The sequence below is a fragment of the Vicia villosa genome, linkage group LG7 (assembly GCF_029867415.1).
Source record: "Vicia villosa cultivar HV-30 ecotype Madison, WI linkage group LG7, Vvil1.0, whole genome shotgun sequence".
In the NCBI taxonomy this organism is placed as follows: domain Eukaryota; kingdom Viridiplantae; phylum Streptophyta; class Magnoliopsida; order Fabales; family Fabaceae; genus Vicia; species Vicia villosa.
Window position 1 is genome coordinate 91,345,364 of NC_081186.1, and position 72,089 is coordinate 91,417,452.

A 72,089-nucleotide genomic window follows, 5' to 3' on the forward strand; every position below is an offset into this window, starting at 1 on the left:
TTGTTGTTAGAAACAACTAAGACTTTATCTTTCTGATATTATTTTCTAACTTCCTCTTCAATTCGTAGGCGAGTGATTAGACTCTCGATTGAAAACTCTTTGTTTTATGCCGAAGCATATTTTTGAAATCTTTCCAACCAGATGGCAGTTGGTCAATGATAACAACAATTTAAAATTGTTCATCAAGGGGGTATACCTTCTGTAATGATTTCATGAGCGATCTTCTGAATTTCGTGGCTTTGAGCTTCCATAGATTTTTCATCCACCACCTTATAGTTCAAGTAGCGGCTGACAACATATATCTTTGCACCTGCTTCTTCAGTATCGTATTTCTTATGCGGAGCCTCCCATACTTGTTTAGCAGTCTTGTAATTATGGTAGTAACCGTACAAATCATACTGTTCAAAATGTGATTTTTGCAAAGATAGTCATTCTCTTGCCATAAAGCGATTTCTTTCCCGAACTGTAATTTATCTGCCACATCTTTAGTTTTTGCAGCAGAGTCTAAATCAGACGTTTTTGGAGTCTCCGTCTGATTCCACCGGTGTCTTACCATTAGTTAGTTCAATTGATCCAGAAGGAGCAACATGGACAACCTTCTTTAAAGTTAAGAAGAACTTCTTCTTAGACTTCCAACGTTTGAAGTAAGAACCCTAAAAAACTTAAATGATTTGTCAGACATAGTAGCGACCGCAGTAGTTCCGATAATTTCCTCAGTAGACATGGCAGTTAATACAAACGTCTTAAAATTGTTGTTTTTCGGATTTTGAAAAGATTTCCACGGAGGAAGTTATCGGTTGAGTTGAGTAACATTACACTTTCTTTAAGACGTTTCGCAGTAATGCCAAAATTATGTAAAATAACTCTTAATAACCACGACGCCTCTAGGATAAAACAATCCGTTCACAAAAGGGTTACGATTATCACTTGCACTGTGATGAATCGTTCAAAAAATTAAAAATCTAACGTATGTTTTTCCATTAAAAAAAATCACCCTTTCAATTCATTTAAAGTTTAGAGACTAAAAAATTAATTTTTAAAATGAAAATGAAAATTAAAAAAATTGAAAATAAGGCACCAAAAGTGGCCGGTTAAAATAAATCATTTCTGCAAAAGCTCCAAACGACACCGTATCACAGCAGTTATAAGTTCGAATGCAAATTTTCCACCGCTCTTAAGTTTTCACCCCAATATATAAACCAGAGATTCACCAATTTTGAAATTTCCCCGCTCAAACCACCGTTACTTTCTCGGATTCATTTTTTCAGTTCACATTTCACTTGTTAGCTCAGAAACAAGATCGCCGGAAATGGAGGAGGACATGGGTGAGATCGACGACGTTCCTCAGGTCCATCCCTAACGCAACTCTTTCTTCAAAATTTTCTCTCTTACCAATCACACAACGAAACAACACGCACCGTGTTTTAGATCAACGATGTTAAATTAAAACTGAATTTGGCGCCATTGCATTTTTATACAGAAACTGGAAAAATGAACGGTTCATTTGTAGATAACACTCTTTGTTCGTTTGAATTGATGAACTGAAATTGAAACTAGTATCGACAGTGTTAGATAATTTTATTACTGGTTATGCTTATTTTTTAGGGTTAATATCTCCAAATAATCAACACTTCGATATTAGATAACATGTTTTATTCAAGCTGATTAGTATTCTTACGGTCTTTGTGTTGAATAAAGTTATGTACTAAAATGTGAATGGAGTTTTAATCAGTAGTTTTTTTTTTTTTTTATATGTTTCAGTTTTGATGTTACCATATGAAATGCACGTCTGATCAACAAACTTTATATAACAATCTCTATAGCACCGATACCTCTGAAAAATTGTATTTGTGTCTGACACGACACTGACACTTATGATAACGTTCAATTTATTTATTTTTTAAAATAATTATCGGTGTCATTGTGTCAGTATCGTGTCTGGTGTTTGTGTCTGTGTCCGTGTTTCTTAGATAACAATGTCCTAGAAGGTATATAACATAACTATAATCAATTACAGGCTAAACTAATGAGTAAGCAATTAAGTTAGATTAGTTCTGAATATTTCATTAACCTAGTGAGAAAGGGCTTTAATTTTTGTCTGTTGAATATTTATTTGGCTGATACTTTAACCAGATATTCTCAATTATAATTTCTTAGAGGTTATGCATAAATAACTCATCAGCTTCAATACTTTAGTTCATGTAGTCTTTTTACTTAAAGTGATAGATTTGCTTGACTGCAATCTCAGTTCTTAATTGATTAATTTATTTATGCAGGTTTACATGGCCTGCATACAAAATGGTCATAGGTAAGCTTCTTTTATTTACTCAAATATCTGTTGCTAGAAATTGTCAAACAATCTAGAATAAATTTGTTTGATGCAAAAACCAAATGATAATTTTTGTGCATTGGAAGTGAAATGGTGTGAAGAGTGATATTGCAGGAAGGTAGTTGAAATGAGTGGCCGATTGTTTCAGAAACATTGATAATTAAAAGTAATATATAAGTTATAATATACGGAGTGATGGGTAAAAAGTGGTTACATAACTATTAAAGGTATATGCAGTGTGTGCTTTGTTTGATGAGTTGTCAAATCCTCTTTACAGAATAGGAGTTTCTTATTATGATTCCAGTCTTCGACAACTTAATGTGCTTGAAGCTTGGGATGACGGGGACAAAGGTTTTTCAGTTATTGATCTCGGTATGTACCCCCCCTCCTCTTCCCTATTATTGTCGGATTTGATTTCAGTTTTACTTTCAATCTTCCTTCTTGGTTCTATATTCCATCATATTGAAACTTAAGCCCAAGAGCATTTACGTGTCATTTCACATTAATTTAATTATTGTGTTTCATATGCCCCTAGCGACTTCCAGTTAAATCTTTTATTAGTTATGGGTTGTAATTTATGAATGTCTTTTGGCTTCAATGACTAGTGCAGTGAAATATCAAGCAAACCCTCTGGTGATATACACAAGCACTAAATGTGATGAATCTTTCTTGGCTACTCTGCAACAAAGTGGTATGGCGCACATCATGTGGTTGTGTTTCAAAAGTCTACCTCTTGGATCATTTTACCAATTTAAGTTATGCAGATGAAGTAGCTGAGGCTCCTACAGTAAAGCTTGTCAAAAGTTCAATATTCAGCTATGAGCAAGCATGGCACAGGTATTGAAGCAGCTAAGATCTTGAAGATAATTTTTTATTCAAGTGTTTGCAGTGTACTTGTTCATGATATGTTGAATTCTTGAATCTTGATAAACATGATTTTATATAGATCTCAGTTCTTCGCTTCACTTTTGTATTGTTATGTGGCACGGTGATTTGTCTAATTTATATAAAATTTAAAATATGAATATTGAAAGTTATCATGCGGAAAGACTCACCCATATGCAAAAGCAACTTTGATTAACTTACCTTCTATCTGAAATTATGGTTTTTGGCTTGTCTTTTCAGTTCACATTTGGCAAGATTGTCTCCATCTCTTTCTTTTTTAATCTAGAAAAGCCGTGTTTTTCTATTTTCAGCTTTAGCGAGGGTAAAGGAAAAGTCTTTACAATGTGTTTTCTTTTGTACTTCTAATTAACATGCATAATTTTTCATTGTGATTTGGAATTACGCTATTCATGACATTTTTTTGGTGAATTGTCAATCTTATCATTCCAATGAAAGGAAAAACACGAAAATGGTGCGCTGAAATTTCAGCATTTATTTGCTTCTTCTTCTTTCTCCTCCTTCCCTTCGTGCTTTTACAGATTAATTTACCTTCGGGTGGCGGGAATGGATGATGGATTAGACGTCAAAGAAAGGATTTACTTTGTGAGTCCAAAACTACTACTGCTGCAATTTATCATCTGTCTCTATATATCACATTAGGGGATCTTCCAAGCATCTTAAGATTGTTACTTTTAAATGCACATGCTTAGATTAATAATGACAATATTTGTTCTTCCAACATTTCTTTACTTGTATTAAGTCTGGCCTTTGAATCATTGTTCTGGTCCTTCCATATATCAGTGCAATACTCTAACAGATTTAGATCTATTTCCAACCTTTATTCCCTGTTACAATTGCAGTTGAGCTCCATGATGGACATGGGAAGCGAAGTACAAGTTCGTGCTAGTGGTGGCCTTCTTGCAATATTAGAGAATGAAAGGATTGTGGATACTCTTGAGCAAAAAGAATCTGGAAACACATCAATCACAATAGATTCTTTAGCAGAAATTTCACTGTATCCTTACAATTATTTCACTTGGCCCTTAAATGCATTCCATATTTTATTCCTCAACATTATGCTATTTGAATGGAGATAATGTTGACTCAACCCGTGCCTTTCTTTAAAGTGGAGATACAGAAATAACTTTATCAAACTTGATGCAGCAGCTCATGAAGCATTACAAATATTCCAGATTGACAAGCACCCAAGCCACATGGGAATTGGTAGAGCAAAAGAAGGGTAGTTGCTGACTCAATCTTATATATTATATAATTAGAAATCAGTAACTATCTGAGTTAATATATCTTAATTGCAGGTTTTCTGTATTTGGAATGATGAATAAGGTTTGTTGAAGTTGTTTATCTTAGGATTTTACATTGAGCTTAACTCATTTTTACAAAACTACCTTCTAAGATGGGGAGTTCCCTCCACTTATAAACAATTATTTAGGCCTTATCTCATTCAATGTGGGACTTTTCATAACACCTCCCCTCACAGCCTTATCTCATTCAATACAATGTGGGACTCTCTTACCCATTTAATTCAATTTAGTGAGTGTCAATTTCCTGCAAAACGTGAATACTTTTTTGTTCTGAATGCAGTGTGTCACTTCAATGGGTAGACGTCTTTTGAGGTGATAAATAACAACTATTAAACTTGTGAGACTGAATACGTGTACATCTTAAACATCAACACTTATAGTAATGTTTTTGTCTTACTCCCATTGCAGACAGTGGTTCTTGAGGCCCATTCTTGATATTGAAGTTCTAAACTACCGATTAAATTCTGTATCCTTTTATAGTATATCACATATGGCCTATTTCTCTTTACAAAATCTGCAGAATCAAAAGTTTCAGGTTGGAAGAAGCATTTACTTTTTTATACATTTGTAGGCGAACTGGCTATTTAGTAAAAAATAACTGATTTTCTTTAATGGGAAAGAGATATCTTTCTTTCGATGGTCAGAAGAACTCGTTACTTCTTTACGTGAAACCCTGAAATCTGTGAAGGACATTCCGCACTTGCTGAAGGTATGAAAAATTCTTTCCCGTTCCCCCCAAGTTTGTCAAATATGTTGTCTTTCTAGTAAGCTCTCTTTATATATCCTGTTATTTAAGAGCATACATCATACCTCATGTTTTAAACTTCTTGCATTAATCAGCGTGTTTTATCCTATGAGCAGAGTTTTGTTTTATGAAGATAGGCTGGTCCAATTTAGTATAATTAAGAATATGATGTTTCTCTGTTTAGCATAAGTTTATTTCTCTGTAAACTTATACGTCCAAATATTTAACTTTCAATCGATCAAGAAATTTGACTCTCCAAGCTCCATATGCACTAGCACTGATTGGGCAGCACTTCTGAAGGTAATTTTGTCTTTAGGGCCTTTATTTGATTTCCAATTATTGTTTTGTTTCCTTGTGCTGTTTGAATTCATGCTTGCTTCTACATGTAAAAGGTTCCTTGAGTTAATACTTACGTGACCCCAATTCCCTTAACAAAAAGCCATAAACTTGTAGGCACCTTTGTTTGTATTCTTTTTAATGGTTGCCTGGAACAAAAGTTTGTAGTTATTCCCATTCTCATATTGTTCCTAGTTTCATATCTGTTTTAGCTTGTAAGTAATGATTGACAAATAACAAAGTCTCGCTGTTGGAAAAAGGACATGACACCAAAGTCTTGCAAACATGAGGTAAGTTTGAGCTTAGGAATAACCAGTGAGAAGTGGGGAAGAAGTTGAACCAATTAAATGATAAGAACAGTGGTTTACCTGGTTAATGATCGGTCAATTATAAAATGAATAGTGTATTAAACTATCTGGCTTCTATTTCCACTTCATTAGGTTTGTTCCATTCTATATGGGTTGATTGTGATTTATAAACAATCATATAAATATGTGAATTATTTAAATCAAATGTCATTTTTTATAAAATAAAGCATATGGATGGAATATTTTTTTATAGTTTTCCTGGATTATCCATTATTTTTGTCATGATGTGAGAATATTGGGATTGGTGTTCTTGTAGGTAGCAAAAATTCATTTAAACAAAACCAAAGATATCATGTTACCTTTCTATATTGGGCTATGCTTATGCTTATTGGAAAGATCCCAAGTTCCACATTAATTAGACATAGAGCTTCTAAAGAATTATATATGTGCACCCCTCACTGTACAAACGAGTTTTGTAAGAATGAGTTAGACCAAACTCTAATATTGAATTAGAGTCTATCCATCGGACAATGGACCACCCACAGTTAATATCCACACACCAAGCCCGAAAAAGAGTGCTGGGCGTGAGAGAGAGCAAATTGGAAAGATCCAAAGTCCACCGTTGATTAGACATAGAGTCTCTAAAGGATTTATAGAGTGACATCCTTCACTTTACAAGTCAAATTTGTAAGGATGAATTAGACCAAACTCTAATACTGCTTAATTAACAAACCCAACACACAACACACAAGTTTTGTATGTATGAAAGGATTCCTTACTCTTAGGATAATCATTATATATTCTCCTGTGCAGTTCAAACTGTTAAAGAATCCAAGGAATTTGCCAGTGAATATCACATTTTGGTGCCACAGCATTATTTTTATATTCTTTTCTTTAATCTTTGAAGAGTATCAGTGCACTATTGCATGTAAACAAGATATTTGAAGTTGGAATTTCCGAAGGTCTTCAAGAAGAATTGAAGTACTTGAATTTGGATATTGTTGAGAAGGTACACATCCATTCTTTTCAAGTGCAAGTATAGGTTCTAGCTTAAATGATTATTTTAACGTGCAATACAACTGCAGGCAAGTTCATGCATAACAACGGAGCTTGCTTATGTGTATGAGCTGGTATGTTTTATTTGCTCATCAGGATGAGATGCAAAAACTAAATTGTGTGTAATGTTGATTTGATGATTAAAGGCATATGTTTTTTTTAAAGCATCCTAAATGTCAACACAATCTAGAGAGTAAAAACTTATTTGGTATATTTTTTGGTATGAATGATATTTGTTGGTTATCCTTCGATTGGATTCCTTGTTATAACTGATTATCTTATACAGATAATTGGGGTTATTGATGTAAATAGAACTAAAGAGAAGGGATATACGACAGTGGTGAAAGAAGGCTTCTGTGATGAGGTTAAATCCCGGTTCCTCATTCTTTTCTTTACCTTAGTACGCCATTATAATGAATTTAGGTAAGAAGTAAATGCTTATGCATTTCAAGTTGAAAAATCATGTATTATTCAAATTGCTCTGCCAAGCATTTATATAGTTGTTCAACAGATGAATTAGTCTATAATCTACTACATAAAATTTTCACAAGGTAAACCTTGTTTTTACTGTGGCTAATATATTATTTTTGAACTTTTGATAAATTGGTTATTCTTAGTTGGACGAGCTAAGGCAAATATATGAGGAACTGCCAGAATTCCTAGAAGAGGTGGCCTTTGATGAAAATTCTAAATTCTAATTCAGTAAAACAAATATGCCGCGTGTGTATTCATCATGATACATTTTTTTTCCAGGTTTCATCATTGGAGCTTGCACAGCTCCCCGATCTATGCAAAGACAAGTTTGTTCCCTGTATTGCTTATATAGCGCAAATAGGTAGTTCTGACTCTGAATAATATTTGTATCCAAAAAAATTGTAATGAGTGGTTTCACTGCCCTTGCTGAATTATATTTGCTAATAAGCATATGTTATTCTTATTTTTGAATGCACTAATTCTTATGTGACTTCTATATTAACATGTTTTCCTTGCACTATTATTTTTTGGATTATTCTGCCAACTGTCCAAGCATGTTCAAACTGAAGCTAAATAAGAGTTGGAGTCTAAAGCCCTTGGCCTGAATCGTCATCAGTGTCATTGAGTTTTAACTTTCGAATTTAGTGTTCAAACCCCACCACAACCCGCCATGGTTAATAATAGAAACCAGGGAAGATAAAGAAAATAGGGAGAGAGAATGATTTCATATTGAATTTCTGTTTTAGAGTTTGTTTACAAGTGAATTGTTAGTTAAAATTTGAACTAGGGACATATATTTATATCACTACCTAACTGTGCTGACTCAGCATTTAGTTAGAAAGCTAATGCGTTATTTGGTTAGCTACATCTAAGGCTAGCTACAGTCTACTCTATTAGTTAAGAAAAACAATTAGCTCAATTGAGTGTCTGGATTCTTAGTTTACCGATCACAGTATCTGGATTAAAAGTAAAATCAGTCCTTTTGTTGTTATATATGCTTGTGAAGAAATATAATACTCCCTCCGTCCCATAATAGTCGACTTAGTTGCAAAAAATTGTCCCAAAATGATTGACACTTTTGAAATTTTAAGGTGTTATTAATTATATTTTTCCGATTGTATCATCTAATTAATACTACATGCACCACTCCCAATTCAATATCTTCATTGCATATTGTTTTTATTATTGCATACTGTTTTTGTTTGCTGTAGGATATTTAATGTGCATCTTTGAAGAAAAACTGGAAGAAGCCACTCTGGAGAAACTTATAGAATGGGAATACATTGTATGTTGTTGTTTTCAATTTGTTCAAGTATTTATTCTAACAATATATTTTATTTTGATGGTAATCATTTCAAATATAGTTTTGTGATGAAGATGAAGAGACAAAAAAATACTTTTATCGCACACCAAAGACACAAGAGTTGGACAATCTTCTGGGAGATATCTATCATAAAATTCAAGGTGTTTACTTATCTATTTGATATCTCCCTGATGTTTTTTTGTTTCTTGACGGATCACTTGAGGGAAATTCAAAAAACAAGGTGCATCCCTTCGTTCATGCTGCAGCTTTAGAAAGATATCCTAAAAGCTACTTCTTACCAACAACCTCTACATTTTTTCACAGAAAATTGGGAATTGCAATTGGTCCACTTTGAAGTATTAGATTTATGCAGGCTGCTTAATGGAACTTCACAGCCCTTAATTAGATAAATGATTTTTGAATAACCAAATTTGGTCAACTTTCGCGATAATTTTTAAAGTGGGTAATTCAATTCAAATATGTGTTTAAATTATGTTTAGTAGATGGTCAATAGATAGCCTGATGAAACTCATTTATTGAAAACAGATTTATGCATAAGATACATTATAGAGAATGTTGATCTTGCTTTTAGAGTTGCAATATTTGGTCTATGGTGCAATTCTTACTTAATTATTTCTGAATTCTGTCATTTAAGATATGGAGCGGGCGATAACCCGAGACTTGTTTTCACATGTAATATCATTCTCAACCCATTTGATAAAGGTTTCAACCTTCGCTGCTGAACTGGACTGGTAAGATCAAGTTTTTTCATTATAATTAAATGTACTAGCCCAGACATTTCATTATTGATAATTTGTTTTCCAGCTTTTTGTCAATGGCCTTGGTTGCTCGACAGAACAATTACGTCAGACCTTTATTGACTGAAGAAAACTTGCTCGATATAAAAAATGGAAGGTTCGAATCATCTGGTTCATAAAAAATCTCTTTATAAGGGGTAACTGTTGAAATGATTAATAATAAAAATTTGTCTTGTTTGTTATATAGGCACGTTTTACAGGAAATGACTGTAGACACGTTTATTCCTAACGATACTAAGATTTTTCATGATGGTAAATAGATGTAGATCTACATAACTGATATTAGCTAAATTATGTCCAGGAAGTCATTTTTGGTTTAGTTTTTCTGTTTAATTCATGTTCAATTGCTCTTTTTATCAGGAAGAGTTAATATCATTACTGGTCCTAACTTTTCTGGGAAGAGTATCTATATAAAACAGGTCAGTCAGTTATTAGCTCTTTATATTCCTAGAGTATGTACTCTCTAGGGCATTTTTTATTTATTGTTTCAAATAGAAATGATGTTAAAGCGGCAGGCCATCTTGTTTTTAATTCATCTGGTTTGACAACTCCAAAAGTTACAACTGTTAATAGAGTTTATGAATCTTGAATTGCAACACAGAAGTCCATTGCAGAATGAAGTTACAGATCCAAAATAAGTTACAGACAATGATAGATAAAACCCCAGAAAATTTACTGGTTCCCATGTAACAATTTAACAAGTGATAAATACAATTGAAATAATTTTCTACTGTTTTGCAGGCGACACATCTCTCTGTTGTATCATTAGTGTTTTATATTTTTGCCTATAATTATTATCCTGATTGGATGCAGTCCTTCGGTTCATTTGGTGAATGTTAGCTGGATGTGTCCATTAGTCACGGAACCTTTTCACATGTCATATAGAATGTTTCAGGAGTAAAGAGGGCAATTTTCTTTGGACAATTACAATTTTTGTTTTATTTACAAACTTAAAATAACTTTATTTACTTGATGTCTTTATTTACAGTTTGTCTGTTTTGATTATCGATTTTTTTTCTTCTTGTTTTCCTTTAATAAGACATTCTATTCTCTGTTTTGTACTTCACTCTAACAAGTTTTAACCGTCTTTTAGTTAAACAAAAATTTAATTTGCATGCATTTTTTTCCGGATAGTTGATCCTTACTACACAATGTTACGGTCCTCTCCCCTGTTTTCTCTAAGATAAAAAAATAACCAAATGTTTTCCAGGTGGCTGTGATTGTTTTCCTATCCCACATTGGTAGTTTTGTGCCAGCTGATGCAGCAACTGTTGGGCTGACAGATAGGTATGACTTTCTTATATCCCATATATTCTATGAGACATGAGTTCACCTTTGTATGTCCAGTAATTACAATCTTAATCTTATTAAACGAAGTTATTACAATCTCAATGTTAACAGTTTATTTTGTGGACCAAAACTGCAGAATATTTTGTGCGATGGGAAGCAGGCTTATGACAGCAGAGCAATCTACATTTATGATTGATCTACATCAAATTGGGATGATGCTGAGGTATGCTGAAAAAAGACCGATAAGAATAGCTCTAGTACACAGAACTAAAATTAATCACGGGCTAAATCTCTATATTCACCTAGTATTTGAACTGTGGGGGATGACCCTTTCTTCCACATTACTCTTTTATAACTGTACCATATAGGATCAGGAAAACAACTATAATAAAGTTAGTAAAGGTTTCACTATATAAAAAAAGATACAGTGCCTTATATGATTTGGAGGATAGTCCAATAGTCAGAGACAGTGGGAAACAAAAAAAATATAAGTTAAAACAGTAAGAGGTATTTAGAGGTTATATGTCAAGTTATTACATGATAGAAATGTGGTGATAGTAAAAAATTTGATTGTTGTAATTGCGGTGAAAACTAGTAGGCATGGCAAACAAAAAAGTTGAATCATAAAGAGATTTAGAGCTCAAATAGGAACCTAGGATATAATAGAAATGTATACATTAAATATTGTGATAGTAAAGATTTGATTATGTCATATAAAAAAAAAGATTTGATTATGGTTTTTGCGATGAAAACCTTCCTGCAGGCATGCTACTTCACGATCTCTGTGTCTGGTGGATGAATTCGGTAAAGGTACTCTTACAGAAGGTCTGTTTCTTCATTGTTTATGAAATGTCTAAATCATTAACATGTGTAATGTATGTCTTTATTGAAGAGACTGATTTTTAACAAACATGTTTCAATCTCCTTTCAGACGGCACTGGTCTACTTGCTGGGGCCATAAACCACTTTATCACATGTGATGAGCCTCCAAAGGTTTAACACTTAAACTCCTGAAATTGCTATTAGCTTTTCTTTCAAATTTGAGAATTGATGTAATACTGTATTGGTGATGGGCCATGCTTGGTCAGTTCCTCAATACCTTTTTATGACCTTCCCTCGCCTCTTTAGTGGAAGCCATCTTTCAATCTAATTTGTATGCTTTTATATAGATTCTTTCATCTTAAAGGGGATATATGTTTTTTTTTATATTACATATAATCAGTTTTTATATATAAGTTTTTCTTATATATTTTATTTTTAAAAATTCAATTTTAGCTTGTTGTGTTATTTCATAAAATTTGCACAAGTTGAAAACTGATTAATGAACATATGTAGTTACATTCATTTGTTTCACTTTTTGTAGACTAAAAAGCACTTCCTCATGAGAGACCGTAGTTGTCATTTGTTGTATGAATCTTGTAGGTTTTCATATGCACTCATCTGATGGATTTATTGCATGGGTGTTCTTTAACCAAGGTTTGGTACCTAATCATTATTGGTGGAGTTGGATGTTTTAAAACTCTCAATTGAGTTATAGATAATAATTAATATGGTTTTCTTGGACTATTTCAGTCGGAGCAAATTAAGTTCTACACGATGAGTATACTGAGGCCCGAAGTAAATTTAACTCAAATGGAAGACATCATTTTTTTATATAGGTATCTTTTAATTAGTTGATTCTGCTATGTGGTATGGTAGGAATTATATTTACTTCATAAGGACATCTGAATCTGATGGCAGTGAATTTGATAGAAGACTGTTGTCCTATTGTACTTTAATTGATCAGTTGTATAACTTAATTAAATGGAAACCTTTTAATGAATGACTCTTGAGATGGAAAACTGAAAGCCAAAATTTATATATTTGACTATACATTTTTAACATTTGCCCATACAAATAGCCTAATATATAATAATCTGTGTTACAACATTTGTTTCATTCATTAATGACATACTCATGCTTTCTAGATTATTGAAATTAGAATGGAATTTAAATGGTTCTGCATCTGAGGGGATTTCAGCTTTATTATTAACTTATTTTCATATTGCTGCAGGCTTGTCCCCGGGCATGTGCATCATAGCTATGGTAAGCTTTTGCTTTACTAGTATTATATATCAATTGAAATATGGATGGAAATAACATGCGTTGTTTTGGGAGTACTGCAGGGCTTCACTGTGCACTGCTTGCAGGTAATTTATAAGATTACCGTTTAAAATGTAGTGTTATATAACACCGACACAGACACCATACACTACACTAATAATAATTTGAAAAAATAAAGAAATTAAATGTAATCACATGTGTCGTGTAGGTGTCGGACACTAAAATGTGTCGATGCTACAAAATATATTATCTAATCAAAAAAATTATGTAAAACATATTTACCATTATATATCAAAAGTCACAAAAGAAGAGTTAAAAGAATTTGAAATGCCTTATTCTATTGTATACACCTTACAGTGCTACCTTATAGGTCTCTAAATTCATGTCATATAATACCATACCTTTAATTAGAGGGATTAATCTGTGATGGAAAATAAGGATAGTTTACTTTTAGTTACTAGTAACTTGAAGAATTAAAGCCTAAATAACCAAGAAATAGAGACAAATTTTCTCCAGGCTTAAGATTCGTAAGTACCAGGCACCAAATTTTCTCTGAGCAAAAGTTTCGCGACAAATTTTCTCTGAGCAACTAAGACAATGCTTCTGCTTAAACTGATTCTAGAGGGGTTGGCATAATCTAATAGTATAAACAGGGTATTAGTTGCTGGGACCAAAAGCCAAATAATTAAAGATATTGCAGAGACCAATAGCCAAATTAGTAAAGATGGGTGCTAGTAGTAACACTCTTCTTGTAACACTATTTTTCACTGGTTTAACTCATACATTTAAACCAAGAAAAGAGAGGGTGTGCTGATGTGTTGCTAGTATATTTCATAACTGATTACAAAAAAAAGTATATTTCATTAGTGGAAACTGTACAGAATAGACACTGAAATTTATATTGAAGATTAAACTAAAAATATTGATATTAGATGGAATGTGATAGGCGTAATACTCAAACATTTACAGTACAGTCTTAAATTTAATCTATTTAGGTTTTTCATTACTGCGACGATGAATAATGTTGAATCAGCTTTTTCCACTATTAAATTTTGATAGATCAAGTTGTGCATCGTTTGTGAATTGTGCAGGTGTGCCAGACGAAATTATTAAAAGAGCAGCAGTTGTATTGGATGCTGTTTCAAAAAACAATTGTGTTGAGAGGTTATGCAATGAGAACATCTCAGCCCAAGATGATGAGTATAAGGTGTCATATCAGTTTCCTAAGTCAAATTAATGATATTATTTTTGGATATCATTTACTCACATAGACACGTTCACGCAGGATGCCAGGGATAAATTGTTGAATTTCGACATTGACAGAGGCGACTTAAACCTATTTTTTGAGGAGATATTCTCCAGTTCCTAATGCATCATGACTAAGTCCTTGGGTTGTAATTTTCATCAAGGAATCTGCAACTACCCGATGAATGTAGATATTAATAGTCTCCATGTATTTCCATGATTGATATGATTAACTAATGGTGGAATTAATGACCGCCATGTATTACAATTTTGTTGTCTATAATTTTTGTTTGATCGCTAACTTCAAGCAGCTACTAGCTGTCTCATATTAATAGGAGACGTGTAAATTGAAGAACCATAAAATATTCTGTCGGCAAAGATCTGCGAAGCTGCCTCTGTAGGATGATATTGATCCCAGAAAACATGGTTTTGTCTATTGGGACAAAGGTTTGAGACGGGCAGGCAAGGAGCCCTGGCATTCAACTCTCCAAGTCCACAACAAGCAGCTTTTACATCTGTAAATCCTGAAATTGACGCAGATTTTTTCAGTATCAAATGGCACAAAACGATAGTAATGATGAATTGGTGATGTTTAAGGTTAAAAACATCACTAATTACATTATGGCCAATGTCATGATGAATTAGTGATGTTTAAGGTTAAAAACATGAGGGAAAAAAAAAAACAGAATTCTCAGATATTTGAGAGTAAACGATAGTAATACCGTTGGCAGTTGGATTCTGAATGAGGTCACTCATTGCGGCATAAGTATCAAAGTAGGAATAGATTATGCCTTCATTCTCAGATTGCCATTCTTTCAACATAGATTGAAGGCCTTTGTTATATTGAACTGACCAGTAATTGGTTTCTACAACACATTCCGTGTGGTTCTTCAGTCTGAACTCAGGGCAGCATCCAATCACCCCAACTCCAGCAATCTCAAACTTTCGGCCACCATTAGCATATATTCGCTGCCAAAATAAATTCAAAAAAACATTAATAAGAGTATATCTACTACGACCCTCTAAGCACAAAATATAATATAATGGCGCAGTTATATGGTGTGTTACCTGTAGTTGCCGTTTTAGTGAGAAAATCATGGAATCAACATACTCTTGTGGAGTGTTTTTCTTACGAAGTTCTGATGACTCAAAGTATCCAAAGAGATCATTGCTTCCAATCACCACAACAAAAATTGATTTTGAGAGATGCTCCTGTAGAGAAGTTGCTCCCACTTCTCGTGTCAGCTCCTCATACACATTTGAGTAATACTCCACTTGTCTTCCCAACGGTAAAGATTGTCTCTGCAAATAGAATAATTCAGAATGTAACAACATCATTAGGCGGGGATAGCTCAGTTGGGAGAGCGTCAGACTGAAGATCTGAAGGTCGCGTGTTCGATCCACGCTCACCGCAAAATTTTAAATTTTGTGTTCTCTAAATTTTGTGGGCCCAGCTCTATATTTTTTATTTGAAAAAAAGTTGAAATCGGTGACTTACATAACGTTGATCTGTACCGTCAAATATTCCAGCACCTGCGGAAGCAAAGCTAACACCATTCATAAAAGATACATTATTCTCATTTTTGTTGGCCTTTGATATCAATGAGAGGTAAGGTGGTGAAGTTGCCAAACCCAATTTCTCACCTACAATCCAACAAATTAATATTTTTCAATTGTAATAGTCATCATCAAAGGTATCATATACTATGTGATAATAGATTTTGAATCACTTTACCTATAAAATCAGCAGCATTTTTGCCGTTACTAAATCTCCCAGTTGGTTTTTGATTAAGAAAATCAACACCATAGTGACGATGATTTGCCTTAGCAATAGAAAGAGCCAAGTAATTGTTGTTGCCAACATCTACAAGTGAATCTCCGAAAACATAAACAGCAGGAACCATTTGAGCCATTGAAAAACCATGGTTAAAGATGATAAAAGCAAAGGAACACACAAAGAAAACTCTGAAGTTCATGTTGTGTATTACTATGTGATTGCTTAGTTGAAACTTGTTTTTGGTTTTAAAGCAATTCCATAAATTTATAAATGAATGGTACACGTCAATTTGCGCGTGAAAAGTATGATTTGATGAAAAGGTTAGTGAATTAGTGAAGCAAAGTCTGCAAGTATTATCCAGAATATATTCTCCACCCACTTATGTTTGATTGTTTCTTTTTTAATGTTATTCTATGTTTACAAATTTTGTCGTGTCAAAAGTGAAATTCTTAATATGTGCTTTGGAGCTAAATTTTAATGATCCAACTAGGACATTTTGATTCTTTACATATTGTAAGCTTTATGATCTTAGTTTTTACTGTGGAGCTGATAATCACGTGACAGCCATATACAATTAATTAGTTGATTGAAAGCGAAAGCATTCCATCTGTACTTTAAGGTTTGGTTTAATATATGTTTGTAAGCATGAGGCAGACACGTCAAAATACACTATGGAATATATGTATATCTAACTAATGGAAACTAGATAGTGCTTTAAGGATCATAAGTAAAAGTTAAATGGGTTTTAATGCATGTTTACATTACGAGTTAAACGGGTTTCACTGCAAATTACATTAAACTCTTAGAGACAAATTAGATGCATGGATTACATTACGAGTTTTAATGTATGTTTGAAATTTCGGTGAGTTTAATGTAATTATGATGACGCTTTTTTGTCCAAGTTTTGATTTTTATTCAAAATTATTATGCAACATTGTAACTTATATATATATATATATATATATATATATATATATATATATAGGGCATATCATATGAGAATGACATAATTATATGAGAATATGAGAATGAATCCGAACCATTGGATTTTAAAATAAATGGTGGAGATTATGAGTGAATCTTTTTTTTCTCTCTCCTACTTCATTTATTTCAAGATACAGGAGAGAGAAAAAAAAGATTCACTCATAATCTCCACCATTTATTTTAAAATCCAATGGTTCAGATTCATTCTCACATTCTCATATAAATATGTCATTCTCATATGATATGCCATATATATATATATATATATATATATATATATATATATATATATATATATATATATATATATATATATATATATATATACCAACCATTGGATTCATCAAGAAAGAGAAATTAATAGCCACATTAATGCATTAACCTTCTCTTTCTTGATGAATTCAATGGTTGATATTTATTCCTCTCATCTCTGATTTTAAAATGCTCTCACTTGATATGCTCTATATATATATATATATATATATATATATATATATATATATATATATATATATATATATATATATATATATATATATATATATATATATATATATATATATATATATATATATATATATATATATGGTGACAAAAGCAAAGTCAAATCATTTCATTAAGCAAACATTGTATGATGAATTAAATAAAGAACCGTGCATGCCAATAATTGACCGCTTTAGTAAAATTATGAGTATTATAATTTGTTTGACACTTAACGAACTTGATCTCAAATTATTTTAAAAAATTAACATATTTTGGATATTATTAATAAGAGAATTTATTTATCCAATTCCCTACTTTCTTGGTCAACCGTGGCGAAAACCCCAAAATGCCTTTTGTTTCGGGAATGCACTTCCGAAAACATGTTTTTTTATGAAAAAAATTGATTTCAGAAATGTACATCCGAAATATTGTTTTTTTTCAGAAAATAGGTGAATTCGGAAGTGCGAATGCGAATTCACCCCCCTTGGAAGAATTCAGAAATGTACTTCCGAAATAAGGTATGATACAGAAGAAAAATAACAAACACCAACGATTCGATTTATTTAAAAGATGAAGATTACATCGATCACATTACATAAAATTAAAGTTACATAAACACGGGTAGGTGAGAATGAGTCAACATTTTGATAACATCAACCCCCGATCTTTGAAGTTTCGCATCCAACTCGATCGGACCCTTCGAAGGAAATTGGTCGAAAGTTGTCCACAAAACCGCTAAATCTTCGTCGTTCTTGACTTCAAATGGGGTGAATTGAACGTCTTCGTCGTCAAGCGATTGCGAGCGATACTCAAGCTTGACAGCCTTCTGATTTTCCGGATATTGCAATAGCGTGTTGAGCGACGTTATCAATTCCGCAAACAGCGTGTCACGCAAGAAGCGGAATTGGAACGACATCAGGTAGCCACTGGTGAAGTAAACAAATGCTAGGTGTGGGTAGGTTTGTGTCATTTGTGTTTTGTGGTGTGATGTGTATGAAAAAGATTGTGTTGTATTTATACTTATTGGAGTAATAAAGGCCCAACAAACCTTATCTTACATTCAGTGGACATTTCGGAAATGAACTTCCGAAATATGTCCAAAAACAGCTATATTTCGGAAATGAACTTCCGAATTATGCAGAAACAGAGGTGAAAAATCACATTTTGTGCATTGCATTCTGTTTTGAGATAACAATAACAAATACATACAAACTAGGCACAACATAAACAATGACAACATTAAACATACTTATAGTATATATGTATTGAAACGGTTTGATTTTACATGATAAACGACAATACATACAAAAAATAACACGCACCGGTCATTACAAAACAAAACGGTCCGGTTAAAACTAAAATTCGCCGAACCAATCGGCGGCGCTTAGATCTAAAATCGGTATGTTCTTCGACCGCTCTCTATTTTCCTCACGCTCTTGCATCATCATTTCTTCAAATTCCGTCATTCTTTCAACGAAAGGATCCGACCAAGTCTCCGCCTCATTTCTCGATCCCGTGTCTTCGTGTTTTATCACCCGGTTTGTTGGTACATACCTCCCACCCTTCTCACAATTCAAAACGACAAAAGCTTTCTGTCTACTATTTTCATTGTCGGACCTTAAAATAACAATGCCAAGTCCAAGTTTACTAGCTTCACTACGAACTCAATCAAGTAATTGTTCACGACAAGCGAAGCTCCGATCATTTGTAAATTGTTGTCGTACATCCACCGTATTGATCATGGATTTAACATCGTTAACCGGATCGTTATTAAGGTTGACATCTTCTGAAACTACTACGTCATCGGCGACAATATTGTCCAGATGCACCATACCTAACATGTGCAAAAATTAGCAAAAATGGTCAAAACTATTTTTTTTACTGTCAGGCATTATTTCGGAAGTACATTTCCAAAATTTGATAGGTAACTTATTTCGGAAATGCACTTCCGAACTGACGGAGTTTTCATCACAGAAATCAGCAACAATGTAGTGAAATAGGGGATGAAATGAGAGATGTTTATATCAAATTGTAGCTTTCTATGATCTCTTTAACGTGATCAACAGTTTGAAACTTGATTTTGAGACGAAAAATGGAAGTTTTTCGGAAGTTTTGGAGAGGGTTTTGGTTTGTTTTGGAGAAAAATGATGAAATAGTGAAAATGGTATATGAACACATTATTTCAGAAATGCACTTTAAGGTTTTTGAAAATAATGCATATTCACCTACAAGTCTAACATTAGCATAAAAGTCCCTTATAATATCAATGGTGATTTCATCTAGGGGTTGTTAACACCTGTCATTCTCTATTATTGATTTCTTGCATGAACCTTGAAAGTTCTTCTAGATCCGCCAAGGTGCTTGCAAGTAAACATTGAAGCATCTCTTAAATATATGTATAATGTGAACAATCCGGTCATGCCCCATTTCTATCTACTATATCATAATAGGCTCCTAAACAATCACAATTATCTCGCCTCTGCAAGAGTAAAAATCTTGTCGACAAAAATAGTGCAACCAACCGGCATCATTATATAAGCTATGGAAGCATAGTTAAATCGATCATGAGCATAATGATGCACGCATAAAGTACACATCTGCTCTAGCTTATAATATTGACCCTTACATGCACAAACCTCTCATCCAACGTAATGGTCATGTCACCAAACAACTCTATAACAAAAGCAATAACTCCTTCTTAAATGGGGGTTTCTAGAAATTTCCTTATCGGAAGGTGAAGTAGACAAGAAATGTCATCCAACATAATGGTTATGTCACCAAATGATATATGAAAGAACGAGTTGATGTCTCTAGATGTCATATCTCCACAAATGTTAATAGTGGTGTTCAAAAATATGATTAACTGAATTGTATACTTGAATTGAATTGTATTGCACCATAAAAAAACTAAATCACTTAAATAGTTAATGAATTGAACTATTTAATTTAAACAATTCAAATTTAGTTTAAAACTGGTTAAGAACCAGTTTATTTTAATAAACTAGTTTAAATATGTAAATTAGTCCTTCATAAAAAAGAATACAAAATAATTGAGAGTAATGAAAATATAATATAATTTTTTTCAAAAATTATAAAAAAATATTTTCAAAAAAAAGGGAAAAAAGATAACGAAAATATTGCTTTTTAATATAATTTTTTAAAAGTTTTTTATGAAACTAAAAAATGATTATATAAAATTGGTTTAAACCATTTTAAAATCTTTTATTCAAAATCATATTTTTCAGAAAATCAACAAAAATCATAAAAATAAACAAATAGAATTTTTCAATCTTTTTTTATTTAATTCTTGAATCTAGTGTATATATGAAACTGTCATACACACCCGTGCCATTAAACTCTTATGAATTTCACTATCCCCTAGCCTCATTTTAAGCTACAGTAGCAAAGGGATTAATGGAGAGAATAAATAGAATTTTATAGTCAAAACAATTTGATAGAATTTCAATCGAGTAAAAAATTGCAGTTCAATAGTGTTGACATAAGTTTATTGAAATTACATTTGTCTATAATAGATACGAAGTTGCGATCTTTACCGAAAAATGCAAAATATTCAAAATTTCGTAAGTCATCGATCCTCGTCAACTCCATTTATGCTCACAAAACTAAAATTGCACTAAACTAAATTATTATTCCGGTAACTTCTTCATTGTTCTCTATCTTAACTGTTTATCTTCTACTAAGTTTTTCCCTCTCGACATTTACTCATATAGTAGTCAATTTTAAAACTGGTTCATAAAATATAGTAGTTATAAAACCATTTTATATAATAAAACCAATTTATAAAAATAAATTGGTTCTTAATCGGTTATAAACTGAATTTAAATTGGCTTAATAATTAACTAAATTTTTATTGAAATGATTTTTAAAAACTGAACTAAACCACTATTGTGGTTCAGTGCTATCCAATTCATGAAACATGAACACCCTTAGCTAATACTAATTTTTGGTAAACTTGACTCAAATTGGTCTTCTGGAGTGAAGATAAACCATAATCATCCAACCAAACGTGTATTACTAGTGAGAGATATAATGAAACTCACTATAAAAGTTTATTTCTATGTTTAACGATCTCTAGTTTTTTCTTCGCACCTCTTTTCAGAGAACAATTTAAAAAATGAATTATAAATTATAAATATTTACTATAATAAAAGAATATTCAACATAAAATTAGGGATGTCAACTTGCCTCTATTAGCGGGGATCTTCATAGAAATTCCCCGTTTGGGGCCCCAAAAACTGAGAAATTTTCTCCCGCAGAGATGGGGATGGGGAACAAAGCTTCCCCGAAGGAACTTTAGGGACGCAGAAATATATAACAATTAAGCTTGCCCGAAGGATATTACAATAATATAGCTTGAATTTTATTAAGGATATTATCTTCTATAAAAGTTTCCCCGAAGGATATAACTTAATTAAGGATATTATCTTCTACAAAAGTTTCCCCGAAGGATATTACAATTAAGATTGAACTTTATTGGTGAAGATGCCATAGAAAATGAAGGAAATGAGCAAGAGGTTGAAGGTGGTGAAGAAGATGTTCCTCCTTCCCATGGTCCACATGGACCAAGTAATCAAGATATGATTAACTTCATGACTCAACAATTTGAAACTCTTAACACCTCCATCAACAACCAATGGAACTCCATCAATGAATCCACTACAACTCGGATTAATAATTTTCGCCATGATGTGAACCAACAATTCTCTTGCCTTTACACACATCTTCACATTCCACCATATGATCCGAATAACCCGGCTGCCCCTACTCCAATGGTTCCACCTATTCAAACTCATTTTCCCTACCAAGGACCAAACTTCTTCAACAACAACAATACCAACAATGAGATGGACCAATCTTAATATGTTTTATTAGTTATGTCTCTCAAATTTGTTGCTTTATTAGTTTAGTATGTTGCTTTTATGATCATATCATGTCATGTTATGTTATTTTTAGTCAAGTTTTATGTAAGGTACTTGCTACCATAAACCTTATTTGAATTACTTATCTTTATATTTTAATGATTAAGCTTTTAATGTCCTATGTTATGGTATATGTTATACTACTATTTTTCACCCATCTTTCCCTTCTTTTTGATAATGTCAAAGGGGGGGAGAAAGGTGTTATATGTTATGCTTGTGTATTTCCTTGTCTTAAACTTTTAAGGTACAAAAAATACTTCAAGATGATCATGTCCAAATAATTATAAACTTCACATACAAAGGGAGAGTTATACATCTTAGGGGGAGAATTTTTTCGGAAATTACAAAGCGTCAATAAGATTGTTTGTCATCATCAAAAAGGGGGAGAATGTAAATTCAAGCTTCTCAATGAAAGACTTTGTTTTGATGAAGACAAATCTCTTAGTATCAAGAAGGCAAGGATGTTATTCAAATATAAAGCATTATAGTCAAGACTATGGTTCAAGCATAAAAAAGAAGGTATAACAATAACTCTCACAAAATACTCAAGTCTTGGTTACTCAAAACATCAAAGATCATTACATACCTTTGCCATAACCCTAACACAAAATACTTAGACAAAAATTCCTTTTATCATTATGTGCAATCGATTGCACACTTTAAGCAATCGATTGCTCCCTCTTCCAGTAGCCTAATTTTTTCTCTGCCTTACCATGCAATCGATTGCTACTATGGTGCAAAGCCTTCTCAAAAAATTGCCTAAAAAACACTTAGCATATTTTTTGACCTATTAGTGCAATCGATTGCTGTATTGGTGCAATCGATTGCTTGCTGAAGCTTTTTCAAAAAATATAGTTGTTGGCCCTTGTGCAATCAATTGAAGTTTTTGTGCAATCGATTGCACCTTGTACGAAATTGAAAAACCAGTAGCTTTTTAGACACCCTTTCATACACCACTTCATGGAACCATTTCATTTCAAATTGACAATTGTTCATGGTATTTCTTCATTCATTTTCCATGTTTCAAAGGAGTGTTATGCACATTTAAATACAAAGAATTTCAAATCACAAATTACCTCTTCCAACAAAACTCTTAGAAATTTTCAGAATTCATTTCTTACATTCTTCAACCTTTACTCAAAATTTCTTGTGCATATTTTCACATTATCCAAAACAGAAAAAAATCTTGAGCAATTTATTACTTAAGAATTGAGAATTACTGTCATTGGAAGGGAAGATCAATTTATTTGATACATCACTTAAAATGATCACCATTATTCAAATCTCTATTCAAAAGGTTCTTGTTATAATCTTATTTTTCATGATTGTTGAAAATAAGATTGTTATTGACTTGCTTTCTAGGATTGTTAGAAGCAGAGGTTACTTGATTAAGGAGAGGATGATTCTCTTAATCATTTGGATTGATTAAGGAGAGGATTGTTATCTTAATCATTTGTTAGTCAATCACAAGAGGATTGTTCTTGTGGATTGCATAGGCTATTGTAAGGTGCTTACATTAGTAAAAATCTCTTTTATGTTGAAAGTGGACTGGAGTACTCTTGGACTGTGAGGGGAATCAATATACATCGCCGTGTCATTTATTTTTCTGCACTTTACATTATTCATAACATCATCATAACCAGAAAAATAATACCATCATCTCCAAACACCGATAAAATTTTAAAGTACTTAATTCAACCCCTCTTAGGCGCACTCTTGAACTTACAATTGGCATCATAGCAGGTTATAGGTAACCTATTCCTAAAAGATCCAGATGGCTTCCTCAAATCAAAATCTCGTTTTTAGAGACGGTGGTAGGAATAGCAAACCTCCATTGTTCTGTGGACAATACTTTGACTTTTGGAAAATTCGTATGAAGGCTCATTTATAAGCACAAGGAGAAGAAGTATGGGAGGCTGTCCTAGAAGGTCCTCATGTTCCTGTAACTGTCGTCAATGGTGTTGGATCAGATAAACCAAAAGCCTCATGGGATGAAAACGATAGAAATAAGGTTCTTGCTGACAAAACGGCTACCAATCTTCTTCAAGGAGCACTTAGCATGGACAGGTTCTTTCATGTTTCGACATGTACAACGGCTAAACAAATATGAGATATATTAGTAGAAACTCATGAAGGAACCGTTGAAGTTAAGAGATTTCGATTAAATACTTTGAGTCAAGAATATGAATTATTTAGAATGCAGCCCGGAGAAACCATTCTTGAACTACAAAAGAGATTTGTTCACTTAATAAATTATGTAGACGCTCTTGGAAAGAAAATTTCTATCGAGGAACAAAATCTTAAAGTTCTAAGATCCTTAACCAGAGAATGGCAACCAAAGGTAACGATAATATCCGAGAAGAAGACTCTAACAAAAATGACTTCCGCAACATTGTTCGGAAAACTTCAAGAATACGAAATAGAACTCGGAAGACTTCAAAAGCATGAAAGTTTAGATTCAAATTCCAAAGGCATTGCTTTGAAAGTAGATTCTATGAACGATGATCCTCCGATGGAAGATGAAGATTTCATGATCCTTGTTAAAAGACTTGGTAAGTTCTTTGGTTAAAATGATAAATCCTTTCATGTAAAGAGAAAGAAACATTTCAAGAAAAATGAGGCTTCCACTTCAACGCAAGATGTCACATGCTATGAATGTGGTAAGCAAGGTCATATAAAACCAGATTGTCCTAAACTTTCCAAGAATCGTGGTGTCAAAGGCAAGAAGGACTTCAAAAATAAAAAGGCCTATGTTGCATGGGAAGACAATGAAATAAGTTCATCATCCGATTCGGATAGCGACGAAAGTGCAAATCTAGCTTTGATGGCTTCACACCATTCCGATGATGAAAACGACGAGGTTAGTAGCGATTTTTCCATTTATGATAATGATGCACAAGGTGCCATAAATGAACTATTAAATGAATGCAAAATGTTATATAGAACCATATCAACACAAGAGAAACAAATCAAATCTCTTGAAGAAAAAATGGATACTATGCAAAAAGATTTCGAGGTTGAAAAGAAACAATATGTTGATAAAATAGAACAAAAATCTACATGTAATAACTGTGATCATTTTCCTTTCAAATTGTCCAATTAAAAAGAGTCCTGGAAAGATATGAAAAAGGAAAAATTGGTTTAGAGGGTATCCTTGGTCAACAAAGATATTCTAATGATAAAAGTGGACTTGGTTATTCAAAGTTCTCAAAACCAAGTTATAACAAAACCATTTTTATTAAGGCTAGTGACCAAACATCTCAAGATAAAGTTAACAGACCTAAAGTGGTTCATCACCATTCTAAGAAAAGATTCCATAAAAAGAAACCCTATGTTCCTAGATATAGAAGTAATTTTGTTCCTACATGTTTTTATTGTGGTATAAGTGGTCATACACCTAATGCTTGCTATGTTAGAAATTTTAGTGTGGCAAATGGTCATTATGTGTGGGTTAAGAAAGGAACTAACTATGATGGAACCAAAGCACATTGGGTACCAAATCGAACTTAACTTGTTTTGTAGGTTTGCTTGAGGACCACCTAAAATCTATGTTGTTTTTGACAAGTGGTGGTTCTAAGCATTTGATGGAAGACTTAAACTAACTTTCAAATTTAGTTCTAAAGTCCAAGGGTGATTTCACATATGGGGAATACCTTAAAAGAATGGTTCATGGCATTGTCAATTGTGTGGTGCTTGTCAAAAAGGGAAACAAACAAAATCAACTTTCAAGTCTAAGAATGGTGTGTCCACTACAAGACCACTACAATTGTTGCATATGATCTCGGAATTTTGGATGAACATAACATCTAAATATAGTCAAAAGAATGTTTTATCATATAAGGTACACATGTCATATATTCTACATTTTAATCTTCTTTCACAATTTCATTTGTGAAAACAAGATATAATATGGTTTAATTTATTCTTATATACAAATATATGCTAAAAAATGCTTACACATGTTGTTTTAATTTTGTTATGATTAAATACATCAAAGCATATTGTCAAACTAGGATATGTTATGTTTTTTTTAAATTTTTGTATGTTGCAATCGATTGCTTAATAATGCAAATCGATTGCATACTGAAGCAGTAAGTTTTGTTCTTTGTATTTGGGTTTTTTCGCTGGTAGCAATCGATTGCACCTCCTATAGCAATCGATTGCTCACTGTAAGTTTGCTTTTTATTTTGTTATTTGGCTGAGTGCAATTGATTGCACCTCATATAGCAATCGATTGCTTATTGTACGTGACAGATTTTCTTTAATGCTCTTTCATTGTTTGGTCAAATCATTATATCTCCACCTTCCTTTCTTTTCACCTCCACTTTGATCAATCAAAATAAGTCAAACCTCTTTATTACCCACTCATAACTCTACACTTTCCAACCTTATCTCATAAAAATCTCTCTACCCCATATCAATTTTATTACTCCATTATCTCTTAAAACCTAATATAAGTTAGTTTCAAAAATCACTTTTCTTCACACCCATAAGCTAAAAACGAAAATCATCCACTAAAACCCTAAATTTTTACATACCAAAGTCTTCCTTCAACCTTCCTATCATTTACCCATGGCTTCAAGACAAAAGAGAAAAGTCTTTGCATCTGAAAAGGGAAAGAAGAAGGTTTCATCCTCTTCCATGGAAACCCCACTACTTTTCCAACATCTCACTGAGGAGCAAGAAGAAAGGTTTATGAAATACTATCAAAGAAAGAGTGTTCTAACTCCCAAATATGGTATTCTCTCTACTTTTCCTATAGAATGTTTCAATTTTCAGAATAAGTTAACTTCTTTGGGCTTAGATTCTTTCATTTCCTCATACGGACCATATTATCCGGATTTAGTTAAGATGTTCTTCAGTAATCTAGTGACAACAGATGGAAAATTTGTTACTTACATTAATGGGCAAAGATTATACTTGAATGCCAAAATTCTTGGAAAATTTTTAGGCATCCCTTATACCGGTAGTATGTTGTATGATCCCGAGGATGAAGAGTGGACTGCTTATGTCAAAAGAGATTTTTACTATAGTATTGGTAGGATGACCGAAGTTGAATTTCATGAGACACGAGTGAAGGCACTTGGTGGAGTAGAACCATATAGAGGCTCTTGGTCAGCTGGAATTCTTAACATTGATGATAGGTTGTTTCACTATTTTTTGGTATATGTTTTATTTCCAAGAGCTGGAAATCATTGCACTATCACGGATCTTGAAATGAAAGTTTTGTATGCTGTCAAGAATAACATAAATATCAATTGGGCTCGAATGATGTTGATTCACATGTTGACCTTTAACCACAAATCCAAATCCTTACCATATGCTTGGGTGATTACGCGTATCTTGGAACATTTCAAGATTAACTTCGATGGTTTTAAGTATAGTTTGATGGATGGAAAGGTTAACAAAATTACTATCACAAATGTTGATAAAAGGATGGGAGTGTGTTACGATAAGGAAACAAAGACTATTACTTACATTGGTGAAGATGTCATAGAAAATGAAGGAAATGAGCAAGAGGCTGAAGGTGGTGAAGAAGATGTTCCTCTTTCCCATGGTCCACAAGGACCAAGTAATCAAGATATGATTAACTTCATGACTCAACAATTTGAAACTCTCAACACCTCCATCAACAATCAATGGAACTCCATCAATGAATCCACTACAACTCGGATTAATAATTTTCGCCATGATGTGAACCAACAATTCTCTTACCTTTACACACATCTTCACATTCCACCATATGATCCGAATAACCCGGCTGCCCCTACTCCAATGGTTCCACCTATTCAAACTCATATTCCCTACCAAGGACCAAACTTCTTCAACAACAACAATACCAACAATGAGATGGACCAATCTTAATATGTTTTATTAGTTATGTCTCTAAAATTTGTTGCTTTATTAGTTTAGTATGTTGCTTTTATTATCGTATCATGTCATGTTATGTTATTTTTAGTCAAGTTTTATGTAAGGTACTTGCTACCATAAACCTTATTTGAATTACTTATCTTTATATTTTAGTGCATGAATGATTAAGCTTTTAATGTCCTATGTTATGGTATATGTTATACTACTATTTTTCACCCATCTTTCCCTTATATGTTATGCTTGTGTATTTCCTTGTCTTAAACTTTTAAGGTACAAAAAATACTTCAAGATGATCATGTCCAAATAATTATAAGCTTCACATACAAAGGGAGAGTTATACATCTTAGGGGGAGAATTTTTTCGGAAATTACAAAGCATCAATAAGATTGTTTAACATCATCAAAAAGGGGGAGAATGTAAATTCAAGCTTCTCAATGAAAGACTTTGTTTTGATGAAGACAAATTTCTTAGTATCAAGAAGGCAAAGATGTTATTCAAACATAAAGCATTATAGTCAAGACTATGGTTCAAGCATAAAAAAGAAGGTATAACAATAACTCTCACAAAATACTTAAGTCTTTGTTGCTCAAAACATCAAAGATCATTATATACCTTTGCCATAACCATAACACAAAAGACTTAGACAAAAATTCCTTTTTTCATTATGTGCAATCGATTACACACTTCAAGCAATCGATTGCTCCCTCTTCCAGTAGCCAAAATTTGTCTCTGCCTTACCATGCAATCAATTTCTACTATGGTGCAATCGATTGCTCACTGAAGCCTTCACAAAAAATTGCCTAAAAAACACTTAGCATATTTTTTGTCCTATTAGTGCAATCGATTGCTGTATTGGTGCAATCAATTGCTTGCTGAAGCTTTTTCAAAAAATATAGCTGTTGGCCCTTGTGCAATCAATTGCTATTTTTTTGCAATCGATTGCACCCTGTACGAAATTGAAAAACCAGTAGCTTTTTAGATACCCTTTCATACACCACTTCATGGAACCATTTCATTTCAAATTGACAATTGTTCATGGTATTTCTTCATTCATTTGCCATGTTTCAAAAGGGTGTTATGCACATATAAATACAAAGAATTTCAAATCACAAATTACCTCTTCCAACAAAACTCTTAGAAATTTTCAGAATTCATTTCTTACATTCTTCAACCTTTACTCAAGATTTCTTGTGCATATTTTCACATTATCCAAAACAGAAAAAAATCTTGAGCAATCTATTACTTAAGAATTGAGAATTATTGTCATTGGAAGGGAAGATCAATTTATTTGATACATCACTTAAAGTGATCACCATTATTCAAATCTCTATTCAAAAGGTTCTTGTTATAATCTTAATTTTCAGGATTGTTGAAAATAAGATTGTTATTGACTTGCTTTCTAGGATTGTTAGAAGCAAGGGTTACTTGATTAAGGAGAGGATTGTTCTCTTAATCATTTGGATTGATCAAGGAGAGGATTGTTCTCTTGATCATTTGTTAGTCAATCACAAGAGGATTGTTCTTGGGGATTGCATAGGCTATTGTAAGGTGCTTACATTAGTAAAAATCTCTTTCATGTTGAAAGGGGACTGAAGTACTCTCGGACTGTGAGGGGAACCAGTATACATCACCGTGTCATTTATTTTTCGGCACTTTACATTATTCATAACATCATCATAACCAGAAAAATAATACCATCATCTCCAAACATCGATAAAATTTTAAAGTACCTAATTCACCCCCCTCTCTTAGGTGTGTGTGTGTGTGTGTGCGTGCGTGTGTGTGGGTGTGTATGTGTATGTGTGTGTGTGTGTATTGTTAGTAACAAAGTGAGATCTAAATGATTATTTCAATTTTTTTTGTTTGAAATTTTGGTGGTACAGGTCATGACACTCAATATTATAGATTAAATATTGTTAAAACAATATATTTATCATAAAGGGATAATTTTTAAATTTCTTGTGGTTAGCTTTTGAAGCTTTTACTATTAATTTGGTTTAAAATACAAAATAAAAAATCATGTTTATAAACCTTGAGGATCCGTGGGGGACGGAGATGGGGGACAAAATCCTCATGTAGCGGGGATCCGAAGCAGGGATGGGGAATAGATTCGAGGGCGGGGATGGTGATGGGAATGTATCCCCCGCCCCGCCCCATTGACATCCCTACATAAAATGTCTAAGATTTATTTACATCATCGTACAATAAATGACAAGCAACATAATGCTTGTATCTTACAAGAAAAGACGTGTCATATGGCCCGCGGTGTACAACGATTGACTGACATGCTTTTTATGTTTTTTTTTGCAAAAATTTTGGTATACTTAATTATTCAAAAAATCCGGCATATAACAAAAATTCCCCTGATTTCTTGAAATATCCGGTAATAATAACGTTAGAATCTTACAAATTCTAGACTTTTCATAAAATTTATATAAAACTTCAACATGTTTTTAGACATTTTCTAAAAAATTCGGTAAATCTTCATTATATTACCAGACTTTCCTAAAAATCCGGTAAATCTTCAATGAATTTCCAAACTTTACCTAAACATCTGATAAAACTTCAAGATATTTCTAGATTTTTGGCAAAAATTTGGTAAAACATCATATCGAATTTTTAAATTTCTAGAATAAAAAGCACAAAAGCCCTTTTTTTCACAATTTTTTGTACCCAATTTTTCAGATGAACTACCATTTTTAGTTACTACCAAATTTTACAGAGAGAAATTATTTTACAGAGAGAAATTATTCTACCAAATATGTATCAGGCACAACCGAAGGTTACCGATAAAATATTTTGTTTATTCCTCATCCCCGAGGATCAGCGGGGATGAGGAATATATTCGAGGGTGGAGATTGTGATGAGAATGTATACCCGCCCCATTGACATCCTTAATTAACATAAAGCCTCTCCTACGAGTTTCCACTTGGAGTTCGCAAAAGAGTTCAAGACTAAATCATTTTGTCATTTACAAGCCCTCGTGCTCGAGGGAATATTTATTAGTATATTTACAAAAGTCACATTTGAGCAAGGCCGGTCTTGACATTTTGGAGGCCCTGGGCAAATAATAAAAATTGCGGCCCTAATAAAAAAATTAATCTTGAATTTTTTTTTGAATTTAATTTTTTCCTTTCGTTTTAGAGAAAAGGAGAAGGTTATAATGTCAACTCAAAGAGAATGATGGTGGTCGTGGTTGTCATCGGAGTTGGTGGCGGCCTTGTGCGGTGGCTTACATGTGAGAGTCAAAGATTAGACGGTGAGGAACTAAGATGGAGATATATACATGAAAATATGAATATGTATTGGCATCCATGCAATCAAATCAAATAATTAATATACAATTCCACAAATGATAATGAAGTATATTTAATCATAAATTTTTTATAATAAATCATATGGTTATATGATGAATTTTTAAATATTAATTATAAATAAAAATTTTAAATTATAAACTAGATTTAAAATTAAAAAATAATTTTAAGCATTTCAATAGAGTCTCAAAACTTTAAGATATACTCCCTCCGTCCCATATTATTTGTCGCAATGACCCACTTCACACATATTAAGAAACAATAATAAATGAAAGAGAGAATGACGACTTTACCAAATTATCCTGATTAACTATTGGTGTATTTGAAATAACATTAATATTAAGTGAGAAAACAATAAATTAAGAGTATTTATTAGAGGGTACAATTGGAAGATTAAATATAAAATTGCATTGGTAATGTAAAGTGACAAATATTTTGGGACAATTTTTTTTTCTAAATGTGACATATATTTTGGGACAGAGGGAGTAATATTAAGAGTCTCCAAATTTTATTAAAATTGATATAAAAATAAAAGGAAACTAAACTATTTTAAAAATTATAAAAGTTTATAAATATTACATCTACTTAGATTAAGAGTACTCAAATTATTTAAAAAAATTATCTTTAATAATTTAATTTACTATCAAAATAATTATGTTGATTTACTTTAAAAAGAAATACATTGTAAAACTTACTGGGCCAGGAATCGAACATAAGACCTCATTATTCACGGTGTGAATACTTACCGCCAGGCTAAACCTCTATTGTGTCATAATTTTAGCAAATTTAATATTTAATATATTATGTATTAAATATTTTAATCGATTTTGAGGTCCCCGATTTTTTGAGGCCCTGGGCTTTGGGCCTGCTTGCCCTGGCCCAAGGCCGGCCCTGCATTTGAGTTAGTGCATGATTCATCAAAATAAAGCAAACAACATACATGCCCCAATGAGGGGTCACTAGCCGCCAACTTATCATCACATGCACCCGTTTATCATGACGCAAACCCATTACCTGATTACCTTGCCCGTGTATTGAATGAAATACTCATCCATCTACGCAGACATGTGAATGACGTGTTACTACTTAGTAACAACACTAAAGGGTCAATCAACGAATATGGCCATATTATCTAATATTATAGGGATAATAACTATTCATTTCCCACTCTTTAGGAGGAGGGATGAGCAGTTACTATTTTTGTTGGGTTCTAAAACTCATGCCCAAGAGGTTCTTATAAATACCTTAACCATAAGGTTGAGAAGAATAATTAATTCACTCATAAAACACTAGTATACAAAGCTTCACATCATCCATGTGTGAGTTTGCTTTAACATCACATCAACTTTAAAAACCTCTAACAACTTAACACAACAAGGGGTTGTCATCTATTGTACGTTTAGTAATTATAATTCTTAAAATGTATCAAAAGTTATTAATATGTAAATAAAAATAACGTGTTAGTAAATATTTAATTTGTGAATCAAATATTCAAAGGCACAATACTCATGGCTACTTAACTAGCACTAAAATAATTAAAAAGCAAATAAAATATTAATCAACATGTCATATAGGCATTATTGCTTAGTAAAATTTCTACAGGTCTAAATCAACATAATCTTCAAATGACAAGGTTTCGAGGAACTTTTTATATGGGTGAAGAGAAATTTAGCTATACGACAATGATAAAAATGCTACTAACCCTAATTTATTTTAATATTAGTATACTAGTTTCATGATTTTGACCTAATTTGATTATTTTTCATTTAATTGGTTTATTGATTATTTTTATTTAAATAAATTTATATTATATTTAATATAATTATTTATATCTAATCAAATGAAAACATAAATATATACTTTTTATATTATTATGAGTTATTTCTTATTTATATATTTTTCATATTTATTTACATTATCATCCGAGTCACGATGAATCACCTCTTATTTGACACTGATCATCGCATCTATTAAATATCTACATTGAATATATACAACGCCACAGGTCATATTACTTATCTACATTGAACATATTCAACGTCACACGTCATATTATATATTTACAATGAACATATTCAACGTCACACGTCATATTAGATATCTACGTTGAATATATTCAACACCATACATCAATATTAGTTATCTAATTCAATATGTTCAACACACACATCAATATTAAATATCTACATTGAATATATTCAACATCACATGTCATATTAGATACCTACGTTGAATATATTCAACGCTACACGTCATAATGAACACATTTTCTTTTTAATTGAGGGAAAAACTATACATATTTACATTTATCATCCGAGTCACGATGAATCACCTCTTATTTGACACTGATCATCACATTTATTAAATATCTACATTGAATATATACAATGCCACACGTCATATTACTTATCTACACTGAACATATTCAACATATTCAACGTCACACGTCATATTACATATTTACAATTAACGTTGAATATATTCAACACCATATGTCAATATTAGTTATCTAATTCAATATGTTCAACGCACACGTCAATATTAAATATCTACATTAAATATATTCAACATCACATGTCATATTAGATATCTACGTTGAATATATTCAACGCTACACGTCATAATGAACATACTTTCTTTTTAATTGAGGGAAAAATTATACATACTTACATTTAATATATATGAAATAAAGTTTATTTGAATAAAATTTAGGGTTAAATATGTTTTTGGTCTCAATAAATATCTCAAATTTCATTTATAGTCCCTATAAAAAAATTACATATTTTAATCTTTACAAAATTTTTATGCATTCAGTTTTAGTCCCTGCTATTTTCTAAAAATTTAAAAACTGTTTAATTATCCTTAAACTTATAAATTTTTGAATAATTTTTTTCCTACGTGTTTAGAATACTACAAAATATTTCTTTATCAAATTATAGAATTTTTTAAATTGGGAAAAATTAAATATGAATTTTTTAAATTTCAAAAGATAATGATAAAATTAATATAAATTTTGACTTAGAAATCAAATTTTGAGTTTTTTTTTCCGAGGAATTTTTTATAACGTTCTAAGTATGTTTGTAAATAATCATTAAAAAATACACATCAGTTTAAAAAGATTAAAACTACGTGCATATAATTTTGTGAAACCAAGACATATCTTTTATTTAAAAAAAAACAAAAATAAAATTTAATAATTTTATAAAGGCAAAGAATTAACCATCAAATTTATTACTAATTATATTTTTAATAATATTAAAGTATTTTAATATTAGATTAAAAAATACAAAAGTCAAATGAAGAAATAATTAAACATTTAAATTTCATTAACGTTATCATTCCAAATTATATGAATCTCAACTCAACTTTCTTTTAATATTGACAAATTATATTTTATTTCCTACTATTAAGTTTGCTTCTTTATGTCATAAAAAGAAAAAAATAATATTTTTTTTATGATTGAAATTAATTAAAGATGGTGTTTTACGCGCCACAAGCGTGAGCAGGTGAAGAAAAGTAAAAATGACGGAAGATACGGGCAGCGGGCACAAGGACACGTAAGGGGTTTGGGCAACGGGCAGCACAAAACGCCGTCATTTGAATTAAGTGACGCCGTTTCAATCCCAACTTATTCGCAAAAATTAAAATTATTAATTAAAGTGTTAATTAAGTATTTATTTATAGGCATAGTATTATTATTATTAAGCCATTAAAGTCTAAAAAAGAAGAAGAAGAGCATTAAGTAAAAGAGTGAGACACAAAAGTTGAAGCTGATCCGAACCTGAGGTCCGTGTCTAGAAACCGAGGCTCGGAGCTCACTGAGCCTCACGAAAAAAAGCCAAAGCAACCACACTCAAAAAATAATGGAACCCAAACCAAAGCTAGAGAGAGAAAACCAAACAGGGTTTTAGAGAGAGAGAGAGAGAGGGTTTTTAGAGAGAGAAAGGAACGACAGATGGGTCAGATCGTGAGGAGGAAGAAGAAAGGGCGTCCTTCTAAAGCAGATCTAGCTCGCCGTTCCGGTCAGTCTCCGGTGACCTCTCAATCGGACTTACGACGGAGCCGGCGGCGGCGAAATGTGAGGTATAATATAGACTACGATGATTACATCGACGAGGAAGACGAGGAGGAAGATGAAGACGAGAGAAGGAGAGAGAAGAAGAAGCTGAAGCTTGTGGAGAAGCTCAACCAGGGTGTAGATGAGGAGGAAGAAGATGAAGATGAAGAGGACTCATTACCCAGTCGCGGTAGGCCGCGTGTGGTACACGCACGCGCGGTTCAGTCTGAGAAACGAAAGTTTGGAAGGAAAAACGATGATGATGAAGAAGAATATGAAGAGGAAAGGGAAGAGGAAGAAGAAGAAGAAGAAGTTGAAGAAGGGAATGATAATGCAGAGGAACGTGAACATGAAGATAAAGGTGAAGATGAAGGTGAAGGTGAAAGGGGTGAGGTATGAAAATTGAAAATGAAAATGCGTTTGAATTTGTATGATTCTGTGGGGAAGGGAAGAAAGAGTGTGTTTTGTGTTTGTGTTTGTGTGTGTGTCCAGCTCAGCGAAAATCACTGAGATTGAATGTTAACAATTGGTCCATTATTCAATATATATCTTGTTTCTCTCTCTAGTTTTTTTCTCTCTCTTTCACTCTCTCACTCTGTCTGTGTCGGGATTTTGGGAGAGATAACTAACGGGTCAACTGTGTATAACTAACATACACACATGTTACATGGAGAGTTTCTTTGATCCCGTTTTCGTTTTCTCTCTCTATATCTATTTATGACTATGTGTCTATAACTATAACCTTAAACTATGGCATTGATGTTATTGTTGTTTGTAGTTCGGGCTTTTTTCTGTCTCTGTCCCTGTCTTAATCGCATCTTAGTCTTTGTTTTTTTAATGGTTTAAGATTACATTATTAATTGTGTGTGTTTCTTGGTGTGTGTGTGTGGTTTTTGTTGTGACAGGTAAAGGGTGTAAAAGTGGATTCCAAAGGGCTCCACTCTGTTACAGGTTTGTGTGTGTGATTTGTTGGTGAAGTACTGTTTTTTGTTTCTGCATCTTCATCTGTTGTGTTTCTCATGTTGCTTTTTTGTTTTCACTGTTAGGAACCCCTTTGAAGATTCTGTCTGTGATTCCGTTGCCGGATAAGAGGACTCTTGAATTGATCCTTGACAAGCTTCAGAAGTAAGCATTTTCGTTTTCTCTTTTCTTCTATTTTTTCCCCCTAGTTTCTGCTATGGTGAATAATTTTGTATATTCCAAGGTACCGTCTTTTATGATGTTTGTTTTCTTGATTTGGATGATGGTAGGAAGGACACATATGGTGTGTATGCAGAGCCAGTTGATCCGGAAGAGGTGTGTGTGGATTTTTTTCCTATGAATTGTTAGTCTTGATATTGGAATGCAACCTGGGTTGAAAATTCATTTTTTTTCTTCCTAATTGCAGCTTCCCGATTATCATGATGTGATTGATAATCCTATGGACTTTGCCACCGTGAGGAATAAGTTGGCAAACGGATCATACACTACATTGGAACAATTTGAGGTGTGTTAAAATTTAGTCTGTTCACAGTTGAAGTGGTCAGGGCAAGTTTCTTTTCTAATTAGAGATTTTGATTGTTTTGGGCGATATGATTATACTTCTATTTTATGTTGACTATGCTTCTTGTACTGCTCTTACTCGTAACATATGTGGGTTGTCGGCTTTGCTTGAGTTATAATTGTGAATTTTACTTCTACCGAATGCATGTGTTTGGCGAAGACATTGACATCGGAGATGGAGGAAGAAATTAATTTTTTTGTCTGATTGTAACCAGTCTATTTTGGCATTGATAGATCATAAATGAAAATGTTCTTAACTTGGTGGAAGTATTACGGTTTAGCTCTTTCTTAGAGTCCTAAATTTCACCCTCATTGTATGATCTTGCTTAAACCTAGGTGAAACAGGACTCAAAATACAATCAATATAGAGAAAATTAGGGTACCACGTTTTAGAGATGGACAGATGGTAGAATATCGTCTTAGGTGGTTTGGATATGATGGAGCAAATCCTGAGCTTTATTTGCTTTCTTATCTGATTCAGTCTGAAACTCTGCATAAACAGCGTGTTCCTGACCTAGTAATGTAATGAAAAACAGATTAGTTTGCTAATTGTTTAATGCAATTGTTGAATGCAGAGTGATGTATTTTTGATTTGCTCAAATGCAATGCAATACAATTCGTCCGACACGATATACCACAAACAGGTAGGAAGATGATTACTTTCCTTTATTTTGTTTGAACATCATGGCATCTAACCATTTAGTTGTGCTTGGTTTTATGATCCATGTATTTGTTACAGGCACGTTCAATACAAGAACTAGCTAGAAAGAAGTTTGAGAAGTTAAGGATCAACATAGAACGCACTCAGAGTGAGCAGAAATCTGAACAAAAAACAAGATCCAATTCCTTAGGTAAGAATCTAGCAAAAAGGCCACTTGGTTATGCTTCACAGGAACCTGTTGCCTCTGATTTCTTCTCCGGTGCAACTCTTGCGACTACTGGAAATGTACCGCCAATTTCCCATCCAATGCAAGGTACCCTCTCTGAAAGGCCTAGCAACATTGATGGCCTTGTGGCGGGGAATGCCTTCTTTATCGATGCAAATCAAGAGAAAGCAGAAGACTTTATGTTAGGTAACCGATGAGAGATAAAACTCTCCATTTGATCTGTTATACTGTGACTTCACTGTTTAATTTTTTGAATGCTCCCAAAGTAGGATCTTAATATAACAGCTAATCATTTTTTGTTTGATTGTTATTTTATTGTTTCAGGGAAAGGCCTTCTCTCCAAGATGGGAAGGAAATCATCTGTGCAAGATTATGAAAGGAAATCCTATGTACAAGATTATGAACGCCGTGCTACTTATAATACATCTTATTTATCAGCTACTGGATCTGATTCAATATTTACGACATTTGAGAGTGAAGTTAAGCAGTTAGTTACTGTATGTATCATAAGGAGTGAGATTTAATCCTTGAATACTTTTTTATGTTAAAAGCAGTTAGTTATGTTTTTTTTTTGGCAACAGGTTGGACTTCAGGCTGAGTATTCCTATGCCAGGAGTTTGGCTCGTTATGCTGCAACTCTAGGACCTACTGCCTGGAAAATAGCTTCTCAGAGGATTCAACAGGCACTGCCATCTGGCTGTAAATTTGGCCGTGGTTGGGTTGGCGAATACGAACCACTCCCAACCCCAGTATTAATGCTTGATAACCGTGTCCAGAAACATCATAGTCTGCCAACAACGTTGCAGTCTACTACTAAATTAACAAAGGCTGGTAAAGATGGTAAAAATTTAGAATCTACCTTGGAACGTCCTGTAAATGAACAGATGCTTGAGGGAAAACAGCCTTCAATTCGCCCTGGTAGTGGGTTAACATCAGAAGCAAAATCATCTTTGTTTAGCTCTGCTGGATTAACACCGAATACGTCTACCAGCCTCACTCATCAGCAACCAAATGTCCAAACCAGGAACATTGGAAAGTCTGAGAATAAAGGTTTGAAACAAGTGGAGTTGAACTCTCTACCCTCAAGCGACCAGAACAGTGCTAGTTTAGTTGCAAAACTTAAAAGTAATGCTCCTGCAGCTGTTTCTAAACCTAGAGAGATGGTACCAAGTAGCATGAGTATTTTAACATCTATGCCTTTCAAGCAGCCAGATGCTAACGGGGTAGTTAGTGGAGAGTTACCTAATGGAACAGTCCGGAATACTAGTTTCAATAGACGGATGACTGCTCCGCCATCTGAAAGTACATCAACTCAAACAGTCAGATCAGCTCCCTTTGTTACCCATGGGCAAGAGCAGAGTCTTAGCGACCCAGTTCAGATGATGAGGATGTTATCTGAAAAGGCTCAAAGGCAGCAGGCTTCTAGTTCATCAAATCATCCCCCTACCGAAACTCCACAAGTTCAGATGATGCGGATGTTATCCGAGAAGGCTCAAAAGCAGCAGACTTCTAGTTCTTATAATCATTCCCCTACTGAAACTCCACCAGTTCAGATGATGCGGATGTTATCCGAGAAGGCTCAGAAGCAGCAGGCTTCTAGTTCATATAATCATTCGACTGCCGAAACTACACCTGTTCAGATGGTGCGGATGTTATCCGAGAAGGCTCAAAAGCAGCAGGCTTCTAGTTCATCTAATCATCCTCCTACTGAAACTCCATCAGTTCAGATGATGAGGATGTTATCTGAGAATGCTCAAAAACCGCAGGCTTCTAGTTCTTCTAATCATTCCCCTACTGAAACTCCACCAATAACTCCAAATCCACCGGGACAGAGAGAAGACTTGAGCAATGCTTCAGCAGCAGCTGCCCGTGCATGGATGTCTGTAGGAGCTGCTGGGTTTAAACAAGGACCTGAAAATTCTAGTTCACCCAAAAGTCAGATTTCTGCAGAGTCATTGTACAACCCGGCCCGTGAGTACCAGCAGCATATTTCACGAAGTAGGGGCGAGTTTCCTTCTGGTGGAATTCCTTTCCAGTCAGAGAAGAACTGTTTCCCGTTTCAGGCACTTGTACCTCAACATCACGCAATTTCACAGTTTTCAAACCGACCTATGGTTTTCCGTCAACAAGTAGCCGCTTCCGACCTATCAAGATTTCAAATGCAGCCGCCTTGGCAAGCTGTCCGACCTCATAGTCAACCAAGACAGAAACAAGAAACACTTCCTCCTGACTTGAATATTGGTTTCCAGTCACCTGGGTCCCCTGCAAAACAATCTTCTGGTGTGCTGGTTGACTCACAGCAACCTGACCTTGCTTTGCAGCTATGACACAGCATTCCAATTCTGTTGTGCATGTTTCTGCAAGAATTTGACTGATTGAATTTCTGCTCCTGTCGTTGGATGTTGATTTCGATTCATAAAACTGAGGAAGAGGTTACTGCCTTGTCACTTTAGGAAGGGATGAAATGGATACCATGCCCCGAAGAAGATTGTTATCCCTTGGATGCTAATGTTAGGGATCTTAAGTAGGATTTGACACAAGGTAAATCGACTGAGTTTCCTTTTATTCAAAGACGTGTAGATTTGTGAGGAAATAGATCTACGATCTTTCCATACTTTCCAGATGAGTATCACCGAGACGGTGCAGCCTGTATTTGTACTATCCTGGAGCTGAAAACCAAAATATCATCGTGTCAATTGGCTACGATGAAGCGTTGCTTATATTCTTCATTAGGTGGCAAAGTATCCTGTTGATGATGCCTTGTACATTCAATACAAATGGGTGAAATCCAGTTGCCTAGATTTTCATTTCATTAGAAGATTACTTGTTTTTCTGATTTGTGGAGAAGGCATCACATTATAGTCCTTAATGCTGTTATTATTATTATTATTATTATTATTCTGTACATGAAATGTTTATTTGTCATGAATGCAAGAGCACATTTGCTTTGTCTTGTTTCACCCAATTGGGATGCTACATCAAATATTAAGGTTATATACAATTCATCCTTGTCTGTTTCTCGTGCTGTTTTGCTTTCTAGGTAGGCCGTAAAAACATCGAATGTATTTATGATACATAATTTCTGCCCAATTTTAAGTTTCACATTAAGGTTTAGGGAAAGGGGAATAAAAATAGTGAAAAACTGATCCGGAGGGACCTAGAAGATTTGTAGAATGATGAACACCTTAAAGACAGCTATCGGTTGGGGTGTATTTGAAAACACTCTGATGATTAAATCGTCATTAGAAATACTAAGTGTTAAGTTTAGAGTTTGAGCTGTTAGGGTTTAGAGAACTTAAAATCTTGGGGTCAGCTGTCTCGGTGCAGTCCAGAACAAAAACTAATGATCATAAATTTATAAAATTCTATAATCTACTTTTAAATTCGTATAGTTGGTTTGGATTCCTTCCCTGAAGATTCATAGGGGCAGCAGAAGATACTTGAGGACAAAGCCGTGATAGGCAAAAAAACAAACTAGGTCCACAGCTTTATGAAATAAGTGTTAACTCTTGTCTCTTGAAACATACTACTACTGTGTCTATGTCAACCTCAGATTTTGTTATGCGACAATTGAAATTTCTAACATGGTTTGTTTGGTTGTTGGGTTGGGGGTCAGTACCTACCTTGTCCTTTCATTCGTGCAACTTGTATAATTTATCAAGAATCTAAATTGTATTCAGCAAAAATTTAATGTTAAGGGGTGATAAATATTATTAGATAAATATTATTAGGAATGTGATAAATAATTTTGGGAATACGATAAATATTTGCTAAATATATTTTATAAAAAATATTTTGAATTAAGATTTCCATTTTTAAGTTTCTGCAAAAACTTATTTTTGAAAATGAATTTTTAATCTATGAGACACACTCTCTAATGATTCAGAAATTTTGACAAAAGGGTTAAAACTTAAAAGATTAAGTAAACGTTTTTTCTTCACCCACCTCCTAACCTTCTTGCCCACCTCTGGTGAATTTACAACATTACCCCTTGTTTCGGAAGTTCATTTCCGAAACGGTATTTTTTTTTGAAAAAAAGGTGTTTTCGGAAATGAACTTCCGAAAACGTGTTTTTTTAATATAAAATATTGGTTTCGGAGATGCATCTCCGAAATAAAGTTACATTTTCAGAAAATGTGGTGTTTCGGAAGTTCATCTCCGAACGCACCCCCCTTGGAGAATTCGGAAATGAACCTCCGAAAATATGTCTGGACAGAATAAAATGAAAAACAACAACAATTCGCTTTATTTAATCGGGTGAAGATTACAACGATAATAATACATAAAATTAAAGTTACATATTGTTGAACACGGGTAGGTGGGGATGAGAGAGTGGTGGGGAGAAAAAAAGGCTTCCAAATTTCAAAAGGTGTACTACTGTAAGTAACAAATGACGGAGGAGGTGTAACCGGGGCCGGAACATATGACGGAGGAGGTGGATGTCCGGAGGAAGAAGAACCGGAGGTACGTCCACCGCGAGACAAAGGAGCCAATCAATGTAAGCTATAGTTTATCATTATCATCAGGGGACGTCATTACAAAAAATTGGGAAAAAAAATCTTATTATTTTTAATCTTGATTTTTTAGAAATGACGTCCCCAGATGATAATGATAAACTATAGCTTACATTGATTGGCTCCTTTGTCTCGCGGTGGACGTACCTCCGGTTCTTCTTCCTCCGAACATCCACCTCCTCCGTCATATGTTCCGGCCCCAGTTACACCTCCTCCGTCATTTGTTACTTACAGTAGTACGTATTTTTATTAACATGATAAATCCAATACAAAAACACTGTGCGATACAATCCGAAATCCGAACAAAACAAAACACGTCAAACAAAACAAAAACATGTTATTCTGCCCGACGAGCGTTACAAAATACACATCAAACAAAATAAAAACACTTTATTCTTCTCGACGAGCGAACTCCTCCGAATGAAGATAATTATACCAATCTTCATCCCACTCATTATCAGAACCATCAGCGTTGATCACGCCTGAAGGCTGAGCCTGCGCGTCCGAGCCATGGACTCCCAGGGGACGAGAAGCAGAACCAGTCAAAAGCTTCTTCTTCTCCTTCACCACCTTCACCTCCTTCACCTCCTTCACCTCTTTCACCTCCTTCTTTGAAGAACCCTTTCTTCCCTTAGCGCCCTCTTTAGAAGACGCAGTCCTGCGTGCTTGTTGGTTGCCTGACATGTTCCTGTAAACAGTTGAAATCGATTAATATGCGAGACAAAATAAAAAACAAAAAAATTTGAACTTCTGATACAATTCGGAAGTTCATTTCCGAAAACTGGGAGGGAGGTGTTTTCGGAAATGAACTTCCGAAACACCCCTGCGATGGACTTTTCTGCAACTTCCATGGCAGACCCCTAAACCAAACTTCAAACCAAATCAAATTGTTCTAAACAACCTAAATACTACTAACAACCTAACCATATATCATTTATGCAATTAAAACCCTAAATAACATGCATTTGAATAATAGATCTAAAAATTTCAAAACTTACAAAGTGTTAGGATTGAGGGCTTTTGAATGTTGTTTAGCAGTGTGATTGGAGCCTTGATGCAGCTTTGGAATTCTGTTTGCACAAATTTTCGCCTTTGCCACTTTTTGTTTTGATTTAGGGTAAATGATTGGGGGAGGGGGAGTGTTTTGATAAATCTGCAGAAATCGAAGTATTTCGGAAGTTCACTTCCGAAACCCCTGCTTCGGAAATGAACTTCCGAAATAAGTCAATTTTTTCAAAAAAAAAGCGCTTCGGAAGTTCATTTCCGAAGCAGGGGTATGTTGATATTTTCGCTGGGGGTGACCCCCATAGGGAGGTGGCCAAAGAAATTTTCTTAAGTAAAAGATTAAGGTCGAATACCATAAATACTTGTAAAAAGAGATATGAATACTTAAACGATAAAATAAATGTTGAAAATAACAAGTGTGAGTCGAAAATGTTAAAAAACAAAGTATGAGAAAATTTCACATGGATTAGAAAAATAAAAACTAGAGCATTTATAAGAAAGAGCTCATTCACCTATTACCTCTCATGTTGATCCCGGAATGATTATCCAACAATAAAGATATTGTAGATATCAAAAGTTGATCGTTAAAAAAAATATATTTAAAAAATGAAAACAATTTAATCTTTAAGAATTGTAATTACTCTATGTTTCTTTTGATTTTGAAATTGTTGCAAGTTTTTTTATATATTTTATTTTTAATACTATCAAATATATCAATTTTTATGTATCTGACCAAACAATCATTCAAAAATTTAATCTTCAATACAATTATATATTTGATTTTTTCATAAAATTCATAATTGATAAACTTCTTTCAACTGTCATATTTCTATGTGTCAACTTGCTCATAATTAAATTTATCACATGATGAGCCATCCATAATGAATAAGCCTAAGTGCAACACAAACTATGAGTGCAGTTTTGTCGTTCAATAAATAAAGGAATACATGGAACATGTTTTTAATTTTCCTCAATCAATTGAAGAGGGTTCCAGAGAGATGAGAAGTAAATTTAGTTTTCATATAAGTGTAGCTGTTGAATACTATAGCACCTAATTGATTGTTGAACTTAACTAATTGTTGTCTTCTTTTGAAGACAACAATTCAAAAGTGGAAACCATCACTTTGAATGGGAGAAAAACGTCAAAGACTTCTTGAATATCGGAGATACGTAACATATTATCACATTCTGAGAATTGAATGCATATATTTTTCCAAACATCAACTACAGTGTTGATCCAAAGAATGAATTTAGTGACAGCTTCACAAATTGACTATTGAATTCAAGAACGCATAATAGATTCCAGACTCAATCACATTTTTTAAGATAATATCAAAAGTTTCGTTTAAGATCTGACGGACCACTTGCTACTAAATTTATGTTATTACATTATCTATCATTTATTTTTCATGTTTGCGTTGTCTATTACTGAGTGTGAGAGATGAGTTAAGAGTTCCACATCAGATAACATATAATATAAATATATCCTTATAAGCAAGGACAATTCTCACCACAAAAATCAATTTTATAAAATTGAGTCAGGTCTAACCACATTTGTTAATAAAAAGTTTAAAAAGAATACCGTAGACAAATTTTACTTTGTTCTTCGAGATCGTAGTAATATATCGAAAGAATTTAGAGAAGTTTTTTTTTTGAGAAATCACCTTACTCTAATAATTTGATGGATATTTGGTAAGTATACCAAAATAAATCAAGTAATAAAAAGTTTGGATTTACATAAATTGCGATTAATATATTTTTTTAGCAATTATATGTTACTTAGGTTAATAAAGAAAGGGCCATAAAGGTTTAAACTTGTTGGAACTAACTATTAATAAAAAGTTATTAGGACTTTACTTGATAATCAAGATTGTTATTATCAAATCTGATAATCAATTAGTTAAATAGATTAAGAGTAATGTTTTAGTTCAAAATTCCTTTTTCTCATTAAGTGATCACACTCAATAATTGAATTTTCTAAACGGATCATGCATATTTATCCCCAGGTTGTATAATTTTCACTATATATCATTTATATATCCTCCATGGTATATTAAGTAATTAATTGATCTATCAAAAATATAAAAACATACTACACTGTTTGTTTGTAGCCTCCTATTTGATCTTTAAACGATCACAACCCTACATATAGATTACAATAATCAAATTGTTCATAGAAGAACTAATCATATGATTCATGCTAGCTATTCAGAACCCCTTGGAGAAGAAGATTTGATAGAAAAACGAGAAAATGAAACTGGAATTAAGCTATGCTTTTGCTTATTATTGGTGGATGATTTTTGTTGAAGAATTTCCTTCGAGTAATTTCTGAGAACACAAACATCACCCTTGCATATGTATCTTTTAGATTGAGTTGATGAAGAGGATTCAGAGAAACATCCAAAGATGTTTGATAAATGCAAAGCCATGTTGAAAATATATGTGACTCTGGCACATGATGTTTGCATTTATATGTTTATAGATAGTTATAGTTGTTGAAATTGGGTGGTGTGTTGTAGGGTCAATTTTGGTTAGCTGTTGGGATTGTTAAATACTATAATAACATGTTGATTTCATTGAGTAAATGTAACGTTACTGTTCCAACCGACTTAAATTTGTTTAATTATAAGTATTAGAATTTAAAATTCAAACTGATTCAAATAAAAATAAGTAAATTGATTTTAAAAAATTGGAAAAAAAGTTATAATATATTTTTAAGAATTTAATTGAAATATATCGACGGTGTAAAAAAATTTTAGTTTGTCAATTAATTACATTCATTAATTAGTTTGAAATATTTGATTTTTTTTATTTCTTTTAAAATAATACAATTAAATTAAATGATTATGATATATTGGTGATGTAAAATTCTCAAGTAACATTAGACTTACCGATTATAGGCGTTAAAAATACTAAAGTTCGGTTTGATAAAAATAAAGGTTGGCTAATAAACAAGTTGATAGCTTAAAGCATATGGTTGATGACTGACGACTGATAACTTATAATCGATGGTTGATGAGTTATAGTTGATAAGTTAATTGAAGTGTTTGATAAAATTAACGGTTCAATTAACTGATAAATTAAAATGACATAAAAAAACATTTAATATATAATTATTTATTTTAAATTAAAATAAATTATAAATAATAATAATAAATTTTAGTTAAAATAATAAATACAAAAATGAAAGAAAAAATGAGAAGCCATAAATTATAAATTAAAACGATATTGAAAATAACATTTTAAAAATTAAGTTTAAATTAGTAAAATAAACTATATTGGTGAGAAAAAAAAATAGGACAAGTCTAATTAACCTTTCATAAATTTAAAACGGTTAAAATATTAATTTTTTAAATAGGGTCATGCTAACGAGTGCCCTAGGGGCACTGGTTAAACATTCCAAATAAAGAAATTATTCTAGATCAATTCATTGAATAAACATAATATTCTTTAGTAAAATTAATTGTTTATAATTTCAATGCATTGAATACATATATTTTAGGTAAAAAACTTATCTTTTTAATCTATTAAACAATGTTCTACTTACCTTTTTAATCTCTTAACCAGTGCCCCCGGGGCACTCGTTAGCATTACCCTTTTAAATATATTAACCTTTTCATAGTATGTTGGTATTTAATCACTTTGTTTGTTTGGCAATTCATGGCCACACGTTGGTAGATGTTAGTTGATTGATATTTCTTATTTTATTTTTCTATAATTAGTCAAATGGTTTGTTCTAAAACATATTTTTTGACTCAAGCTTTTGTTTATAGCATAGTCAAATGCTTAATTAGTACACAAAACGCGTTGGGCTAACTTATTTTGATTGATTTTTTCTTTGCGTTCACATTTTCTCATATTGCTTTCTAGAACACAATACTTTAACAAACTAACACCACTAAAATGTTTTCAGGCGCATGAATAAAGATATTCTAAAATGTTAAATTCGATCAAGTATTTTATTATTTTAGCCGAATAAAATATTTTGTTATAATCTAGATTTTTCTTTGAAAAGTAATGGTCATGTTGGAGCCAAATGCTATGTAGAAATTAGAATATAAGGAAAAAAAAACCGTTTTTTGCATTTTTTTAAAAATAAAAAACATTTTACATTAATAACAAAAAAAAAAAGCAAAAATACATGTTATTGTTAATTTTTTTTTATAAAAAAAAATAATAAATTTAATAGAACTTATTTTCACTAATTTACTATTGCGATATCGCTATCGTCCAACAAAAATGAAACAATACATTACACAATAAAATATGTAAATAAAATGATCCACTAATGACTCTTTATTTTCTAATACATTAATATTTTTTTATGTCAAATTATATAATTATATATTATATGATATATTAAATATAAAATTTAAATAATATGGTCGGAGTCGGGGAATCCACGGGGCGGAGGATACTTTCCCAGTCCCCGTTCCAAAGTGTCCTCAGAGGAATTTTTCCCTCCATCCGCATTCTCACGGGAAAAAATTCCTCAACTTCGGTGCTCCGAACTAGGGTTGGCAAATGGGCATGTCCGTTCCGTTTAGGCCCGCCCCGCAAAACCCCGCGAAACAACGGCACGGGGCGGACGTATTTGAGAGTGCGGGTCTAAAATCTTATCCGGACCCACAAAAAAGTGAGGGCGAGGCGGATAAAGCCCGCGGGCATTGAACCTTTTAGTCCTTAAAATAGTAAAATTGTATGAAAAAGCTCGTGCCCGCAAAAAAAAAAGTGCGAGGCGGGACAGACACAATATAGGGAGCGGACCTAAAACCTTGCACCGCCCCACGAAAAAGTGCGGGCAAAACGAACTCTCCCCGCGGACCAAACCCGTTTTGCCACCCCTATTCCGAACAGATAATTCCCACAAAAATCTCCATTAACAAATACAAATTGACATCTCTAACCAAAAATAAACTTGAACATATTGCTATTGAAACTAATTCTCCACAACTGGTCAATGATATTAACTCTAACACTCCTAATAATATATAGAGCAGAAATCTAATATATATTCAAAATCAAAAGTCTTTTAATCAACAAGATAATAAGCTTACTTTTCGTCATATTTATCGTGAAGAAAACATGTGTGATGATGCTTTAGTAAAGAATGGAGTCTTATATCCGGACATTATGCATGTTTTTGAAAATTGTCCTCATTTCATTAACCACATTTTAATTAGTGAATTGTTTGGGAATTCAATTTCCAGATTAATTTGCTTGTATTTTTTTTCTTCTGAGCTTCGCTCCTCCTTATAAAAAAAATTATTATCCCATAAAAAAAATCATTACAAATTTCTCTATCAAAATTACAACATCAGATAATTATAAATTTTCTATCAAACACTTTCAATTTTCAATTTTTTAAAAAAAATTGTGCATAGTTTAATTTCTTATGCATTACCAATGTAATTAAACAAGATTTCAACCATATCAACACATTACAATCTTTTATATATATGATTTTATAAATAACTATAATAAAATTAAATATTTCTTAATGATTTAATGGTCGATATCGACTAAGAATTTTTTTTCTTCTTTACACTTATAATATTTATAAATGAAAATTTTAATAAAAATGTGACAATATTGAAATAAATAATTGTGAATGTTAGATAGGGGTGATGTATTTTTTAAAAAAATTATGAAAACAATTTTTTGTCATTTTCATTGTTTAAAAAAAAAAAAACAGAGTCTGTTTAGTTTAAGAGACTGATATTTCTTTGTTAGACATTTTTTAAATTGAAAAAAAAAATTGTTATAAAGTAAACGGAGACCTATTGTTTTCTTCTAGTTTTTAATGTAATCCTTGTAGATAAATTAATAGAGTCCATGCAGTAAACGGACACTATTTTTTTTAAAGGAAAATGGAAAAGTCTAATGTTTTCTTAAAGTCAATTTAATTAAAAATATTTGACTTTTAGCCATCATAAAAATATAAATATAAACTAATAATTGATATATACACTTTGAATTAAATCATGAGATTATTAATCTTTTCCGTAGGTCAAACATATTAGTCTTCACTAATTTTCCTAACATATTTAAGGTTGTATACTAAAATTTAATCTTAATTGGATTTTTCATTTGCATGTTTGACTATGCTCACAAAACTAATTATTTATTGGGGTTTTGGAGTATCTATTTTAACACTTTCATTTTAAAAGTGTCAAGAATTCTCAAGCTTAAGGAGATTTGGAAGTAGGAGTTCATGACCTCATCTTTTGGTATTTATTTTGCCACGTCAGCATCTTCAATATAAATTTATTTAAAATTGTATCACATCACCATTTAAAAAAAAAGGATTGAGAACAAAATTACAGCATATATTATATTTGAAAAACTTATAAGTTTAATTTTAAAAAATGTCACTATTTTTGTGAGTATGATAGAGTGGGAAACTTAGGGTCTGTTTGGTTCAAATGAAGGGGAAGGGAGGGGAGAAATTTTAATGGAGGGGAGGGAAGGGGAGGGGGGTGAGGGGATTTTTTTAAATAGGTAGGTGTTTGGTTCAAACGAGGGGAGGGGAGGGGAAGAGAGGGATTTTAATTAAAAATATGTTTGGTTCAGGAGGGGAGGGGAGGGGTTTTATTAATAATTTACATTTTTATCCTTATTATTTTATATAAGTGATACAGTATGATATTCAAATGTGAAAAATTTATACATCCTTTTTTGTTAGTAAAATTTCTAATATTGAGTGACAAAAAAGTTATAATTTACTAAATAATGTTAAAAAATTGAGTTCACTTAATTCGAATAAAATGTTAAAAAACAAATTAATCTATTTGTTAATAACAACTTTTAAATCGTAATGAATTATTTAACACATCAAATACATAAAATAATTTATTATTAAATATAAATGGTTTAAATGTTTTAATAAAATAAATAAATTAATTAAAATGAAAGATTTAAAGTTTGATATAAAAAAAATATGATATGATACATAACAAAATTAGAAAAAAAATATATAAATAAACATAAAAGAGTTATTAAAAATAAAAAAAAGTACAATGATTATGATTTATATTAAGGACAAAAATTTTAAAATAATTTGAAAGTGGAGAATACTTATAATAAGTTGATAGAAGCAATCGAGAAAAATCACACAGAAGAGAACAATAATACAAAATAAAATGAATAATTTTGAAATATTAAAATAAAACTGAGGATATTATAGTAATTATAATAAGTTTTAAAATATCAATATTCAGATTCCCTCCCCTCCCCTCCAAATTCCCCCGATTTGGGAGGACGCAAAAAGTGTGTTTTGGAGGGGTTTTGCTCCCCTCCCCTCCCTTTCCCTCATAAAATTTGAATCAAACACATTTAATTATAAATATTCCCTCCCCTCCCATCCCCTCCCCTCCATTTACCCCGAACCAAACACACCCTTATCTTGTGAGCTCCCAACTCGAGGGTGTTTTAAATTTCGATGCAGACTACTTAGTGGGAGACAAAAGTTATTAGGAGGGAGAGTTTGGATTTTGGACTTTAGATAAAGAAACGAGTTGTTTGTCTTGGGGTTAGGGTTGATTATTTTTAAGTTTCGAACATTCATTTTATTGAAGATGAAGATACTTGATGACATTGTCATAGTGAGGATGTAGTGCTCTCGACCATATCCTAGATATGGCGTCTTAGTGGTTAGATATTCATGCCTTTTGTCCGGAAGAGGTGAGTTCTTTTTAAGTGATTGTTTTTCTTGGTAGTTACTTGTGGATAGGGTTCCATTAGGATTAGCATTTTTAGATATCATGTGATTCTCGACCTAGCTGGATTTTAGTGTGACATGTGTCAAGGCACTAGAAAGAGTTTCACTATTTTATGTGTGACTTATAAGGTGTTGACCGAGATTTTACCTAAGATTTTTAGGTGGCTAGGGTGGTGTTATCTAGAGAGTTAGATTCTTTGTTGAATATTTTTAGATCCTATGGGTTAGGTCTAAGGTAAAAGTTGGTTTGACCTTCGTTTGACACTTTGTCATTTGAAACATATGGAAATTCTGCAATGACCTCATTTTCTTATGGAATCTCTTAAGCCACCTCTATATGGTGAAAAATACTTCTGAAAACCCCAAAATATCCTTCACATGTGCATATCCGAACTCACATTTTTTCACATTTTCAAGATGTTTCGGATATGCACATCCGAAATCACTTTTTCCAACGTTTTATTATTTAAACGTTGAATTCAAAATATCAGAGACATTTTCGGATATGCACATTCGAAACCACCTAAAACAAATATTTTAGACATGTAGATGCAAATTTTTGTCTGTGTCTATCATTTCTATTTAAAACTTTATCATTACATTGATAAAGACGGAGAAATAGACTAACTACACCTGATACGATCTAGACAAAAAAATGAATTGAAAATAACAATTACATTAGATGTTCTAAAATACCAAAATACAGTACATAGATTGTTATGAATGTGTGAAATGTATAAATATTACAACACGAAATATAAAACATAATAACATTGATTACTGCTACTGAGTATGCCTAATCCTAACCCCACGCGACCTCTTCTGCCTCCTATAGCTCACCGCATTGGACGCCTCCCTGACCATCCTCTCAACTATGGCATTCGCCTCTGCACTGCCCCCTCAATGATTCCTCTGTCCAATGCCTCCTATCCAATCAAATGTATCTGCTGACATATCGGCAGGACATCAGTGACATGGTCTTTATTTTTTAGGTTAAATTACATTTTTAGTCCCTCTTTTATGATATACTCATGAAATCAATCATCTTATTTTATTTTTAAACAATTTTGGTTCCCCTTCTCCATTTATGATAAATATGTTGATTTGGAATTGTTGTTTAATATGTGACAATTAGTTGGATATTTTATAAGACATGTCATTTTGGTTTTTAGAATATGTAATATATTAAGTTAAAGCAAATTAAAAAAGAAATAAGCATGCTACGAAAACTTTGTTGAGTAATGTAATTTTATTGTAAAATTTGTCAGTATGTTATAATTTTAGACCACGTAGAATTTAGTAATGTCGAAAATACTGAATGTTGTTTTTATAATTTTGGTGTTATAAATTTGCTATACATTAAAGAAATGAGTTTATGAGTATTCTTAAAAATGTTAATGAAGTTTTAATAATTTGACTATGCAAGTCTAATTATAAATGTAAAATGTGTTCTAGTTTTGGACTTGTAATTTAACAAAATTTAGATATGGTTAGATGTAATTTTTTTAACATAGTTGGACTTGTAATTTTACAAATTTTTTGACATAGTTGAACTTATAATTGTAACAAAAGTTTGACATAATTGGACCAGTAAATTGAACAAAACTCGTCATGACCCGACTTGTTATTGTACTTGTATTTTGAGACATATTATTTGAAATAAAATAAAAGAAAGTGATCAACATAATGCACATAACATTTCAATAGAAAATGAACCCATTAGATTATAAATTAACAAAAAAGACATATGCTTACATATCCAAATTACACCCAAAATAAATTTGCCTAAAGTTTAAATTAACAAATAACAGAGTCAACTACATTTCCAAATTTACTAAAATAAAACAAAGTTAAGATTCTTGAGATTCTTGTGTTTGTGGTGTATGTGATCCTTGGGTCAGAACATTAGAGTATTTTTTCAATTAATATTTTTTTGTGTTTGGTTGCCTTTTATTTTTTTAGAAAATTTTAATTTATTGTTGTTTTCTCTTTGCACGTTCTTGAATTGAGTCCAAAAATCTCATAACTTTTACATTTCACTATTGTCAAATTCCTCTAATAAGAATATTTCTCTGTCTCGGTGCCATGTATCAATTATATTGTGTTTTTTTTTTTTTTTTTGAAATTGTATGCTTGAGTTGAGGACAACTCCACTTTTTAAGTGCCTTTAGAATTAATTCATTTGGTTTCATTTCAATTGTATGTCTTAAGATTTTGATTAAATGTCGTGCAGTTTTAGCTTTAGCTTGCTATTTCTAGCAATCGTAGGACTAATATAATCATCAATTAGGCTCACAAACTTTTAGAGTTGATTGGCTACTCTTTTACTAAATCTCGTGTGAAATGGACATTTTTGGGCACACCTGAAAACTACTATTTTGCTATCATTTTCTTGCAATGCAAGATTATTTTTTCTCCATTGTGTAAGACTTAATTGCATGTCTAATAAGTAATGTACTAGCGAATGTCATTCAAATGTCAAGCCTTACCTCATCACCATATTTAGGCAGCTTAAATATGGGAAACTTAAATTGATCCTCGTCTTCACTTCCTGATGGAGTATCAAGGTCATCTAAATTAAGACCATTTTTTAAAAATTAGCTGATGAAGTGGGATCTTGGTTTGAAGAAATTTGGTTTGTATCATTATCTTCTTACACAAATGTCTTGATTTAATATTTCGTGTGTTCAATCTCAATCACATTCCTCTAATTAATCAAATTCACTATAATCTTAATCATCATTATTAGCCTCCAGAAAATCTTCATCTTCTTCACTCACATGTTCACTTTGTTTAGTTTGTACATGCAGAACCTAAATTTTTTCCCACAAATAACCTATTATAGTGCGAAGCAAGGATCACTCATGTCTTGGTCCTCACATCATTTAGCCATAAATAACCTATACCAGTGCAAGCATTGACCCCACACACATATAAAAAAAAGGGATTTTTCATTTTTCTATCAAAATAATAGCAAGTGTATAAAACGACATACTTTGAAAAAAAATTTAGGATCCTCTTTTGTTCAAGACGATTGAGCACCATGAGTGTACGAGATTAAGAAACTAGAACGCAACATAATAATGGTTATTGAAGTTTCATATAAATACTTTTTTGTGCAATTTAGAACTTAGGAAATAAGTTCGTTCTTCAATTTAAAACTTAAAAATGAACTATGTATGTTTTTTTCCTTCGTCATTGGTACTTCGTTCTTCTTCCTTCCTCTATAACTTAACTGATTTTGAAACTTAAGATTTTAATTTCTTTCAAATTATTTGATGTTTATTTCTTTAAATTTGCTTATATATATTAGAAACAAAAATACATCTATTATAAAATGATTTATGTAACACGTTCCACTTTATCCATTAATAGTCGCGTGTTAAACAAATTATATATTTTTTATTAAAATAAAAAAAAGAACTAAAACTATTTAAAAACAAAATAAATTTTGTGAATATATTCGAAAATTGAAATTTAGCTATTTTTTATTATCTCTATGATTATTTCTGATTATTACTTATAAAATCATAGTGGTTAATGAACTCAATTTAGAGATGAATTATTGTTAAGAAAAACCCGAATTTGAATTTAGGTAAAAATTACTTTTGTCTAATTTTACTTCTTTTTTTTTTTTTTCAAACTTCATATTACCATGATATTTTTCTTTAAATATTAGAGGGTTCATAATAAAAAAACTAAGCAATTATTACTTTCCTTTCTATTTCGAATTTCTAATACCCAATTCTTGCTCAGTGCCCCCTCTACACATTTCACACACTTAACACAAAAAAACTTTCCTTCTACAAATTTCCATTATTGGATTATTTAGCCGTTAGAAATTTCTAATTGAACATAGCATCTACGGTATAAATAATTCAAAGATTTTGTGAAAGATTACAAGAACAAAAAATCTAGAAAAGAATTTGATTTGGATATCATGATTTATGGTAGATGTGCTGCCTGCAAGAGTCAAAGAAGAAAGTGTCCTTCTGATTGCATTTTCTCTCCTTATTTCCCTCCCAATGATCCTCAAAGATTTGCTTATGTTCACAAAATCTATGGTGGTAGCAATGTGGGAAAAATGCTTAAGGTACTTTTAATAATATATATTAATATTTACTATCTAGTATGTGTAATAATATAGTATGGAAAATATATCAAAGTTGCAAAAAAAAAAAAAATTATATAAAAATTTGCATGTATAATTTCCTATGATTTAATTTGACATTGTGGATTTTTTTTTAATGTTGTAGCAATTGCCATATTATGTAAGAGAACATGCTGCAAATAGTTTGTATTTAGAAGCAAAAAGTAGGATTCAAGATCCTGTTTATGGATGTGTTGGAATTATCTCAAAATTGTATCAACAAATTCATGATACAGAAATTGAGTTGGCCAAAATTCAAACTCAGATTGCTTTTCATAAGCTTCAAAATCAACAATTTGAAGATGGATCAAATTTGAAGTTTTTGATGCCACAAAGTAATAGCATGGAGAAGTTTCAATGGCCTAATCAAACTCCTAATTGGTTCAATTAAGACTTGCTTTTCAATAGATACCAATCATTAGCTTGATCTTAATTTGGGATGGTTGGTACTTGGTATTCAAAGGCTCAATTGATTTGGAGATTTTGTTTTTTTGTTACTATATTTGGAAAATAAATTAAGGAATGTTTCAATAAATTCAATGATGGAATAAATATTAACGGGAAATAATTAATGTGTTATTTTGCTACTTGTTTTATTCACAATTCAAAATACTTTCTTATGTCATAGTGGTCTATGTTACTTGTTTTAATTAAAGTATTTCTTGGCCACCAATAAATAAAAAATTATAAAAATAATCTTTATATAATAAAATAAAAAATAAAAAAATTAATGAACTTCATAATTTTACTCTATTAATTATTTTAATTAATAATGTATTTTCATTATTATTCTGGTACATCAAAAAGTATTATATTTCTTGAGAATACTCAAAATCTTCAACCGCCTATTTAAAAGGAAAAAACCATAATAAGTTTCTACACTTAAAGCGGATACCTTTTTTTTATAAGTAAATTGGAATTAAAAAGCACTAGGGGTGCTTAACCCAAATACAAAGAGAAATAAAGTCGGTCGGTGTATCACACACAAACCAACCCAACAACAAAGAATCCGACCAAAATCACAACAAAAAAAATCCCGGGTCTAGGAACCACTCCTCGCGAGATCTATTACAAAAATTCTTAAAGAAAACACTAAACCAATCCCAAGAGAGGGCTTTCATGAGAGATAAACCATCAAAGGAGTTCACATCTCCAAGCCATTGAAAATAACATCATTCCTACAAATCCACATAATCCAACAAAAGATTAGACCGAAGAACCACTTCAAACCAATACCCCCCGCTTTACCACAATGCTCCTCCAACCAACAAAGACGACCCACTATCGAATCAACCGTGGAGTCGTCAACCAAATGCAACCAACTAAGAAGTTTCCTCCACCAATGATTAGTAAAAGAACACTCAAAGAAGAGATGATTGAGATCTTCCTCGAAATTAGCAAAAGGGACAACGAATATCATTTGAATTAACTAAAATGCCCCGCTTTGCTAAATCAACCTTAGTTGGAAGCCGAAAGCCTATTCCAAATCAATCTCCAACCAAAAATAAGGATTCTACTAGGAACTTTGGTCTTCCAAAGACTAGAGAAAACTACTCATAAAGAAGGTTCCAAAGAAAATGACGGATCAACACACAAGGAGAAAGAATCATAAGCATTACTAAATGACGGATCAACACACAAGGAGAAAGAATCATAAGCATTACTAAATGACGGATCAACACACAAGGAGAAAGAATCATAAGCATTACTAACCGAAAAACCGGAAGCTTGACGCCACCACTTGAAACCGTCCATTTCCGAGCTAGAGGGGTGAACTGGAACGAGAAGAATCTGAAGTTCTTCAAACTGTCTTGCGGCTGCCCGGTCCATGGGTCTAATAAAAGATGTCAAATGCCAACTCCAAATATCTCCATTCCAAAAACCCATGTCCATCACCTTGCAACGAGAGTCTTCGGCTAAAGAGAACAACTCCGGAAACATAGTGCTAAGAGGATTGTTACACAACCAGCAATCAATCCAAAAAAGAATGAAGGAACCCGATTCGAGCTTAAGAGAGATAGATGAAGCGAACCAATTTAAAGAAGTGATTATAGAATCCGCACCTACCGAACAAAGATCCCTCCACCAAAGGGAAGATTTACTCCTCGAATTAAAGGATGGAGCCATGAGCATAACTCTCTTGATATCGCCGTACCTACAAGAAAGAAAGTTAGTCCCAAAAAAATTTTCACCATTCAAGATTCTCCACTTCCATTTACAAAGAAGTGAAAGATTGAATCTTCCACAATGCTTCACCCCTAAGCCTCCCTCCTTCTTTGGACGACACACTTTGTCCCAACTAACCCAACACACCTTCTTCCTTCCCTCCTCACCCCCCAAAGGAAAGATCGTTGTATGGCAATAATCTCCTTTACAATAGCCTTAGGAGCTTTGTAGAAAGAAAAGAAGAAAAATGGAATCACTACAAGAAATAAGATATATGGCAACGACTTTTTTCAGCGACTTTTAATTTGCTGGCAATAATATACATATAGCAACAACTAATTTAAGTCGTTGTAATAAGTCATTATTTTCTCAATAATCTCATTATCGTTGGAAAAAATGACTTATCGCAACAATAAATATTTTTGTTGAAAATAGTACAACTTTTTAATATGCATATTGTAACGACTAATATAAATCGTTGTAATAATTTTTTTCTTATTCTCAAATATCATATTGTTAGCAGACGAAATAACTAATCTCCAACAATAATTATTGCCGCCGAAAATAATACAATTATTTACATACATATAGCAACGACTAATTTATATCGTTATAATAAATTAATTTTTGCAACAATTTTATAATCAATGCAAAAATTACTAATTTATAACAATAACTCTTAGTTAAAAAAAAATTTTAAAAAAAAATTAAAGAGTACTTTTTTTACATATTTGTCGTGAGTATAATAAACAATATATCAAGTAAAAAATTAAAATATGCGAACGTGATATAAAAAAATTAATTCAAAGGTTATATGTATATTTATTTAGTTATTTGCTTATGTAATTACATTTATTTTTATGTGATTGAAGTTTTTAATGTGTATTTTTATTAGAGACTAAAAAATCAGCTTTATAAATAAAAAATTTCAACCGTGCTAGGCAAGTTTTCATTCATTAAATCAGCATTTACTGTTCAATGGTGGCAAATATTCACGCAATGAATGTGTCTAGAATTAAGAGAATTTAAAATATTATTTTAGAGTTATGCAAATTTATGTCATAAGGGCATATTGGCGTATGTATCAATCAAATAATTTATTAAGTAAAAAAATTATATTAAGGGCCATAATTTCCTTACCAATTAGTAGATAATTTCAAAATATAGTACTTTTTAATAAATTATTGATTATATTTATTAATTAAAAACTTTATATATTTAAAAAAAAGAAGAGAAACCACTACTTCCTGTAAATTCGTTTTTTTCTCTCTCTTAAACCCTACAATTTCTCAACTGCTCTCTTATTTTAAAACCGCTCACCATTTTCTACTGATTTTATTCTCTCCATCTCTATTTTACTCATATTCTGATTTGATCGTGCATATGAGTTTCCTTATTATTTTCATGGATATGTTAGATGTCACGCCAAAGAGAATATTTGTTTTGACTTTTTCACCAACAAATTTATATGTATTAGGGTTCCTTTTTCCTCTCACTCTTTTTCTATATGTTGTATTTATGAGTTTCATGGTTGTTTTAGATGAGGCATTTGATATTATTAATGTTTAATTTGTACTACTAGGTTTAAGCACTGGAAAAGTGATTGATAAGGTCAATGAACATCATGGAAAGATACAAGTAAGTTTAGTTTAAACAAAATGATTTTTGTTCATTATATGGTAATTATATCTAATTTGAGATTGTTTTTCGGAAGATTGGAAACAAATTTTTGGAGTAATGTGGGGTATGGATACTTAAGTTGTATGAATAAGTAAAAGATTCTTGTTTTATGGAGGAAGTGAGATTTTGTTTGTGTGCTGGTTTGTTTAGTATATTGATGTTTTCTTGGTTCATGAATTTTTTTACTTTCAATGTTGGTCCTCTCTTCATAATCCCACCAATATGATTTATGTTAGTAAATTTTTTTATTAAAGTAGTCATATTAAGTTATAACTTTTGATCGGATTTAAATTGCAGATACTTTAAACTAAAGGTGTGTCAAGTACTGCTCGAGAAGAAAGGTTCAAATCAAGTTATGGAGAAAAACCAACACTCTTGCAACACTTTTGCAAGATGCAGTCTATTTTATTTATTAATGATGTAATTTTTATTTTTTATTTTTGTAATAATTGAATTATTTATCATTTTTTAATTTAAGACGTGGAAAGGGATAAGTTATAAATTATACATTATATTTTAATAATGTTTATATTAATTTTTGTTTATGTTTCTTGTTAAAAAAAATCACATTAATAATACTATTATTTATATTCAAAAATATATATTTTTTAACAATTATGACAAATAAAGTTAAAATTGCGATGCTTACTAATTTTTAAAATGAAGTTAATATAAATATATATAATTAAATGTAATTAGTTAATAGAAAAATGTAAATTAAATCAATTATTTTAGTTGTTGAGAAATAAATGGTATAGCAACAAGTTGTATGCTAAAAAAACTTATTGCAACAATTTTAATTGTTGTTGAAAAATATATTATTTGCAAGGACTATAGTTGTTGTGTTATATCTAGTAAGGCAACAATAATTTTTGTTGCAAAAATATTGGTTATAACAGCGACATTAAATGTCGTTGCAAAACTTTTCGCAACAGCACTTATACCAACGACATGCAACGACAATTATTTCGTTGCAAGAAATATATTTTGCAGCAATTTTGTATCTTTCTCAATAACTTTTGTCGCTGTAAAAACTCTTTTTTCTTGTAGTGAATACTAGATAAGACGGAATTCAAGAGCACCACTCTCCCTCCTATCGACAAGTGTTTGTGATGCCATCCACCTAATCTCTTCCTTAGTTTGTCCACAATTGGTCTCCAAGTTGAACATCTTCTAGGATTGATCGCCACCGGAATCCCAAGAAACACAAAAGAGGAAGGAGCTCCAATCTCGCAAATAAGAAAGGAGGAAGCGGCTTGAATAAAGTTAGGATCCAAGTTAACCCCAAAAAGTCTACTTTTGGACAAGTTTACCTTCAAACCCGATGCAAGTTCAAAGCCTCTAAGGATAGCCTTAAACATCCAAAGATTTTTCCAAGAATCGTCACCTATGAGCACCGTATCATCCACAAATTGAAGAATTTCCAATTTAGAACCAACACCCACCGAAAAACCCCTAAAATCTCCAAAAGAGGATGCCACTTTAACCATACCCGATAATCCTTCCGCCACCAACAAGAAAAGAAAAGGTGATAGTGGATCACCTTGTCTAAGTCCTTTAAAAACAAGCGCTTCGATCCAACTTCTCCATTTTACACCAAACCCCATCCTTTCAAGCATGTACCGAAGAAAATCCCACGACACACAATCATACGCCTTTTCGAAATCGACCTTTACCATCATGCACCTTTTGTTAAACCTCTTAGCAAAGTCTAACGATTCATTCAAGACAAGAACTCCATCCAACATGTTAAGATTAGGAAGAAAAGCGGATTGGCAAGTAGAAATAAGCTTTCCCAAAACCATCTTCAATCTTGACGCCAACAATTTAGCCAAAATCGGATACATACTACTAATGAGGCAAATAGGTCTATATTCGTTTAAAGACAAGGGATTATTTACCTTTGGAATTAGATCCAATAAGGAAGCGGTAACCGCTTTAGGAAGGACAGAAAAACATGAAACTCTTTAACAAAGTTAAGAATCTCTTTCTTTAAGAAAGGCCAACACGTTTTGTAGAAACCCATAGTGAAGCCATCGGGATCGGGACTCTTGTCTCCATCACACTTTGAAATAACATCCCACACCTCCTCTTCCGAAAAAGGATTCTCTAAAAAAGACACATCTTCCTCCGAGAGAGAATTAAAAACAATATCATCCAAACGGGGTCGAAAAGCCAAAGGTTCTGCAAATCTACTTTGAAAATGGTTCTTGATCTCCTCTTTCACCAAATCTACTCAGTCAATCCACCCCCTTGGAGTGTTTAGACCCAAAAAAGAATTCCGTCTTATTCTAATGTTAACCATTTTATGAAAAAACTTGGAATTAAAACCCCCCTCTTCCATCCATAACACCCTAGCCTTTTGACGAAGAATGCTTTACTTGAAATTAAGAGTTTCCCACATTTTGGAGGAAGCGACCGACCTCCTTAAAGCCAAATCCTCTAAATCCACTAAACTACCATCGGAAGCTAAGTCATCAAGAGCATTAAGATCCTTTCTTGCCACTTCCACTTCAAGATTTAGAATTCCAAAAACTTCTCTATTCCAATTCCTCAATGCGGCCCTTAAAACTTTAAGTTTCTCTTAGAAACAAAATAACGCTTTCCCACGGACATGAATCTCATTCCAACTCTTTTCAGTGTAAGAATAAAAATCATCATGCTTGACCCAACAAGAGAAGAACTTAAACGGTTTCGGACCCCAATCCAAAGAATCGGATTTGAGCCAAATCGGACAATGATCCGAAAGATCCCTCATCCCTACCACTTGACCACCCACTTTCCACTCCTCCACCAAGCACTCCGACATAAGAAATATATCCAAATGACTCATAGCTCTACCGTCACCACTAAACCAAGTAAATCTCTTGCCGAAAACGGGAAGATCCACCAATTCCATATTATCAATGAACTTATTGAACCCTTCCAATTCACGTCTGTTCACGACACCATTCACACTTTTCCGCTCAGCTTCTTCACGGATATCGTTAAAATCTCCCCCCAATAACCAAGCGCCTTTCGGGAACCTCCTTTGAAAAGACTCTAACTCCTTCCATAACTTCCTCTTCTTATCCAGAACACAAGAAGAATATACATTGACTACATACACCAAAACATTTTTCCAGAAACCACACACCCAAAAAACCTTCCCCCAGAAAGCTAAAACAAGAGCTGAATGATCCCTTTTTCCCTAAAGTTAACAAACCTCAAGAATTGCCAGCAGAAGCTTTAAGGGACCATTCCACATCTGTCCCACCCCAAAGCTCAAAAATAAAACTGTCGGGAACCAAAACAGCTTTGGTTGCTTGAATAAAACACAATTCGAAGCCCTCTTTACGAACCAAATTGCTAAAGGATCTACGTTTCATAACACTACCCAACCCGCGGAGATTATAAGAGATAATATTCATGACTTACCTCCTTTAGCACCTGCCTTCTGCTCTTTCAATAACCTGTCCCTATGTTCCATAGAAATGATTGATTCCACCATAACCGAATTTGATGCAACCCCTTGTGCTCCAAACAGAGAAGCCTTCTCCCACAGTTTGATTGCCATCTCCTCCTTTTCTCTTGCCAAAAATCTATTGTTGCCCCTTGTTACATCTTCATCAGGAATATCACCAAATCTTGAATCCGAATCACTGTTAGCCTGCATCGCTACCACTGCACTACTATTAATCTTTCTGCCCACATAACCTTCCCCCACCGCCGATTTTGATTTACGCAAAGGGAGGAAAGAATTCCTAATGGCAATCGGAGTTGGAGAAAAAACCTTTCCAGCAAGTGAATCCGTCTCTGCCGAACAAGCATCAGAACTAGATGAAGAAGAAGATAATGCTCCTGTTGAACCATAGATCTCATGTTGTCTTTTTTTTTGTCACTGGGGAAGGAATATAAGAAATTGATGAAGGGGCCCCCACCAAAGAATTCTCTGATGCTGCCCTCGAACTTGAGAAAGAAAAATCTCTAACATCCTCGAAGGTGTGCAAACGGTTCTTTCTGTAACAAGACTCTTCAATTTGGGCTTTACCCGTTTCAATCTGATGGCCCAAGGAGGAAACAACAATTGGGCCCACCTCCAAAGAATGAGATTTGAAATTAAAATCCACGTCACTTCTTTTATTTGGCACTTGAATAAGAGGCCATGAATTTGAAGGTTTTGAATTCTGGTAAGTCAACGCCGTGGGACCCTCCTCCCAGATATCGGGAATAACAACCTCAACAACCTCGGTAGACGTCACAACCTTTTCACCCCTTTTGTCCATATCCTCTTTGTCCAGGTTTTCTGCCGCCTCATGTACCATCGTTGTCACCTGATCCAACACCAAAGTTGGTAAAACCCCATTTACCTTTTTGCTCACCAAACAGTCAGACTCCATATCCATGCAATCTCCTCCTCTGTCCCCTTCTGCCGCGACAGTCACGGCCACCTCACCGGAAGTCTCTTCCACTCCAAGCTCCGGCTCCGCCGTATTAGCCTGGTCACCACCCTCCGAACCACCCCCATCAATCTCTAAATCAGAAGAAACCTCTTCGGATTCAGAAGAAGAACATCCAAAAGATGAAGATAAAACCCTAATCGGACCCTGAGCATCTTCTACCATCTTCAGTCTCACAGGTGCTCCATTGAGTTTCACGTTGAAAGTCTCATCAATCCCAGCTGCGCACCGAGTTCGGATCAAAAACCGTGCCACATCCAAACGTGATTGATCCAAGGTATCTGCATCTGGCCTTATGAACACACCAACTGGTTTTGAAATAAACTCGAAGAAGGGATTGTTCCAAAAAAGACAAGGGAGCCCAAACAATCTCACCCACACTACCCTATCTCCGTCGTATACCTCTTGATCCCATTTCTTGATTTCCACAAACCACCTATCCACCCAAGTTCTGTCATTTTCCAGTAATTTCCCCACTGCGCCCTCCTCCCTATCCTCCAAAAGACACAAGTTCGCTCTTAGGGTTGTTACTTTCACCCCAAAGAATCCTTCCATATCAAACAGATCTTGAATGTTGTAAGTCATTCCCACCTCTCTAACCTTCCCAACAAAGGCTCTGTTGAATCTTTGAACCACCATGGTCGTATCACAAACGTATTCCAGGTACTGATGGCGAGGTAAAATTGAGCCCGCATTATTACGAGTCACCGCCGCGAAGGATCTATCATGGGACACACGTTGCACTTCACTAGTTCCCTCCATTGCCACGTTATGGATCCTCCTGGATGGAACACCCTCAGCTTCAGTCTCCTTGGCCTTCAAACTTTGTCTCACCTCATTTCCCCTCTGAAAGCGAGGAAGATTGACAAAAAGTTTATGTTTGCCAATGAAGATATTATCAAGCTTCACCGCTAGATTGACTGCATCCACAACTTCAAAAAACGAACAAAACCGAACTTCTTGCCAGACTTATCCCTTCTCCCTGGGATTATAACCTCATCTACCACACCATAATCCTTAAACACATCATACAGATCCCTTGCCATCATCTTCTCCGGAAAGGACGTGAAGAAAAATGATGTCGACGGGCGATTCGGAGGAAGCCGTTTCCCCCCCACATGATCCCAACGAGCTCTAACCCTAGAAAATCTCCGTCCACCCTGCCTCCCCTTCGCCATGCCTCACAGTGTTTCGCTCCACTTAAAGCGGATACTACCTAGACGCAATAGTCAGCATATTTGAGACCGGTTCATTCGTACATTGACATTAGAAAGATAGATCGGATCCACATGTTTGAGTTTTGCACTCTTTAACCCCTTAATTTCAAACGGGCAAATTGGTACATTAAAAGGTCACAAACTACTTTGAATCGAGAATGGTAATTTTTTTACAATATTAACTTTTCGATACAATGAAACACATTTTTCAAAAAGACAAAACCACCGTAAGAATAATAAATATAATTTTTTTGGAAATGTTATTTTAATCTCTTATAGATGATGACTGATTGACATATTTTATAGTGAAACATTTAAATTTGTTTTTAAAGTAGAGTTAAAAGGTAGTGCACTGACAGTGTAAAATAATTTTACACTGCCATCCAATAGGGAGTCATGAATGTGCAGTGTCATTAAAGTTTTTTTAAAATAAAAGAATTGTTTAATTGGATGCATGGTGGTGATTGGTTGACAGTGTAAAAATATTTTACACTGTCAGTGCATGACCCATTTTCTCTTTAAAGTAACACATAGTTTGTAAAAAAATATTTTAAAAGAATCATGTTCTGATGAGTCTAAAATTTGAAATTGTGTTAGACAGACAAGGTTCAAAGAGTCTCATCTAACTAAAGTATCTATAACTAGTTTGAGTTTTCTTAAATAATTTGGCCAATCAACTGCTTCTCATTAACCATACTTGAGTTCAATTGCCTAATCATGTATATTGAAAAAAAAAAAATCTGTAAGATGAGTAATTTAACATTTGTGAATGTCTCTTTAATAGATTTTCCTGACCAGAGTATGTAACTAAATATACTCACCAATTATAGTTTAAGAAACAGTTTCTTTAACATGTATCATCTTTATAAATCAATCATACAAAATATGATGATCTAAGATTCTAAAATCAAGTTTTCTAGAAAACTAACAAACACCCTTAATTAGTAGTTCCTATAAAATTAAGTATTATCAAAAGAATATATTGAAGTAGAAAAAAAGATGAGCAAAATTTAACAAGTTTGGAATACATAACTTGTACACTGAATGATCTCATGCAAAATACATACATGAGTTTGACAAGAGGATTAAGCACCTGTAGCAGGCTTCTTCCCATCAATGAACAAGCCCGCTGTCTTGAACCAACGCATTAAGTTTCGATGTTGCTTCACATATAGCCATGCTTGAAGAAATTTAAAGAGGCTATCGTCTATGCCTCGCTCCGCTATGTAATTGTGAAATGCATCTCTCATCTTTTCATCTAATTCTCTGTCAATTTACACAAGGTATGTCAAAAAGTGCCCACAGACTTCCTAATTTCCCACTAAAACATTGCAATTTATAATAGAAATCAGAAGTATATATTGTTTATGACAAACTATGCAATTCAGAAGTAGCGAGGATGTTCATATTATCCAACATAAGACCTACTTGTTAATGCAAAACAGGATTCGGCGATTTTATAAGTGAAGTATTCACATTGACAGTAATTAAGAACTCACAGTAAGTTCCCGTAAAAAAAAATGAAAGAACACAATCACAATATTTTCCGATAAAAGTTGTCATTGTTATTTTGGGATTATTCGTTAAAAATCCATGGGTGAGGAGTAAGGGTCATATCATAGGCATAGAATAGGTAGAGAGCATACTCCGAAGGTAGCATATGAATTGATTAAAAGATGCAGAAAATGGGTACAAGATATTTTATATAGAGAGCTTGTGGAGGGTTGGCGAATTAAGGCCCGGTTTATTTTCTGAAAATGTTTTTGTTTCTAAAATTTATGCTCATTTTAAATTGCTAAGAAGGAGATGGAAAACACATGGATTGAATAATAGTGATAGAGAGAATATGGAAAACAAAATAGGAAGAATGCATTTTCATAAAAAAAAGAGTGTTTTGGTATTTTTCAAATTTTTAGAAATGACTAGATCTATTTTCAAAAGCTGTGATAGATAATGGTTAGTAAATATTGAATGTAAATCCTCTCTGTTTGTTAGTTGAAGTGAGAAAATAAGCATAAGAAGTAAACGGGACCTAAGCACGGGCTAAAAGGCTAACTTTTATACTTATAATTTAAATAAAGGACAACATGATACCGTAAAACTATCACTATGATAGGATGCAGGAATGGATTGAATCTATAGGCCCTACAATATCATTTGTTGTACACACACCCTTGTCTTTTATTGGGTTGTTACAATAGAAGACTATTAGCATGAAGGGGAAATTGAACTCATCTCGACTTAGATATTCTTAAATCATGTGCATTATTGAAGGGAGATCAATGTCATTAATCTACTATAGGCACTACAATATCATGTGTGTTTGGTACACACACACCCTTGTCTTTTATTGTGTTGTTACAATAGAAGACTATAAGCATGAAGGGAAAATTGAACTCATCTCAGACTTAGATATTCTTAAATCATGCATTCATCCTTTGCAAAGGGTATGTGTGCGTGATTGAAAGGAGATCAATGTCTTTCGCAGAATGGAGGGGATTGTCGTTTCAGCATATCTTAAGGTAGGTGTATGCAATTTCCCCTAGAATCAACATATGCCTAAGCTCAAATTACAAAAGAAGAAAGGTGGTTAATGGAGGGAAATTCTACTTCAACTCCATTCTTCAAATTTCAAACTCAGCTACTTCAATACCAAACAGCAACAACAACAACCAAGCCTTATCTCGCTAAGTGGAGTCGGCTACATGGATCAACTTTCATATCCAGAACCATCAAGAAAATATTCTCTACTCATCAAACATATCCAACACCATTCTTCCCAACTAAAGTTCTCCATTTACATTTAACTCCCCTAGAATCAACATAAACCTAAACCCGAATTACAAAAGCGGAAAAGTGATTATTGGATGGAAATTGTACTTCAACTCCATTCGTTCAAATCCCAAAACTCAGCTACTTCAAACCATATAGAAAATATTCTCTACTCATCTAACATATCTAAAAACATTCTCCCCAATTAGTTCTCCATTTTCATTCATATGTTTTCACCTTAAATTGCTACACACTCCATCTAAAATACCCTATAACAGGATCATATATTTCACTATCAAACAAACATACTTAACACACACCAAAACAAAAAAAATTGATATCACCAGATTAAAACCCTAGTTTATCATCAATTCATAATAGAGAAGATATTGAAGAACCATACTCAAAAACAGGACCAGCATAGTTAGTGGGAGCAAGAACCTTAGATTGCAACACACTCCAACTAAAATACCCTATAACAGGATTATCAATTTCACTATCAAACAAATGCACTAGACACATACCAAAACAAAAAATGGATATTAGCAGAGTAAAACCCTATTTTCTCATCAATTCAAAACAGGTAAAAGATTGAGAAAACATACTCAAAAACAGGACCAGCATATTCAGTAGGAGCAAGAATGTATCCATCAGATTGTTGAAGCTTAGGTCTCATAGAAACAGAGTGAATCCCAAGAGCATCTTCATACAAAGCACAAAGAAAATTCAACGATTCCTTCTGTCCAGGTTTCGATACATCAACATGAACAAACAACTGATCCATAGCACCGCTTTGTTCGTCATCGACATTCGCCAACCGCATCACGTAAATGCTAACCTCCTCATCGCCGTGATTCCGCTTCAAAACTGGACCTTCTGAATCAAGTGCTCCCTTCACAATGGTGAAGGATGATGGAGGACTCACTTTCTGCCATTAACATGCGAATTCAACATAGAAGCAGTTAAACCCTAAACCCTAACAAAGAGAAAGATTCAAATTATTGAGATTAAGAGAGAGTACTGGTGGCATGTTCATTTTGGCTACTTCCATGTAATGATCCTTGAGGGAGCGGAGAATCATAGAGTCTACGGCGGAGGATATGGTGGCTCCGCCGCGAGTTGATAAAGAACGTGTGTGGTGGATTGCGCCGACGGCGCCGAGTAAAGTTCTCTTCCACATTCTGATTTGTTTATGTGTTATGCTGCTACTTGTGTTGTCATTTTTATTATATTGTTTATTTTAAAAATGGCCTAATTTATATTGTTCGTATATTTCATTAAATGTTTTTGGCAGGAGGAATTGAGGGTTCATTACATTCAAATTTATGTGATTGTTCAAAGTTTAAATTCTCGGGTTCATCCATATTTACTTGTATTGTTGTTTCTTCATCTCAACGAAACACCATTTTAACACTTTGGTTAGAAAGATTTTCGATACAAGGAGTCTCAATCGAAAATCGGACTCTAATACCACTCTGGGATCATGAGAGGATCCGAGAATCATTACATTGGACTTTAAACAATCACATAAAATGAGTTGGACGTTGTATCTTAACCCAAAATTGTAAGGAATTATGTATAAGTGTTTTTTCACTTATAAAGTATTCGACATCAAATTTTTTATTTAATATGAGATTCATACTGACACTTGATATATCAATAGTTGCATTTTCATTATCTTGATTCTAAAAGTTGACAATCTCCAATCCCTTTCTAAGTTTAAATGGATTTTATTAGTGGGATAAATGTATAAGGTGGTTTATAAGGCTCTAACTAACATAATGAAAGCAGGTGATTAACTTTTTATGAATCTCAAACTACTTTATTGATGAAGATATTGGATATAATTGGGATATCTTGTTAAGCGTACATGTGAATTATTAGATAAATTAAATTAACAATTATGACTAATTGTCAATTTAGACCATAGACTCATGTCAGATAGTCTTGCTTATTTACATCCTAAGTCTTAGAAATTGTTTGGATAATTTAAAACTAACGTAACAGAACAAAGCGGAACGAAATATAATAGAGCGGTATGGAACATAACAGAATAGAGCAGAACACTATTTTCCCCTTGAATATTCTCTTTAAAAAAAACCAACAATATGTATCTCATTTTGTCACAACTTGTTGTGATTCTCTGATTTCACATTTCTAAAAATTTTTCGTTTACCTTTTCTCCCCTCCCCTCCCTCTCTTTCATTGCCTTCATATCTTTACTTGAAATGTTCTCATTAAAGGAACATGCAATATCCTTTAATGAATCATACCTTGACGCAATTGCAACATGATTTTTATTCTAGTTCTTGACTTTTACAATGAGTCTCAAACTTCATACTTCTAAAAAAATTGTGTTTACCTTCCCCACCCTTTCCTCTCCTCGACTCAAACTAAAGCTTTATAATGATTAGGAGTAGAAATTAAACCACACTCTTTTCTTCTAGCTTTTTCATTTAACATGTTATCTTTAACTATTCACATTACCTACTTCTCATTTGACATTGAGCTAGTAAGTGTCACAACAAAAACTTTCTAGTTATTAGATAAGGAATTTGGGAGTTATAAAACGTACAATTCATTATCTAACGTTATCAACTAATGTACAGTATTGAGAAACACACTCATATGCTTTGTCTTTAAGTATCCACATTTATATTCGTAATAAGCAATTTCTAAATCAAACATATTTTATTTAACATGTTCTTAGGGTAATACAACTCTTTTAATTTATTCCATATTTTTTAACATTGACTCCAACTTCAACACGTGAATATACACTAAAATCTAAGTTTTGTCCATTTATAGCAACGGTCCGTTTACTCATCTTATTTAGTCGACATCATACTTATAATATAATTTAGAATTTTTTCCATTTGTATGATCATACAACTCTTTGTTATATATAACCTATCTTCTATGAAAGTTTTTTAAAGTATGTAATTAGTAGAGTTGATTTTAAATATCTACCACTCTTGATTTTTCTCTATTTAAAATGCACAAAATGAGTCAACTGCACAAAATGAGTCAACTGAAACTTTACATACCACTTTGTTGGAAAAACAACCAAATAATGGTCGATGCAAAAAGAAATATTGTTTTCTCACTTTGAAACAAATAGTCCGATAAAATCCTTCAATAGCTAAAATTAATAGCTACTCAAAAGTCTTAATAACCCATTAATAGCTACTCAAAAGTCTTAATAACCCTAAAGGACGACAACCATCACAATTACTAACCCTAGAAAACAACAACCATCACTAATGATAGAAACTAAACAACACAACATTTGCACAAAAATGGATAGGTCAAAACAATTTACAAAAAGTCTGAAAAAAAATTGATATACACTCCTTTAAGGGATTGGACTAATTGTACATCCATATCTATTTACAAATGGTAACGATAGATTTGATCAACTTTATTTTTAGAGGGTTGTTCTTTCCACCCTTATGTGTGCATTCTACACTTTCGAAAATTTTAAAAAATCTTTCATACGTCTGAAGATGCATCTCTAAACACACATAAATTTTCGCAAAATAAGAGTGACTCAACAATTTGTGCTAAAAATGAGTAAAACATATACGTCGGAGATGCATCTCCAGACGTTAGGGACAGCCATGACTTTTCATGGTGGTGGACGGACATCTAAGGATGAAAATAGTAAACCCCTGTTCTCATTGCAAGGGTTGGATTGAGTTTTAAAAAGTTAGTAGATTGATAATTGGCTAATGAATTACTTTGATTCATCAATTATGATTCAAATTCATCCCATCCATTTATTTTAACACCCTAAATTTGATGGTACTAAATACTAATATTTAAATGATTCCATTTAAACTTCCTTTTCATTTCATCTATAAAATATTGCTATGAGCCTGTTGTATTAATATTTCTTGTATTGTTTATCCAATATTGATATGTGGATAATAATGGAGCATGAGAATGTTTATCCTAAATTTATTTTTGTATAGATAGACTATACTGAGTAGTATACGATGATTCTTCTTTTGCATTGGAGTTGTGATGAGCTTTTAAAATACTAAAAAAGGCTCAATGATATGCGATAAAATAAAAAAAGTTGGCAATCAAATTGTTTATGAAATCTGCTATAGCATGGTTTCATTCATTTTATCTTTTTAATCACTTTCAGGTTACTTCATATGAGTAGTTTCATCAAATATAATATCTTCAAATATTAGAAGCCAAAGGATTGTATAGAATTTGACATTGTAGATATGGTTTTATCGATTTTGGCTTCGAAGTTAGAAACAAGAATAAAGACGACACGATATCATCTTATAGATTTGCTTGTTCTAAGGAAGGGTTATAAATAAGAGAGGTGTTTTTGTTTACC

The 72,089-nt window shown here is 32.8% G+C and overlaps 5 protein-coding genes and 1 non-coding gene across 9 annotated transcripts; 4 read left to right on the top strand and 2 right to left on the bottom strand.

The window, feature by feature from the left end:
* Nucleotides 1–1,104: 1,104 nt before the first annotated feature.
* Nucleotides 1,105–14,392, top strand: LOC131615796 (DNA mismatch repair protein MSH5). Of its 4 annotated transcripts, XM_058886956.1 has the most exons (34): nucleotides 1,105–1,348; nucleotides 2,277–2,308; nucleotides 2,607–2,701; nucleotides 2,940–3,020; nucleotides 3,094–3,166; nucleotides 3,754–3,817; nucleotides 4,075–4,229; nucleotides 4,353–4,454; nucleotides 4,531–4,558; nucleotides 4,817–4,848; nucleotides 4,945–5,002; nucleotides 5,159–5,245; nucleotides 5,525–5,581; nucleotides 6,833–6,934; nucleotides 7,011–7,055; nucleotides 7,268–7,345; nucleotides 7,599–7,649; nucleotides 7,735–7,816; nucleotides 8,667–8,740; nucleotides 8,820–8,919; nucleotides 9,414–9,510; nucleotides 9,584–9,673; nucleotides 9,764–9,828; nucleotides 9,937–9,995; nucleotides 10,787–10,863; nucleotides 11,003–11,089; nucleotides 11,630–11,691; nucleotides 11,798–11,859; nucleotides 12,289–12,342; nucleotides 12,439–12,524; nucleotides 12,920–12,951; nucleotides 13,032–13,055; nucleotides 14,061–14,176; nucleotides 14,255–14,392. In XM_058886956.1, exons 1-34 carry the CDS (start codon nucleotides 1,310–1,312, stop codon nucleotides 14,336–14,338), a joined length of 2,430 nt encoding a protein of 809 aa, XP_058742939.1. In that variant the 5' UTR covers nucleotides 1,105–1,309; the 3' UTR covers nucleotides 14,339–14,392. The 4 variants fall into 4 exon arrangements, 3 of the variants coding, with proteins under 3 accessions (XP_058742939.1, XP_058742941.1, XP_058742940.1); XM_058886958.1 differs by lacking the exon at nucleotides 1,105–1,348 and having other exon boundaries at nucleotides 2,276–2,308; nucleotides 2,935–3,020; XM_058886957.1 differs by lacking the exon at nucleotides 1,105–1,348 and having other exon boundaries at nucleotides 2,276–2,308; nucleotides 2,935–3,166.
* Nucleotides 14,393–14,402: 10 nt separating this feature from the next.
* LOC131615797 (GDSL esterase/lipase At5g55050-like) lies at nucleotides 14,403–16,237 on the bottom strand. The gene is made up of 5 exons (XM_058886959.1): nucleotides 15,950–16,237; nucleotides 15,713–15,858; nucleotides 15,283–15,516; nucleotides 14,937–15,183; nucleotides 14,403–14,738 (listed from the first exon to the last, which is right to left on the bottom strand). The coding sequence occupies exons 1-5, from the start codon at nucleotides 16,188–16,190 to the stop codon at nucleotides 14,518–14,520; spliced, it is 1,089 nt and encodes a 362-aa protein (XP_058742942.1). The 5' UTR covers nucleotides 16,191–16,237; the 3' UTR covers nucleotides 14,403–14,517.
* TRNAF-GAA (transfer RNA phenylalanine (anticodon GAA)) lies at nucleotides 15,556–15,628 on the top strand. Its single transcript has one exon. It is a non-coding gene; the product is annotated as a tRNA-Phe (tRNA).
* Nucleotides 16,238–35,290: 19,053 nt separating the features above from the next.
* On the top strand, nucleotides 35,291–41,034 carry LOC131615800 (uncharacterized). The gene is made up of 9 exons (XM_058886960.1): nucleotides 35,291–36,033; nucleotides 36,546–36,591; nucleotides 36,687–36,765; nucleotides 36,891–36,936; nucleotides 37,028–37,126; nucleotides 37,758–37,826; nucleotides 37,922–38,255; nucleotides 38,394–38,566; nucleotides 38,651–41,034. Exons 1-9 carry the CDS (start codon nucleotides 35,539–35,541, stop codon nucleotides 40,394–40,396), a joined length of 3,087 nt encoding a protein of 1,028 aa, XP_058742943.1. The 5' UTR covers nucleotides 35,291–35,538; the 3' UTR covers nucleotides 40,397–41,034.
* A 14,214-nt stretch (nucleotides 41,035–55,248) lies between these two features.
* LOC131617819 (LOB domain-containing protein 24-like) lies at nucleotides 55,249–55,849 on the top strand. The gene is made up of 2 exons (XM_058889072.1): nucleotides 55,249–55,401; nucleotides 55,565–55,849. Exons 1-2 carry the CDS (start codon nucleotides 55,249–55,251, stop codon nucleotides 55,847–55,849), a joined length of 438 nt encoding a protein of 145 aa, XP_058745055.1.
* A 10,054-nt stretch (nucleotides 55,850–65,903) lies between these two features.
* Nucleotides 65,904–68,964, bottom strand: LOC131615801 (mitochondrial acidic protein mam33). Its single transcript, XM_058886961.1, has 3 exons — nucleotides 68,754–68,964; nucleotides 68,338–68,660; nucleotides 65,904–66,226 (listed from the first exon to the last, which is right to left on the bottom strand). Exons 1-3 carry the CDS (start codon nucleotides 68,910–68,912, stop codon nucleotides 66,046–66,048), a joined length of 663 nt encoding a protein of 220 aa, XP_058742944.1. The 5' UTR covers nucleotides 68,913–68,964; the 3' UTR covers nucleotides 65,904–66,045.
* Nucleotides 68,965–72,089: the final 3,125 nt, after the last annotated feature.

Coding starts and splice junctions, on each gene's coding strand:
- LOC131615800 (XM_058886960.1), top strand. CDS start 35,539: ATGGGTCAGATCGTGAGGAGGAAGAAGAAAGGGCGTCCTTCTAAAGCA. Junction 36,766..36,890: donor ATCCTTGACAAGCTTCAGAA/GTAAGCATTTTC, acceptor GGATGATGGTAG/GAAGGACACATATGGTGTGT. Junction 37,827..37,921: donor ACACGATATACCACAAACAG/GTAGGAAGATGA, acceptor TATTTGTTACAG/GCACGTTCAATACAAGAACT.
- LOC131615801 (XM_058886961.1), bottom strand. CDS start 68,912: ATGTGGAAGAGAACTTTACTCGGCGCCGTCGGCGCAATCCACCACACA. Junction 68,661..68,753: donor CCAAAATGAACATGCCACCA/GTACTCTCTCTT, acceptor TGTTAATGGCAG/AAAGTGAGTCCTCCATCATC. Junction 66,227..68,337: donor TATGCTGGTCCTGTTTTTGA/GTATGTTTTCTC, acceptor GTAAATTGACAG/AGAATTAGATGAAAAGATGA.
- LOC131615796 (XM_058886956.1), top strand. CDS start 1,310: ATGGAGGAGGACATGGGTGAGATCGACGACGTTCCTCAG. Junction 11,090..11,629: donor CAAATTGGGATGATGCTGAG/GTATGCTGAAAA, acceptor ACCTTCCTGCAG/GCATGCTACTTCACGATCTC. Junction 13,056..14,060: donor TCACTGTGCACTGCTTGCAG/GTAATTTATAAG, acceptor TGAATTGTGCAG/GTGTGCCAGACGAAATTATT.
- LOC131617819 (XM_058889072.1), top strand. CDS start 55,249: ATGATTTATGGTAGATGTGCTGCCTGCAAGAGTCAAAGAAGAAAGTGT. Junction 55,402..55,564: donor ATGTGGGAAAAATGCTTAAG/GTACTTTTAATA, acceptor TTAATGTTGTAG/CAATTGCCATATTATGTAAG.
- LOC131615797 (XM_058886959.1), bottom strand. CDS start 16,190: ATGAACTTCAGAGTTTTCTTTGTGTGTTCCTTTGCTTTTATCATCTTT. Junction 15,184..15,282: donor CACTAAAACGGCAACTACAG/GTAACACACCAT, acceptor TTATTTTGGCAG/CGAATATATGCTAATGGTGG. Junction 14,739..14,936: donor TCAGAATCCAACTGCCAACG/GTATTACTATCG, acceptor CGTCAATTTCAG/GATTTACAGATGTAAAAGCT.